General features: G+C 38.3%; 6 protein-coding genes across 9 annotated transcripts; 3 read left to right on the top strand and 3 right to left on the bottom strand.

Annotated features, from left to right (window-relative positions):
- Window positions 1-2,786: 2,786 nt before the first annotated feature.
- Window positions 2,787-15,449, top strand: LOC103698651 (potassium transporter 7-like). The gene is made up of 6 exons (XM_039124938.1): window positions 2,787-5,017; window positions 5,944-5,996; window positions 6,110-6,224; window positions 6,430-6,684; window positions 9,278-9,800; window positions 14,558-15,449. The coding sequence occupies exons 1-6, from the start codon at window positions 4,615-4,617 to the stop codon at window positions 15,078-15,080; spliced, it is 1,872 nt and encodes a 623-aa protein (XP_038980866.1). The 5' UTR covers window positions 2,787-4,614; the 3' UTR covers window positions 15,081-15,449.
- Window positions 15,450-17,319: 1,870 nt separating this feature from the next.
- LOC103698650 (uncharacterized protein ECU03_1610-like) lies at window positions 17,320-19,349 on the top strand. The gene is made up of 2 exons (XM_008780687.3): window positions 17,320-17,602; window positions 18,415-19,349. Exons 1-2 carry the CDS (start codon window positions 17,462-17,464, stop codon window positions 19,027-19,029), a joined length of 756 nt encoding a protein of 251 aa, XP_008778909.2. The 5' UTR covers window positions 17,320-17,461; the 3' UTR covers window positions 19,030-19,349.
- A 12,987-nt stretch (window positions 19,350-32,336) lies between these two features.
- On the top strand, window positions 32,337-38,940 carry LOC120110303 (probable potassium transporter 14). Of its 3 annotated transcripts, XR_005511197.1 has the most exons (7): window positions 32,337-33,035; window positions 33,148-33,262; window positions 33,468-33,722; window positions 36,312-36,834; window positions 38,103-38,204; window positions 38,296-38,646; window positions 38,748-38,940. XR_005511197.1 is itself a non-coding variant. In XM_039124932.1 (5 exons), the coding sequence occupies exons 1-5, from the start codon at window positions 32,928-32,930 to the stop codon at window positions 38,149-38,151; spliced, it is 1,050 nt and encodes a 349-aa protein (XP_038980860.1). In that variant the 5' UTR covers window positions 32,337-32,927; the 3' UTR covers window positions 38,152-38,289. The 3 variants fall into 3 exon arrangements, 2 of the variants coding, with proteins under 2 accessions (XP_038980860.1, XP_038980857.1); XM_039124932.1 differs by lacking the exons at window positions 38,296-38,646; window positions 38,748-38,940 and having other exon boundaries at window positions 38,103-38,289; XM_039124929.1 differs by lacking the exons at window positions 38,103-38,204; window positions 38,296-38,646; window positions 38,748-38,940 and having other exon boundaries at window positions 36,312-37,150.
- Window positions 38,941-43,625: 4,685 nt separating this feature from the next.
- Window positions 43,626-57,676, bottom strand: LOC103699693 (potassium transporter 7-like). 2 transcript variants are annotated; one of them, XM_039124924.1, is made up of 10 exons: window positions 57,145-57,676; window positions 56,490-56,718; window positions 56,159-56,407; window positions 55,963-56,013; window positions 51,782-52,042; window positions 50,803-50,855; window positions 50,575-50,689; window positions 50,115-50,369; window positions 46,991-47,513; window positions 43,626-44,148 (listed from the first exon to the last, which is right to left on the bottom strand). In XM_039124924.1, exons 1-10 carry the CDS (start codon window positions 57,394-57,396, stop codon window positions 43,626-43,628), a joined length of 2,511 nt encoding a protein of 836 aa, XP_038980852.1. In that variant the 5' UTR covers window positions 57,397-57,676. The 2 variants fall into 2 exon arrangements, with proteins under 2 accessions (XP_038980852.1, XP_038980854.1); XM_039124926.1 differs by having other exon boundaries at window positions 56,490-56,701; window positions 57,145-57,273.
- Window positions 57,677-66,728: 9,052 nt separating this feature from the next.
- Window positions 66,729-67,428, bottom strand: LOC120113278 (TBC1 domain family member 10B-like). Its single transcript, XM_039134330.1, has 2 exons — window positions 67,056-67,428; window positions 66,729-66,911 (listed from the first exon to the last, which is right to left on the bottom strand). Coding segments are annotated over exons 1-2 (372 nt in total). The 5' UTR covers window positions 67,427-67,428; the 3' UTR covers window positions 66,729-66,910.
- A 13-nt stretch (window positions 67,429-67,441) lies between these two features.
- LOC120104247 lies at window positions 67,442-68,276 on the bottom strand. Its single transcript, XM_039115086.1, has 4 exons — window positions 68,000-68,276; window positions 67,817-67,909; window positions 67,594-67,689; window positions 67,442-67,489 (listed from the first exon to the last, which is right to left on the bottom strand). Exons 1-4 carry the CDS (start codon window positions 68,126-68,128, stop codon window positions 67,442-67,444), a joined length of 366 nt encoding a protein of 121 aa, XP_038971014.1. The 5' UTR covers window positions 68,129-68,276.
- Between the last annotated feature and the right edge of the window lie 2,751 nt (window positions 68,277-71,027).

Raw genomic sequence — 71,027 nt, 5'->3', positions numbered from 1 at the left:
CCATAGGGACTGATCGGAAGAAGATCCCACGGATGTGTGCTGAAACTCAACATCTCTGAATTGTTTTGGCGACTTTCTTTTCCCGAAGCTAGGCTAAAGCGTCGGTAAAGTTTGGCTCGGCCTAACCTTTTCCGACGCTTTTACGTAGCGTCGGTTAATCTCCAGGCGTCGATGACGCTAAAAAGCGTCGTTAGAAAACATAATACCCCCAACCGCTCGCCCGACCCCCTCTCCTCATTTTCTATCGCTCGATGCCCTAGCTCCATCACCCGGCCGACTTCTCACCTCCATCGCCGACTTCCCCGCTGCCGTCGACCTCGCCCTCGTCTGAGGTAAGCCTCCTTCTTCTCCTCGTCCTTGTCCTCCTCCTCCTCCTCCTCCTCCTGCTCTAACTGATCTCACCTCCATCCCTAGCCCCGATCGGCGATCGAAGATTCCGCTTCTCCGCCGCCGTCGACCTCGCCGTCGTCTGAGGTAAGCCTCATACTCCTCCTCCTCCTCCTCCTCCTCCAACTCTTTTTTTGTTTCTTATCTTTAACGCTCGCCCGGCCCCGTCTCCTCATCCTCTGTCGGCCCTAGCTACTCCGCCGCCGTCGACATCGCCGTCGTCTCAGGTAAGTGATCCTCATACTCTCCGTTAAGCTACATAACTGCTTGCTGTGAACATATCTAATGACTTTCCTAGATTATGCATTTAGAATCCTGTAGGAAAATTTGTTCACCAGTTGAGGGTGTATAATTATGTTGTTTTAGGTTTTTTTTTTTAATCTGCTGTTTTATCCCTGAAAACAAAAAAAAAAAAGCCTCATAATAATTATGATGCCTCATGATCTCGTGCACCATTATTACCAGACTATTCAAGAACAGAATATGGGGCCTCTTTGGGATCAGAAGGAGGAGAATCAATTCCATCATGGATAATGTAATTGTGAGAGGCAAACTATGCTGAACAAAGCTGCTCCATTTCTACTCTCAGTCCTCTCTGTAATTAATGGCTGGCATCCACTATTTCGGAAGGAAAGGAAAGATAAAAAAAAGAAAACTTGGTTGCTTGAAACTTTGAAAAGTTTTTGTTTTATTTTTTGATGTTTAGCTTCTTCTCTTACACCCATTAAAAGCTGTCTTTCTCCATCTGATTATTGAGAAGATGTGCCATAGGTTCGCATCTTGTAAGAAGTTTTTTTTATTGGTTGGTTGAAGTTTCTTCTGATAATAGTTACCCTTGTGTTCATCCTTGTTTCCTTCCATGCTCTTCAAGTTTCTAAAACTTGTTCTTACCTGAAGAATTCTTGTTAATTTTTTTTAACAAGAATGGTAATGATGTAACATGTTATCTTTTTAGTTAATTTGGAGTAGTTGCTTTCATAATGAGGTGGACTATTTTGGACTAGGAATCAAAATTATCCAGTATGATAATGTTATGAAATGATAATGGATTTGTGGGAGGTGGCTGAACATAACTTTTTTCCTAAGTTTTTCTCTTATAGTTAGCATTAAAAAATATTGGTCTTCAGAGGGAGATTAGGAAGCCAAGAGATGTTAATAATTGTTGTGCAGTGGCTTATGCTTAATTTTGGAAGGAATATCTGACACAGCAATATTTAAGTCATTCTCCCACATGTTATGTTATAAAAAATTGCACATATAAGGTAGCATTAGTTGCTGCTGGTTTTCCAAGTATTATAAGATGGTTTAAGGATTTTGTAAAAACTTGTGGAGTTTAAAGATGCAGGAACATATGATTTTCTGCTAGCTTCTTATTTCTTACAGTGAAGTAAATAGCAGGTGGCATTAAAAGTCCAGCTGAGGCTTAGTTTAGCTGAAGCATTTTTGATTAAGTCATGTCCTATGCGTGTAGTTGACATCGTTTAGCAGGACAACTCCAAGACCACTTAAAAAAGTTCTTTTATGTGCTCAAGCTGAGGATGGAGGTTCCTACAAATGATCACTGATACCTGATTAACAAGAATTCTCCAGGTAAGAACAAGTTTTAGAAACTTGAAGAGGATGTTATAGAAATATAATTTATTGGTGACTCTTAGAAGGGCAACACTTTATCATTTGGAATACTATACTGGAGCAATAAAAGCATGGTGCTATTGATAGTGCAGTTTATTTTTTGCATCAATGGTTTCTTCTTTTAAAGGCACTGCTACTATTTGGTGGTTGACAACGTGAGAATCATATGGTTAGTCTCTTAAGGAGTTCATCTGGCGTTGGGCTGAAAGATACTAAATTTGGTCCAATGTCTTGGTGAAGACACAGTGATGTGGGATCATATTATCCACCCTCTATAGTCTACATGAATTAAAGCATCTCCAAGGGGGATTAGGGATTGAAAATTAGAAGGGCAAAATCCTCATGAACTGTTAACATGAAGATTAGTGTCCTTGCTTTCTGACTTGGAGCAGTAAGAGCATGAGGTGAGGTGACTTGAAACAGACATATTCTATTGCAATTCATTTAGATTTTATTTATTATTTAACTAATATTGCTTCTTTTTGTGCATACTAGGTAACAATATGCCGCGAGGAAAACGATTCAGAGATGTTGAGTTTCAGCACACATCCGTGGGATCTTCTTCCGATCAGTCCCTACGGTCCCAACAGCCCGACGAGCCCCAGCAGCACGAGTCTCAGTCTACGCACGTGCCACCTGTTGATTGTCCAGACATGGATGACGTGCACATCCAAGGTAATTTGATTTACATTTTTTATATTAATTTTTCTTACAATCCATGGATATTTTATTTTATTTTTATAGATGGAAACCTATCTTCTAATTTACTGGCATTGATCTCTTTATTGCTGTTTCACATTTTGCTGTGTCAGTGATAGATTGTATCTAAGCCTTTTATGCCTTCTGGCTTTGATGCGCGACTACTAAAGTTTGTGCTGCTCCTGCATTTGTATACAGTGCTGCTAGCTACTACCATACCACTACCAGTTTATTGGAAGGGCACTTATGGATTTTGTTTTTTTCCACCATATAGATTATTTTGTAGCTGTTCAAGCTCATGGAAGCCCAACAATTACTGAGCAGCTGCATGCTTCTTGGAGAAGTGGCGGCTTATACAAAGCTTGGTATGATTCAATGCAGACTTGGTTATGTAGGACCAGTTGGGGATGACCCACAGTGCATGGAAGGACTTGAAGGGTTTGGATTAAAAGTCACCTTATGGTCCTACAATGGATAATTATTCTTTGGACCAATACCTTGTCTAAAAACCTAAAAAAAAAAGGCACTTTAACATAGGAGATTTGTCAACTGGTGGTGGTCTGGAGTAATCGTACTCCTATTATCCTATAATAAAAGTTCAAACATACATCTTATATTTATGCGGGAAATAAGAGTTATAGCGAGTCTTAGGAGAACGCAAAAAGAGGGTAATCTCAGTAGAGGTTGAAATTAATAGAAGAGAGAGGGGGAGGGGTGCGAGAAGGGTTGAACCCAAGGTATGCCGTACCGGCCGGTACGAACCGGTCCAGGAGCAAAACGGTACCGGATCAACGTGGGATCCGGTACTGCAGGTTTATTTTTGAAAAATAGACCGGTACTGGCATCGGTACTGGTCGGTATCGGTCGGTACTGTCCCGATTGGGTTGATCTACTTCCTCCTGACTATACTTATAATTCGGATATCGACGAGAGCCATCGGCACTCGTTCCAATTTTAGATATCCGATAGTACTTTAAATGTATGTAAATGATTATATCTTAATTTGAAGATATTTTATGTGTCTCATTTTATCATTTGTAATTTTGTATTATTTGGAATGGAAGTAAAAAGATGCATCATCTATCTTCAACGCTAAACTTAAACATAGAAACATCAAAAATCATAAAAAAATAATAAAAAAACATCAAACTTCACTTGATTTCACAAAATAAGATCCAACAGAGACAGAACTTCAAGAAAAAAAACCACCGAAATTCAAAATCCGACCATTCAACTGGGACCGGTACGGGATCGGACTGGACCAATATGTACCAGTCTGGGCCGCCACCGGTACACCGACCGGTACCGGTACGGCGGACCTTGGTTGAACCTGATACAAATGAATCCTTTATTTTTTGTTTTTCAAAACAAACCACGTATAATCATTCTTGATCCAGGAAAAGAGAAGTAGGATCAAACCTGGTCTCAAGAATTCTTTCTTTTTTTTTCCAAAACAAACCATGTACGATCATTTTTAATCCAGCCTTAATGGGTCTTTTTGATAATGTCTTCATTACTTATTCTACAGGTAAACTAGGACTCTTAGAAATCAAGTAACCAATTTCTACAACCAAATGTTCCTAAAATACAAAATTCAGAATCCCATATAAGACTAGATAGAAAGACATTTAAAACAACAAAAAAGTCAAATCATAACAACTCTATGACTTGAACCCAAGATATACCTAAAGTAAGAGTCTTCAAATACAATCCTACTTAAAATAGGACTTCAAAACATGCTTTAAAAATTATGTAGTTAAAATTTTCAAAAATAATGAAATCTAAATATATATCTCTGTGTGTCTCAACTTATAAAGAATAATGTTAACTTTTGTTTTTTCTTCTCCTTTGGGTAACTGAAGTGCATGCCAGTTTGTTGGATTCTTGTACATTTTAATGTTTATTTGTGTCCTATGGTCAATATTCATGGAGACAGACTTTATAGAATTGAAGTACTTTGTTGGCATTGCATTTGCTTTTCTGTTAGTGTTTTCACTAATATATATAACTATTAATATTTTCCTAAAACTTGTTGCAGATAAAGTGGTGATGATTTCAGTTGCATTTCTTGTAATCTTGTTCAGTGTACAGAAGTATGGAACCAGCAAAGTGGGGCTTGCAGTTGGCCCTGCTTTATTTGTATGGCTTTGCTCCCTAGGGGGCATTGGAGTCTACAATCTTGTAAAATATGGTGTAACAGTTTTGAGGGCATTCAATCCTGTCCACGTCTATTATTATTTTGAGAGGAATTTAACTCAGGCTTGGTTATCTCTTGGTGGTTGTCTCCTGTGTGCAACAGGTAAAGTGCAAACTGGTGACCTATGATTGCATGGATGTTACTTGATTATGTCTTTTAAAAGTACTCTTGGTATTTTATTACTACCAGAAAAAGGAAACATTATATTTGATGTGAAGAAGTGGCTTAACCATTTAGACTTTTGGTGGTTTTATGTTCTTGGATTGTTAACTGTAAGTCTTTGAGTTTGCTAGTTCTACATGAATTAATTCAAGATTATTGGAACAATTGTATTCTTAAAGCAGGGTAATCTTCGACTAGATCGATAGATGCATATGAAGTTAATAGCTTATTGCTATGTGTTTGCAATATTCTTAATATTCAATCAAATACTCCTCCAATCTTTTTGTCTTGAAGCAGAAATCAATGGATAAATAAGACATACCAGATGTGTTTATTTGTTATCAAGGAAAAGGCAAAAGAAAACAAAAAGTGGTTGGTGGTGGCCACTTCTGCAGTCTGCTTGAAAATAGTGTAGTTGAAATTTGCTTCTGGGAGAAAATGGGATCAGATTCATTTCTTTATCAGGATCTGATTTATTCTGGTATTTGGTGATCTTTCCACTTCCTTTTCCACCTCTCAGAGAATAAAGAAAAAAGAATTCCTCTGAACCAAATTCTTGAAGCAATGAGTATCCAATTTATCTGTTTTTCATAAAAAGCAGTTAACTGGTCTCTGCCATACATTTCTTTGGAGCTAAATGGACCCTTAATGGTAAATCAAGCAATGTTTCTTGAACTAAAAGTTTCAGAAACTACTTAGTCTATTGTTGTGCTTTGTTGATGCTTACTTTTCAGAAATAATAGATATTTTGGTCTTTTTATCAGGATTCTAGCCAGGAAATGGGGCTAGATTTTGTAGTTACTGTTTCATCATGTGCATTCATGATCATAAAATATCACCCACACTTATGCCCAATTGTTTTACAGGTTCTGAGGCAATGTTTGCAGATCTTTGCTATTTCTCTGTAGGATCTGTTCAGGCAATGAATTACACACTGTGCTTTGGATACCTTCTTCCTGTTGCAGCTTCTTAAACATCCTCAGACCTCTTTTTAACTTTTGACATTCTGATTGCTTTAAGTAATTATTGCAGCTAACTTTTGTGTTTTTGGTTCTGCCCTGCCTTCTGTTGGGATACCTTGGCCAAGCTGCATTCCTTATGGAAAATCTAACTACCTCTGAGCAGGTCTTCTTTTCGTCCATCCCAAGTAAGCTGGAGATTTATTTAATTATATGCATTTCTATGTTTAACAAGTAGATAAACCATGTTTCGATAATTACTTTTTTCTGGGCTGATGTTTTATGCATAGAAAACACATTATGAATGAATTCTCTCAGATGAATAATTTTTAATTTTATTTTGGTTTGATTCATTATATCCTGTTATGCATGATGCTTATATTTGGTTATCAGGTTGGGCTTTTTGGCCAGTCCTTCTCGTAGCCAACATTGCTGCATTGATTGCAAGTCGGACAATGACAACAGCGACATTTTCATGCATAAAACAATCAACAGCGCTTGGTTGTTTTCCTCGTCTCAAAATTATTCACACATCACGGAAGTTCATGGGTCAGATATATGTTCCGGTCATAAATTGGTTTCTGCTGGTCTTCTGCTTGGCATTTGTTGCCACCTTTGGAAGCATAACTGACATTGGCAATGCAAATGGTAATGTAGAATCAATTCTGATTCCTTGATATTTCTTTTCCATTCAAACAATAAATTTCCATTTGTCATATTTGTTTCGCAAAGTTCCCTTAACAGAAATCTAAATTAGGCAGCCTTGAGAAACTAATGGCTGCTTTTGGAGGTTTTATATTTGAAAATCATGATTTTATTTTTTCAATGAATATCAAACGTGATATTGAATCCACATTTTGAATTGGGTCAAATTTTGAATCCAAGTCTAATTCATTTCATTTACCTCATATTCAATATTTATTTTATTGATCCATCAGTTTTTTTTTTTTTTTTTTTTGGGGGGGGGGGGGGGGGGGGGGGTCAAATCATGTACATGTTTGTTGTTTTATATATCCTAAACATATTATTCAACAGAATAACAACTAAACAATGTATAGACATTATTAACAACCCATTCCACTTGGCTATATATTATCATCAAAAACACAGATTGATTATTACCTACATAACATTTATCACTATATACAAATCTGTTTCTTAATGTCGATGTGGATTGTGAAAAATATAATTCATGGTTTTGGGCTATTTGGGTTAAGACAAGTCACTTAATGATCCATAAATTGTCCATATTTGTGATTGGTCATATTTATCGGTCCAAGTGTAGTCCAACTGACTTTGGTTGAAACTAGATCAGATTCTTTTTGTGTAAGTTTTGGATTGCAAGTGGGTCAATGTAATCCATTTGCAGCGCTGACTGCATGGTCCATCATCTTGGAGTAAAATGGACGTTACTGGCAAGCCTTTGGGCTTGATTATGGTTACTGCATTGTGCATGCTGAGGTATCTTGCCTAAGTACTCCAGAAATGTATCTCTTTATTTCTAAACTTTGCACAGGAAATCAGATCCTTCTCTTGTAATGAAGATATTATTTCTTCCTGTACCTGTTGGTTGTACAGTGGCACTATGCTGATTCCCTGGCTCAATCAATATTACCTTATTTGCACGCAAACTTCTTTGATGATACTGTTAAGAAGCATAATTAAAGAAAAGATTAGTAAGAAATCAATGAAGAATATGGTAAAGAAGAAAACTCTTGCAATCTGAAATTATTTCAGCATATATAATACATTCTTTTAGCCATACTTACGTGCATTTCATGCTCTTCCAGCATACACCTTTTAGCCTGACCTGATGCTTATTTGGTTTTTTCTAAGATTCATATCTATTATTGTAATAGGCTATGTAAGATTTTTCCCTAGCTGGCTAAAGAGTCCTTCTGTTGAGGTACTGGAGTCCAATAAGACTTCTTAATTCTTATGATATACTCCATGAGTTAGTATTGAATATCTTTTCATCTTAGGTTATGCATTCGTAATTTTCAGACATGCTGCTGACTGTCAACTCAATGGCTGCAGTTGATGTGTGCTCTGATGTCTTTACTACATGTTCGTGTCTTATACTTCATTTGAACTAATATTTGGGCATGTGCAGTGCACGTGATACAAGGATGGATGTAATCCCATCTAATTCATGCGTTTTTATTAATACACTCCTCATTGTTTCATGCACTTTTCCCCCTCTCTTTCCCTTTAAGATAGCAGGCTGAACCAAGCAAAGCACAATTTTGAAGACGAGGGCATGTCTAGAATGAGACATGGACAGATACCTTAGAGTGAAATTAGACACGGTAATAGGCATTCATGGATGGATATGAATAGATGGAATGTTGTTCTTGTGTCCAAAGTGAATTGCTATAAGTACATCAAAGATTGACTAATGGAATTGGATGAAAAAATTGGAAGGGCTATTCGATTGACTTGGTGCTGAGTAAAGATCAAATGGATCTTCATGATCTCAAAAGAGAAATTGAGAGAATGGACAAGGATAGGCAGATGAGAGTTTATTTTGTTATTTTATATTAAGCAAACATGGCAGGTGGCTTGGAGAGAGAGATGGAGGGACCCAGAGATGGAGGCTCAAAGTGTGTAAAGGTGGACATAAAACTAGTTGTCAGAACCGGCTCAAAAGGAATTGGTGTTGTAAAAGTAGAAATAAGACTAATTCTGGCACCAGCTACTTTGACACCAAAAATCATATTATAATTAGTGGATATATCTTTGAAACACTTGAGTGATGTAAGCTACAAGAAGAAATTCACAAAAGATGAAAATAATATTTAAACCTTAACTAACTAGCCTCCTCGCTTCTTAATGGGTTAAGTTTTTCAGACAAAGGCGGGGATGAAATTTTATAACATTTTACAGGCAAGTCCTAACCTGATGGCAACCAGCTAGTTGGTACTAAATTCTAGGCCATGGCAACTTCGGGCAAGAGAGGGCTTGCCATGAAGTGTAGGTGGTCAGTTGGCAAGTAGGTAGATCTACTGTATAGGTTTTATTAATATAAACCAAGAAGCCCAATTAGAATGTGATTACTGAAAGAAGAAAAGTAGTTATAGGTAAACTAAGGTATCACAATTTTCTTTTTTTTTTTAATTTGTTTTCTTCAGTACTATTTTTTTTCTTTTTATTGTGTTACATGCAGTTAAATTATATTTTTTACATGTGCTCTTCTTTTTTTCCTGTTTGGGTCTTTTATATATAGAATCTTTTTTTGCAGGCACTGCAGAACTTGGAATAATGATGATGACAACAATTCTAGTAACCATCATTATGCTTCTAATATGGCAGATTAACATCTTCATAGTGCTTTTGTTTGTCATATTCTTTCTGGGGCTGGAATTAGTTTTCTTCACTTCTGTTTTGGGTAGTGCGGAGGCTGGAAGTTGGGTTTTGTTGATTTTTGCAGCAATATTGTTTATGATAATGTACATATGGACTTATGGGAGCAAGCTAAAGTATGAATCCGAAGTTAAACAGAAGCTTTCAATGGATCTGATGATGGAGTTGGGCTGCAACCTTGGTACCATTAGAGCCCCTGGTATTAGCTTAGTTTACAATGAGTTAGTGAAAGGAATTCCAGCAATATTTGGACACTTTCTGACCACCCTTCCAGCAATCCACTCTATGATCATATTTGTGTGCATAAAATATGTGCCAGTTCCTGTAGTTCCTCAGAGCGAAAGGTTTCTCTTCCGGCGTGTCTGCCCAAAGAGCTATCACATGTTCCGTTGCATCGCTAGGTATGTCGTATCCCAGTGTTTTGGACATGGACATGACTTAATTTTGTTGGAGCATTAGTTTGTGAAAACATAAGGTTATTTGGAGACAAGGTCATGCTTATTGATGTGGTCATATTCTGAAAATGATAATCATGCTTATTTCATATTTCTTGGGTTGGTGGTCTATCAAGCTCAGTTACTGCTGGCCCTAGCTTGGTGCACATTCAAATTCAAGTACTAGTATGAATTATCTTGTTGGATGTTCTATGGCATATGCTTATTGCACAGCTACATAAATTCTTAAACACAATAATCATGTTTATGTCTCATTTGTTAAGTTTTCTAGCTATCTTGGTCCAATCTTGGTTCACAAATTCAGATTGTGAACAATAAGGGATGCTAGAGACTAAGGGCTTTGGTCAAAGTCCTTGTTCATGAAGTAGATAACTACATGGAATCCACCATTTAATAGGGGAGGAAAAAATTACAACTTCCATTATTTTGATAAAATTCCTAGCCTGTTTAAATTTCTTGAAAAGGAGATGTTTAGCACATTCATGGTGGTTCAGGCCTTCTGGGCTCATAAATTTCTTGAAAAGGAGATGTTTAGCACATTCATGTTGGTTCAGGCCTTCTGGGCTCATTACTGGAATGGGAAAGAAAGAGGCAGAAGATGACAATCAAAAGTAACTTATTTGGCTGCTTATGAATTACTACAATTATCTCAAAAAATAATTCTAAACTTCAGAAATAAATAAATAAATAAAACTACTGCTAGCCCCATCGTACTCTAGTGCATGTTGGAGTTACTGCCCACGAAGGAAGTGATGCTTTTATAACAAGTGTACACGCATAAAGAGAAATTTCAATTGAATTTAGACTTACAGCCTTCTTGATTCAGAAAGTAAGAAAGTAAAGAGGGAGCGTCAATGTTCAAAATATTTCACATTTTACCGAGGTATTAGGGATGATCTCCTTGCTTGATCTTGTCTAGATTATGCAACTGATAAGCCAGTTTGTTACCGACTCTTGTATTTTCCACTCCATAGTTGTTCTTCGGACCCTTTACTATTTCAAAGGCACCCTCATACATCACTTATTGCCTTCCCCCTCCCCACTTTGGTTGTGGGCATGTGCTGATGCTGACCAGGTCCATGTTGTCATAAATCATTGTTCACTAATTAACTATTATGTGCTTGTTGGAGAGTCATTTTATCTCTTGCAGCTTCGAAAGAATGTTCTATCTTACTCTGCAACTACCGTTGATTTTTTTGCCATGGAAGAACTTGCTACAGTTAGCTCAGCTGGTTGGTACCACTCTCCTAAGGGCTTGTCCTTGCGTATGGTCCAGCATTCAAACCAACATTTGCAATCTCGGCACCAGACTCCGTACTAGTACCATATTGATGCAGTGTCGATACACCTGGTATTGGTGTTAGTTTGGCGTACTAGACATGGTACACCCCTGTACTGAGTCTCAGTTCGATACCGTTATTATATAGTATTTGCTCGGTATGGGGCAGTATGCACTGGTGTGGCAAACCTTGGTTCAAATATTGGTGGTGGCCCATTACTACCATATTACTTTAAAGAATAAGAATTTGTTGCTTGTTTTAGGGCATAAGTAACCTTATAATTGTAGCTAGACCTGCTGTAATAATGATCGATGTACAATCAGATTGGCAATAATTTGATACTGTTAAGAGCTAAGAAGACATAGAGAGATCTGTCACTTTGTTTATCACTGCTATACTGTTTAAATACTTGTCTTGCACTATGTTTCTTTCTAGCTATGAGTTCTTTAGATGTATATGTTTTTATTGTACAATTGCATTTTACTTGACTCGAAAGCTTGCAAAAAGTTCCTTGGAGATAAATGCACTCCTTGGAACAAAAACTTCCATCATTTTTTTCTTCATAGGCTCTTTCATATCTTAGAGTATTCGAGAAGTTAATTACAAGAGCTCACATTGTGTATTTTATAAGACATGTTTTGCATTTGCAACTTCCATAGTTTTTCTTGTTTAAAACTGGTCTAAGGATTAATTTAGTATTTTCTTGCCCACAATTTACTTAGCTAGAAAGTGCACACTAATTCAGAGAGGATTGACGTTAGGTTTGTGGAGTGATTGAGTATTTCCTAATTGATTTTGATGAGCTCAAAGCATTTGAGTATGCCTTATGTTGTTCTAATGAATTCAATCTAGTGTTTCAGGTAAATCTTTATGAATTTCTGTCTAAGTGCCTTGAGCTTTGGTTCAGAGTATTTTGGTTAAATATTGAACTTTATTTGAACCAAAGTCTGCATCACGAGTTGACTCTTGAACTTTACGAGTCGACTCCTGCACACTTGGAGTTTCTGGCACAAGTTCGAGTTGATTCCGGAACTCGCCGAGTCGACTCCGACTAAGAACAGACAGAAAGATAGAACGATGACTTTTAGACCCTGTTAGCGAATCGATTCCGATGCTTGGCGAGTCGACTCCAGATGGTCCCAAGTCGACTTCATGGAAAAATTGACAAAAAGACAGAACGTTGGTTTTTGAGACCCTGTTAGCGAGCCGACTCGCGAAGACTACGAGTTGTCTCCCACATCAGCCGAGTCGACTTCCAGTTTGTCTGAGTCAACTCCCAGAGGAAAACAGTCTGAAAGGCAGAGATTCAGTTTCGAAGATCCTGTGAACAAGTCGACTCCAAGTGTTCCAGAGTCGACCCCTAAGTTAGCCGAGTCGACTCCAACAAGGTCCGAGTCGACTCCGAGGCAGATCAGTTCAAAAGACAGAGAATCAATTTTTCGGTCTCTGAGAACGAGACGTCTTTCGAAGATCTCGAGTCGCTTCTCAAGACAGCCGAGTCGACTCCAAGTAAATCAAGTCGACTCGAGGAAGAAAAAAACAGAAAGTTGGGTTTTTGGAATTCTGAGAACGAGCCGATCCTTAAGTGCCCGAGTCGTCTCCAGCTGTTGGCGAGTCGACTCCAATTTGGTCCGAATCGACCCCAGGACGAGGCATACACTTTAATTCAAATCTGGAACAGTGGGCGAGTCGTCTCCAGTAAAGCACGAGTCGACTCCAATAACAGACGAGTCGATTCTAGATCGCGTGAGTCAACTCCGATCCCAACGGATACATTGTCAGATTGTGCAGACGGGTCAAAACGGCTCCAAATCACTCTCTAATGGCTATTTTTCGAAGAAAATCACTTAAATAGCTAGAGTGAACAGTAGTAGACAATAAGAGAGTTATTCAATTTGAGTATTAAAGGTTTTCAACTACCAAGAGCTTCCGAAGAGTGAATCCAAGCAAAAGAAGGAAAAAGTGCATTCAACTCAAACCAAAAGGGATTCCTTCACATTTAAAGCTCTATCTACTGTCTTACATCCTTCAGCTCCTTCAAGAGGAGACTCAGAAATCGAGAAGCCCCCACTTTCTCATCTCAAATCTGTTTGAGGGCTTCTAACTCAATCTTGTTTATATTGTTTCATATTTGCTTTTTAGAAGCTTTTCTTGTGAACTTTAAACTCTTGTGTTTGTACTTGATTCAATCAGGAAATTGAATCAAAGGTTGTAAGATTTGTTGGTGAGCCAAAGATAAAACCAACGGTGTAAGGTTGTGGTTGGTGAACCGGAAAAAACCAACTGGGTTTGATTGTGAATCCGGAAAAACAATCGAGTGGTTCTAGTCGGTGAGCCTGTCAAAACCGACCGAGTTCGTTGTGATCTCGTGAAAACAACAAGTTAGGTTGTAAGCTTGCAAAACAACCGGCTATAATTCTAGGAATTATAGTGAACTCCCAAGTGCGGCTTGGGGAGTGGACGTAGGAGCAAGAATTGGCTCCGAACCACTATAAACCTTTCTGTGTTTGTATTGGACCGTGTCTCTTTCTCTCTCTTCACTCATTGCATCTAGTGATCTAACTAATTCACTTGCAATAGACTTAGTTAATCACTCACCTTATTCTTAATTGGTCAATAATAAATTAAAATTCAATTCACCCCTCCTTTTGGGTTGTCTCCTTGGGCAACAAGGTTGACCCGGTTTTCAAGTCACCCATACATTTTTGGGGGGAAAGGTTGAGCAAAGCTCAACTGGATTTCGTTGAGGCAACAAAAAAATGTGACTAGGATAAGTAATCTATACTTGGTTTGCAATAATTTAATCCATAAAGCTGATCCCATTTAAATGGACAGCTTACCAGCTATGATAAGGTATGTATGCATTTCCGTTCTCCAAATTACTGCTGCTGTATTTTTTGACTTTCTTGTTGTCCAAGTTGCTCATATGTAAATTCCACAGAAAAATTGATGGAATGTGACATGATAATCAGCCCATGGTTGCATTAAAAGCTAGAAGTTGAGATATTCTAAATTTTAGATGATGTGTGCTTTTTAGTTGTCTGGAAGCATCTAGGGCACCATTCCCACAAATAATATTCAGTGGCTATAACATGATTTTCTTATAAATTTGCCGGGCTAACAGACTTAGATGGTCCATGCCTCCTGCCTGATAGATTTACCATTGTGCTGTTTCCTGTACCTTTCTTGGTGGTGGTTTTAATTTTTAAATGTTAAGGTACATAGATTAGCATAGCCATAATCTTCTGTGCCTTATCAAATAAACATGAATTTTTGGATATGGCTTTATGAAATAGTGGATTCTGGGTACTGCCTTCAGTAGCATAACATTTTTAACTTGCACCATTTCACATAAGTTGAGGGGAAAAGACTAGTATTTTGTATAACCATTTGTGTAATTCTAACTTGGCTGCTTCCTTATAGGTATGGCTACAAGGATGTAAGGAAAGAGCCTCACCAAATGTTTGAACAGCTACTTCTTGGGAGTCTTGAAAAGTTCATACGTCGAGAAGACCAAGAACGCTTATTAGAGAGTGGAGATAGCGATTCGGATGCCGAAGCAGCGGCATCACGTTCAAGAATTCTTATAGCTCCAAATGGCAGTATGTATTCCCTTGATGTCCCTCTCTTGGCTGCTTATAACTGCACTGAGAGGCCAAGCCCAGAAGCAAGCACTTCATCTCATGAGGCTCGAGATGAAGCCATGCCAGATGCCAGACAGAATCTTGAGCAGGAGCTTTCATTGATAAACAAGGCTGAAGAGTCAGGAGTTGTCTACCTACTTGGGCATGGTGATATTAGGGCCAGAAAGGACTCCTGGTTTCTCAAGAAACTAGTCATAAATTACTTCTATGCATTCTTGAGAAGGAACAGCAGGAGAGCGATGACAACATTGACTGTTCCCCGCACAAATTTAATGCAAGTTGGCATGACCTACATGGTTTAGGGAATATTGACTACTCTTTGGCCAGTCTAAGGTTAACTTTTCTTCAACTCAGACATCAGACTGTTTACAGGAAGCTAGAATCACACGGACATGGGTCGGTCGATGGATGGTTTTGTTCGTGACAGAGAACTGACAAGAAGTAAATTTGCCTTGCAAGTTGAGAAAGAAATTATGCTGTCCACAGATTACAGTACCTACTGATGCTGTTTTTTTTTTCCCGTTGTTTTGTTGTTCTTCATGTGACATCTATCTTTAGAACATACTGGACTAACCAACAGTCGCATTATATGTCAGAAAATATTTCATAAAGGATATCAGCACATCAATTTTGGCGAACATGTTACTATAGGAAACACATCCTTTCTGTTATCCTGGTCTTTGTCATTCGAAGCTAATCATTTCTATAAACTGGCGTGTTAAAGTAGGTCATGAAGAACTGAGGGCTTGTAACTTGCGTCTGTTTCGGCTATCATGCTTGTTTCTGATGATTTGGGAAAGAGGATGGGCGAAAATTTCCGCCTGCATTCACCTCCTGTCATAACAAGATAATTTCTACTATCTCTTTTCATGCTTTGCTGTTGAGCATTGCAACTATTCCTGGTCCTCCATGTCTACTGAAGCAACTTAATGAATTTTCTGATTACATGTCTCTTCTCTCTCTCTCTCTCTATAATTTTTTTTGATTCTGTCTATCATTTTTTATGTTGAGAATATTTCTTCTATTTATCTTCAAAAAAAAAATGCCACCTGCCCACTAACTTTCTCACTGTTTAACCTCCTTTATGAAACTTACGAACAAATTGGACTTGACTCTTAAATATGCTGGACTTTATCACTTGCTCTTCCGTCCTTCCTCAAATATGCCCTCTCTCTATTGCTAGTATGTTACATAGAGAGAGGGCGCAGTTATAATACATAAGGGGTGTAAAGACAAAATTATCAAAGATTGGCATTCCTTATTTCGATTCAACAACGTACCAGTGTTACATCCACCTCCAAATTTAATATCAATAGTCAAATAATAATAATAAAAGTCATCAGATGTGATTTGTTAGATCTAAAATATCTATATATGAAATTTATATGATTTGGAGATTCTTGTTTTACGCATCAAGTCACCCTAAATATATAGTTGATAGAATGTTATAGTGTGTTGATTTTGAAATGACTTGACACATAGTTTAAGAAAATATATGATTTTTTGTGTGTAGATATTTTAGGCTTTTTAGATCACATCTAATGGCTTGTAATTTCCTTTTGTTAACTAACACCATTGTATTTGGTGATGAATGTAAAGTTCTTTATGACTAAGCTAAGTTGGAGCCCAAGGTATGCTTGAGCTCCCATGGTCAAGCCCAACCCATGCAGCCAAAGCTCAGTTCAGCTTCACCCATTTGCAACCCTACTATAAAAATTTCTATTAATACGCACCATTAGACGTCTACGAACAATGCCATAATTATTCTAAATGACGTGATATAGTTTGATTAGAAGATTCAGAGTTCAACGAAGGAATTAAAATATTTAAACCTTCAAATGGCATTCTACATTGCTTCTTGATACCATATTTAAGACATACCACCGAGGTTTCTTCTTCCTTTGGCCCCTACTACATTTGATATGGTACAACACACAAGGTCAACCTCCTGTAGAGGATGTTCATGGTTACCCAAACAAAGGAATATAGACTTCTTGTCACTTAGATAACTCATGTTAAGAAGCATCTCATTATTGGCAAGACAATCAACAGCTAAATTATCCTCGGGAGTACATATACCACATTTTCAACATATAGCATTTGTAAGAACTGCAGATATCATTGTCATAAAGTCTTGCAACCTCTGTGTAAACCTTCTCATGATTCACTACTTGAGCAAAATCAATGCGTCCAACATCCATATAAATCAATTAATATTTCAGCTTCAACATGCGTGATCAGGTGTGTTACATATGGTTGGATCAGTGTTTGAGACAAACATGATATAAGATATTCTCAAAGATACTGCAGAATGATGTTTGGTACCCAAAAATAAATGTCATTAAATATTTTTAGAAGCTCAGTAAAAAGAATAGATATTATTGTTTAGGGAATAATAGTTTCCCGTTTAGACTTTAGACCACGCAGAAGTAAACTTAGACCGTGCATGCGATGCCGACACGGCGACCATTCTCGCCACGTGTTGACTTGTCTCAGCATGCACGCAACGTGTCACCCCACGTGTCGGCCTCAAATCATACCCCACCTCATTTTCTCCTGCTATTTCTACTCACAACGAGCTCATGAAACAGTGGTTTAGGGTGTACCAAGCAGAGAAGAGATCTCCAAACGTCAAGGTGTAAACAAGGAGAAGTAAGAGGATAGGACTTGGTTGATAGCACTGATGGCAGCCATGTTTGGAGGAGGACGAGGTGTCTTGGTCACCAACATCTCCAAGGCCTTCCCCAACCCTTCTCTTTCCCTCCGTTCTCTACCTCACAAGCCCAACCGGCTCCGTTTCCAATCAGGTCCAAAATCCTCACAGGTACCCTTCTTTCCTTGATCTTTCTCCACTCTTTTGGTTAAACTCCTGATATCACTTGGATCCTATTTAGCTTTTTATTGCTTTTTAGTCGTTGTGCTTTTTATTCGCACACCTTCTTGATGTGCGAAGGCTCAGAAACAGTTTTCTAGAAGAAAGAAGTATTGGTTTGGCCGTCAAGGACTTTGCATGAATTTAGCCAGAGAGGTCAAGGGACTAGGACGGATAGGAAACTGAATTCTCGGGCCTTCATATAATTACGACCTCATAATATGGGCACTCAAACTCCAGAGAGTTAAGACTACGTCTTGGTTCAGCTGAGTGTGCAATTACTAAAATTGTTTAGGCATTTTTTTAAAAAAAAGAAACTTCGTTTCCTTCATGATGTGAGCACAGTAGCCTAACAATTTATTTGATACCAGCAATTGGGACGAAAGGTAGAGAGAATATTGTGAATGAGTAAGTAAGAAAGAAAACTATGGTAGAAAAACGCTTGGTTTCCTTGAGTTGAGATTTTGCAAATCCTAAGGTGATTTTTTATAATTTTATTACTATAGATTCTAGTGTTCTGTTTAAAGTCATCTGGTTTGCTCATGTATAAATTGAGTTGTACCCGAGGAAAATTGGTGGCCAAGTATGGCATCATGGGCTAAAGGAGGGTATTGACAGGCGAAGGGAAAGAACAGTCGGTCTTGTGCCTGCTTGGAAATTTCCATGTTTACAAGGACTGAAAGCGAATTTTCCGACCGAGTTTAAGCCACAAATAAGGGTTGAGTGCATAGCTTTACATTCTGACTTCAGTACTGCTGTTTCAGGCTTGTAACAGTGGGACGGGAGATGATAGGGAGATGAGAGACAAAGCAAATGAAGCAGCCGAAAGAGCAAGGGAGTCCATGAAGCAAGGGGTGGATATGGCTAAGGAGAATGCCAAAGCTGCGAAGGAGAAGACCGAGGAGGGAAGCAGCTACATGGGTGAGAAGGTGAAGCAAACGGAGGAACAAGCACGAGAGAAGGCATCCGACACCACAGAGCGAGTAAAGGAGACGATGAAGGAAGGGATGGACGAGACCAAGGAGAAGGCTGAAGCAGCCAAGGACAAGACCAAGGATGGAATTGGATATATGGGAGAGGAGGTGAAGAAAACAACAAGTGAAGGGGTCGAGAAGGTGAAAGAACATGCCGGCATGGTGAAGGACAAGACCAAGGAGGGGGCAAGCAAGGTGGTGGAGACTGTGCATAGCATGGAGGAGAAGGCGAAGCAGAGAGTGCAGGATGCATGGGGGGCGACGAAGGAGACGACGCAGAGGATTAAGGAGAGTGTGGTGGGGAAGGACGCCGGAGAGGAGCCGACGGAGGAGGATGTGGCGGCAGCAGGGGAGAGCTTGGAGGAGGAGACAAGGAGGAAAGAAAGAGAGAGGATGGAAGATTAAGCAGCCATTGCCTTAGCACAACCAAGCTGCGAAAACTACCTACTTGCTCTTAATGTTCTTTCCGAGATGCTTTTCAAATGTGTTTCTTTCATGCATCCAAGGCAGAACGTAAGTAGTTCATTGCTGTTTTATATATCCTCATGACCAGGTGAAATTTGGGTTTCCAATTTCAGGTTCTAATGATCTGCTATAACTTGGCAGCATTGGAAAAAATGTGTGAAAGAACTGGGCCTGATCAAGCATGAGCCTCAACATGATGCATAGTTGAAATGGATTTTCTGCTTGTGTTGTGGTCATAATTAATTCAAAATTGGTTCAAATAAGTCGAGTTTTGGGTGAGAGCTTAATTTCAGTTATTGCATGGATTTTTGGCCTAATTAAACAGTCTTATTAACTTAGGGTCTGCTTGTCTTGAATTAATTTTGAGAATATGCTAAAAGTGTCTTCATTGTGTAGGATAGGGGGCTATAATTAACTGTGCTAGCGTTTGTCATGACCGAGCCTAATTAAGCTACGGCTAGTTAACTTAAGGTCTGGTCGATTGTTTTAAATTAATTTTTAGCACCTCAGGTCAGTTCTTTCCTATAAGTTGCTATTTAAGGTCTTTGGCACTTGCTTACAAATACGAGGCAGAAACTAGCAAGTTGGATCCTTGATCTTTTCACGCAGAGTCAGAAGGGAAGTAACGCACATCTATTGAGTTGTTTTTACATATATCATTCATCTTCCCTTTTTTTTATTTTGGGTTTAGGATCTAATCACAATTTTATGTGATTAGAGTGCAGCTATAAAGAGGCCAGAGTCTATTTATATTTTAAGTCCGGCTGCAAACTTTTCTATCATTATAGCTGGAATAGTAGAGGTGAGAAATTAAGTATACGTTTGCACAGATCCACACATTGGTTTTATTCAATATTCTCTTAATTTAGAAAAATACAAAACTTACTAAAAAGTTCATGAATAATTAAAATAAAATTAACCGCAAGAGCATATATTTACATATTCATATATGCTTTTTCTATGAATCTGCGGCCTTAAATATCTAAACTATTTCTAAATGGTTTGGGATCAGCTTGGTAATGGTTTGTTTGGGTATGGCTCAGGGAAGAGCCAAGTTCAAATAGATTCTAAAGCTTGGCTAATAAGTAAATTGAAGTTGAACGTTAAAGGCTTGCAAAAATATATAAGAACTCATCTTGATGAAAGGCTTGTCCAAGCTTGATTTAGATTTCATATTAGATAAGCTTAATGACCCTTTTAAGTTTAATTCAAGAGACTTATGAATGGACTCCACCATATTTACCCGAGAACCTCCTCAAAATGGGTGCAACGTAGTCTACGCTCTTCAGCTATTCCTTCGTTGCACACCCTTATTGCAACCCTCAGACACAAGAAAGAAACCCGATTTAAAACACTAATTATATGTACATACATACCTACATATATCGATATATACACAAACATACATACATATGCATAGATATATACACAAACATATATATGTATATATGTGTATATATATAGATATACATGTGTGTGTGTATATATATATATCTTATGTATGCATGTGTGTGCATGGGGGTTGGGTAGTGGCTTCACCCTTTGTTAAGTGGAGTCTTCTTGCTGCCATATTCTCGTTGCAGATGATTGTTTACTGTAATTGGTGATGAAGCATAAGTAATTTTGTCGAATACCGATCAAGAAACATATGTAGTGACTTGTGTAATAATATTTTTTCTCTCTTATTTCTCCTTTTTGCTTTTACAAACTTACGAGTCACGGATTCTTTTCAATAGGTTTGATTTTTTGTATCAGAAATCCAACTATTAGCTAGTGTCATCAAATAGAAACTGATAGCTGACTAGCTGTACAATTATTTCCCTGCACAGTATGAGTGATACTAGCCACTTTGTCAACATACAATCACAAAATACCTTTACTTAGATAAATATAAATGAAAACTATATTTATCTAAATATATGTCCAAACGGGATATGATATCAATGAAACCAAATCTCGTCTCACCTTTGCATATCCATCTTTAATTTCTATCCAACAAGATTGATAACATGTTTACAAAGAGATCATGTAGCTAAATCTTTTGGCCCTTGATAAATTCCCTTAGTAAAACAGTAATAAATGTTAAAAATTCTTATGATATGTCAATTATTTTGATATCTATAAAGATGTTTCATACGTGCCTTGCTGACATTTTGTAATCCATGAATTACATTTATTTATAATGAACCAGCAAGCATGAACTGAAGTTGGAAATACAGAAGTGTTGCATAGCATTTTTCTGTATAGAATATATATTGATCATCTAAGACAGCAGCAGTTTTCGTAAAGTGGCAGCATGCATTGCCCTCCATTGCTATATCCAGAGTTATGGCATTCTTTGTTGCAGTCTGGGATGTCATCGCATGTTCCAACACAAACATAAGCTGCTTTTGCTGTGACAACAAAATAATTTTTGAGTTAGCATAAACATTTACACCTGCATGCACAAAAATTTAGAGCATCCGAGCATAACTAAGGTATGCTACATGAATGTTAAATAAAAAAGAATGATGTGTTTAGAGGCCTTCATGGCTACATGTTCTTTCTATTTTAATTCTACACTGAAATAGAAGAAGATATGCACCATAAGCGAAGAACACAGCGAGAACGATGATGGCCATTAAAATTTTTTTGGCAGTGGAAGAGGAGGAGGGAGCCATGTCAAACTTCTTCGTGATCTTGTTTGAGAGTATGCACCAGAGGTTCTAATTTATACTTGTCCAAGACGTTTCTTTTGTTGAGCACTAATGGTTGCATCGAGGGAGTTTTGTTTCTTTTAATTGCCATTAGCCACTATTTATTGGATCATTTTCATAGGAGTTTCCTATATCTTAATAGGAACGTTAGCGTTTTTGTTGTGTTCCGTTTCTTCCTGGCATCTTAATTAATACTAGCGGATTAAGTGACTTGGCAGCCATTATTCTGTAACGTTTGAGAACAATAGGATCCATTTTGTTGGGATTCCTCTGCTTTCTCCAGACGCAGCAGCACCCATATTGTAGTTACTAGCAGCGGCTGTTAGCGTTGCAGTGGCCTCACTCATTGATGCCGGAAGGGAATTAAAATTGTCCGTTATAAAAGAATGTTCATTAAATAAAGGCGTTGAAGGAAGAATTATAAAAATTAAAAGTGACGTCACTAAGAACTGATTGGCTCTAAACACCAGGATGGGAAGCGCCGCAATAACATTATAAAGCTTGATAGCCTCCTGCTCTGTCCAGAACTAGAGAAGCTGAGCCGCGCTTGATCGCTATAGCCCAGGTATTCAGCGAATGGTAGCACTTCAATTTGAAATAGTACAGAGCAACGGAATTTTTTTTGGATGGAACGTATTCGATGGAAAACTATCCGATAGTCAATGTTGTAATCAAAAATAAAAGGAGGTTGTCTTTCAGTCTGTTATGGCATTCTTCTTTCTTATCTTCTCTGTCTCTTTTTTTCGTATATGTATGGTGGAGGAGCATACCTACCATCAAAGAATTAAGGCATATAGATCGACCGAAAGTGACTGGGTTGAGTACGGCTTGGACATTGGGCGTGAATGTTTCGTGTGCGGATGGTGTCATGCCCGTAACATCAGTGGAATTTTGATGATCATTGAAACTCTCGGTTAGGATGCGGCCAACTATAAAGAGCTCCTGATATGTAAGCTCGACGGTATGGCATTGGGCTTGTCTAGTTGCTACTTCTGATTTACCATATTTTGGCGCCATGATGTGTTTTAATTAGTTGAACCTTATTATAAGCTGTAGCAAGGGCCATATACATCAATTGCCTTTTGCTTTCTTATTATTTTTCCTCCGCTGCTGAGCTTCTGTTTGTTTTAATACATGGTCCAGAAATGGTCATGTAGATTTTCTTTAAAAAAAATTAAATATAGTGAGATTGCCACCATCCGACTGAAACTTTCAGTGTGCACGCGATTGAGAAGAGCGCCAGACCCAAAGGACCCAAGGCCGGTTGGCGGTGGACTAGTTTTATGACATAAGTCTCCAATTAGAGGTGCTTGTAGCCCAAGGTGCTTACATTTGCTGTGAATTATAATTTTATGCAGGTTTCCATATCAAACAAATGCAGTGCAATGTACAATTACAAATTGTAATTTGGCTTTAGAAGCATGAATAAGGTTTGTTCCTCGCTTTCTCGTTAATTTCGGGCATGGAGTTGGGTGTGCATAATTAGGTTAGATTTGGCCTAAGTATGGCATCATTTTCGCATAGATCTGGTGGGAAGAATAGGGATTTATAAAACCAAACACCTCTAAATGCCATAGCCGGGCCCATGGGTGGGGAAGGCATGAGTAAAGCCGGTCGGGGTGCCCAACACACGGTCATTTCTGCCCGCATTGAACATTCTCCTGGTGGGACGGAGCCCAGTGAAGGCTGCTACGTAGGGATGGGCTTGTCCCTTCCTTCCCCTACCCCTTCTTCTTTAGCTACGGCTAGTTAACTTAAGGTCTGGTCGATTGTTTTAAATTAATTTTTAGCACCTCAGGTCAGTTCTTTCCTATAAGTTGCTAATTAAGGTCTTTGGCACTTGCTTACAAATACGAGGCAGAAACTAGCAAGTTGGATCCTTGATCTTTTCACGCAGAGTCAGAGGGGAAGTAACGCACATCTATTGAGTTTTTTTTACATATATCATTCATCTCCTGTTTTTTTGGGGGGTTAGGATCTAATCACAATTTTATGGGATTAGAGTGCAGCTATAAAGAGGCCAGAGTCTAGTTATATTTTAAGTCCGGCTACAAACTTTTCTATCATTATAGCTGGAATAGTAGAGGTGAGAAATTAAGTATATGTTTGCACGGATCCACACATTGGTTTTATTCAATATTCTCTTAATTTTAAAAAATAGAAAACTTACCAAAAAGTTCATGAATAATTAAAATAAAATTAACTGCAGGAGCATATATTTACATATTCATATATGCTTTTTCTATGAATCTGCGGCCTTAAATATCTAAACTATTTCTAAATGGTTTGGGATCAGCTTGGTAATGGTTTGTTTGGGTATGGCTCAGGGAAGAGCTAAGTTCAAATAGATTCTAAAGCTTGGCTAATAAGTAAATTGAAGTTGAACGTTAAAGGCTTGCAAAAATATATAAGAACTCATCTTGATAAAATGCTTGTCCAAGCTTGATTTAGATTTCATATTAGATAAGCTTAATGACCCTTTTAAGTTTGATTCAAGAGACTCATGAATGGACTCCACCATATTTACCCGAGAACCTCCTCAAAATGGGTGTAAACGTAATCTACGCTCTTCAGTTATTCCTTCGTTGCACATCCATATTGCAACCCTCAGACACAAGAAAGAAACCCGATTTAAAACACTAATTATATATACATACATACATATATATATATATATCCATATATACACAGACATACATACATATGCATATATATACACACACACATATATATGTACATATGTGTGTATATATATATATACATATGTGTGTCTATATATATCTTATGTATGCATGTGCGTACGCGTGCATGGGGGTTGGGTAGTGGCTTCACGTACCCTGTGTTGAGTGGAGTCTTCTTGCTGCCATATTCTCGTTGCAGATGATTGTTTGCTGTAATTGGTGATGAAGCATAAGTAATTTTGTCGAATACCGATCAAGAAACATATGTAGTGACTTGCGTAATAATATTTTTTCTCTCTTATTTCTCTTTTTTGCTTTTACAAACTTACGAGTCACGGATTCTTTTCAATAGGTTTGATATTTTGTATCAAAAATCCAACTATTAGCTAGTGTCATCAAATAGAAACTGATAGCTGACTAGCTGTACAATTATTTCCCTGCACAGTGTGAGTGATACTTGCCACTTTGTCAACATACAATCACAAAATACCTTTACTTAGATAAATATAAATGAAAACTATATTTTTCTAAATATATGTCCAAACGGGATATGATATCAATGAAACCAAATCTCGTCTCACCTTTGCATATCCATCTTTAATTTCTATCCAACAAGATTGATAACATGTTTACAAAGAGATCATGTAGCTAAATCTTTTGGCCCTTGATAAATTCCCATAGTAAAACAGTAATAAATGTTAAAAATTCTTATGATATGTCAATTATTTTGATATCTATAAAGATGTTTCATACGTGCCTTGCTGACATTTTGTAATCCATGAATTACATTTATTTATAATGAACCAGCAAGCATGAACTGAAGTTGGAAATACAGAAGTGTTGCATAGCATTTTTCTGTATAGAATATATATTGATCATCTAAGACAGCAGCAGTTTTCGTAAAGTGGCAGCATGCATTGCCCTCCATTGCTATATCCAGAGTTATGGCATTCTTTGTTGCAGTCTGGGATGTCATCGCATGTTCCAACACAAACATAAGCTGCTTTCACTACAAGAAAAACTATATTTCCCAACTTTTGTCTGCCGACGCTAAGTAGAAGCGTCGGTGAAGTCTGGCTTCCGCCGACGCTTATAAGCGTCGTCGCAACCCGTAGCTTGGGCCGACGCTTTTAAGCGTCGGCGGAAGCAAAAATCCTTTTTTTTTTTTTTCCCTCCCAACGACGCTTTAGAAAGCGTCGTCGGAGGCTATTATCCCCCCCTCCCCTCTTCCCGATCCCTAACCCATCCAGCCGCCCCCCTCCCCTTCTCTCTCCGCCGCTCGCCCCCTCCCCCCTCCTCTCTACAAATCCCCTCCCCTCTCCCGATCCCTCAAACCCCCTCCCTTACAAATCTCTAACCCCCTCCCGATTCTTGATTAGGTTCCTTCCAAGAAGCGAGAGAGAGAGCGGCCACCCAAGCCCCCGATCCTTCTTCTCCGGCGTCGATGGAGTTCGATGGAGCTTCCTCCCTCTTCTCCGGCGTCGGCTTCATGCCTTCTCAGGCCACCCAAGCCCCCGATCCCTCTTCTCCAGCGTCGATGGAGTTCGATGGAGCTTCCTCCCTCTTCTCCGGCGTCGGCTTCATGCCTTCTCAGGCCACCCAAGCCCCCGATCCCTCTTCTCCGGCGTCGATGGAGTTCGATGGAGCTTCCTCCCTCTTCTCCGGCATCGGCTTCATGCCTTCTCAGGCCACCCAAGCCCCCGATCCCTCCTCCTCCTCCCCCGCCAAGGTACCCATCGCCTCTCTCTCTCTCTCTCTCTGTAGGAAGTCGAAGTCGAAGTCGAAGTGGGAGAAGAAGCAGCAGCAGCAGCAGCAACAGGGCTCCGCTGCTGCCTCCGACCAGCCCCCGGCCAACCCGCCGCCCAAAGAGGGCGAATGACCGTGCGATTCCCCGTCAGAAAAGGATGTTGCCCCGGTGACCTGGGCCGATCTTGCCCTGACGCCGGCGGCCACCCAGACACGTCCTCCATCCTCCGCCGAGGAGCAGGCGAAGGCCGCGGCGGATCGGGCGCAGCAGAGGAGGCGACGGCGGCCACGGCGATGGCTTCGGCGGCGGTTTTCTTGGGTATTTTTATATTTTTTTTTTGTGTAAAAAAAATTTATGACGACGCTTTAAAGCGTCGCTAATTGAACTGGTTGAGGAATTTTAGCGACGCTTAAAAGCGTCGCTAAAAATAACCTTTAGCGACGCTTTCCAAATGCGTCAGAAATTTTTTTTCCACTCCGACATAGCCGACGCTTTGGTGACGTTTTGAAAAGCGTCGGGAAGAAACTTACCGACGCTTATAAGCGTCGGTAAAAGCCTCAAAAAGCGTCGCCAAAGCTCCTTTTTCTTGTAGTGTTTTGCTGTGACAACAAAATAATTTTTGAGTTAGCATAAACATTTACACCTGCATGCCCAAAAATTTAGAGCATCCGAGCATAACTAAGGTATGCTACATGAATGTTAAATAAAAAAGAATGATGTGTTTAGAGGCCTTCATGGCTACATGTTCTTTCTATTTTCCACACTGAAATAGAAGAAGATATGCACCATAAGCGAAGAACACAGCGAGAACGATGATGGCCATTAAAATTTTTTTGGCAGTGGAAGAGGAGGAGGGAGCCATGTCGAACTTCTTCGTGATCTTGTTTGAGAGTATGCACCAGAGGTTCTAATTTATACTTGTCCAAGACGTTTCTTTTGTTGAGCACTAACGGTTGCATCGAGGGAGTTTTGTTTCTTTTAATTGCCATTAGCCACTATTTATTGGATCATTTTCATAGGAGTTTCCTATATCTTAATAGGAACGTTAGCGTTTTTGTTGTGTTCCGTTTCTTCCTGGCATCTTAATTAATACTAGCGGATTAAGTGACTTGGCAGCCATTATTCTGAAACGTTTGAGAACAATAGGATCCATTTTGATCGGCATTCTTCAAAAGCTGGCTAAAGGAATGTTTAATACCATCGATGGAATTAGAAGACATGATTTAATATTTCTCCGTTATCTTGGAATCTTGAACGTCCATTGTTTACTGCTTGCGATGCAAAACGTTTTGGCAAAATTTAATGACTTTTAAAATTATCAAGATTTTTGTTGAAGACTATTCTTAGAGCAACGTACACTTGAAAGACATGTCGATCTTGATGCTTTATATGGCGATGTCCTGGCTTACACTGGTTTTATAATTTAAAATTTGCAATTTATGATGGTGGGATAGATATAACGGCCACTACAACAAATGTGAGTTATGGCGACTTTCTTTTCCCGACGCTAGGCTAAAGCGTCGGTAAAGTTTGGCTCGGCCTAACCTTTTCCGACGCTTTTACGTAGCGTCGGTTAATCTCCAGGCGTCGACGACGCTAAAAAGCGTCGTTAGAAAACATAATACCCCCAACCGCTCGCCCGACCCCCTCTCCTCATTTTCTATCGCTCGATGCCCTAGCTCCATCACCCGGCCGACTTCTCACCTCCATCGCCGACTTCCCCGCTGCAGTCGACCTCGCCCTCGTCTGAGGTAAGCCTCCTTCTTCTCCTCGTCCTTGTCCTCCTCCTCCTCCTCCTGCTCTAACTGATCTCACCTCCATCCCTAGCCCCGATCGGCGATCGAAGATTCCGCTTCTCCGCCGTCGTCTGAGGTAAGCCTCATACTCCTCCTCCTCCTCCAACTCTTTTTTTGTTTCTTTTCTTTAACGCTCGCCCGGCCCCGTCTCCTCATCCTCTGTCGGCCCTAGCTACTCCGCCGCCGTCGACATCGCCGTCGTCTGAGGTAAGTGATCCTCATACTCTCCGTTAAGCTGCATAACTGCTTGCTGTGAACATATCTAATGACTTTCCTAGATTATGCATTTAGAATCCTGTAGGAAAATTTGTTCACCAGTTGAGGGTGTATAATTATGTTGTTTTAGGTTTTTTTTTTTTAATCTGCTGTTTTATCCCTGAAAACAAAAAAAAAAAAGCCTCATACTAATTATGATGCCTCATGATCTCGTGCACCATTATTACCAGACTATTCAAGAACAGAATATGGGGCCTCTTTGGGATCAGAAGGAGGAGAATCAATTCCATCATGGATAATGTAATTGTGAGAGGCAAACTATGCTGAACAAAGCTGCTCCATTTCTACTCTCAGTCCTCTCTGTAATTAATGGCTGGCATCCACTATTTCGGAAGGAAAGGAAAGATAAAAAAAGAAAACTTGGTTGCTTGAAACTTTGAAAAGTTTTTGTTTTATTTTTTGATGTTTAGCTTCTTCTCTTACACCCATTAAAAGCTGTCTTTCTCCATCTGATTATTGAGAAGATGTGCCATAGGTTCGCATCTTGTAAGAAGTTTTTTTTATTGGTTGGTTGAAGTTTCTTCTGATAATAGTTACCCTTGTGTTCATCCTTGTTTCCTTCCATGCTCTTCAAGTTTCTAAAACTTGTTCTTACCTGAAGAATTCTTGTTAATTTTTTTTAACAAGAATGGTAATGATGTAACATGTTATCTTTTTAGTTAATTTGGAGTAGTTGCTTTCATAATGAGGTGGACTATTTTGGACTAGGAATCAAAATTATCCAGTATGATAATGTTATGAAATGATAATGGATTTGTGGGAGGTGGCTGAACATAACTTTTTTCCTAAGTTTTTCTCTTATAGTTAGCATTAAAAATATTGGTCTTCAGAGGGAGATTAGGAAGCCAAGAGATGTTAATAATTGTTGTGCAGTGGCTTATGCTTAATTTTGGAAGGAATATCTGACACAGCAATATTTAAGTCATTCTCCCACATGTTATGTTATAAAAAATTGCACATATAAGGTAGCATTAGTTGCTGCTGGTTTTCCAAGTATTATAAGATGGTTTAAGGATTTTGTAAAAACTTGTGGAGTTTAAAGATGCAGGAACATATGATTTTCTGCTAGCTTCTTATTTCTTACAGTGAAGTAAATAGCAGGTGGCATTAAAAGTCCAGCTGAGGCTTAGTTTAGCTGAAGCATTTTTGATTAAGTCATGTCCTATGCGTGTAGTTGACATCGTTTAGCAGGACAACTCCAAGACCACTTAAAAAAGTTCTTTTATGTGCTCAAGCTGAGGATGGAGGTTCCTACAAATGATCACTGATACCTGATTAACAAGAATTCTCCAGGTAAGAACAAGTTTTAGAAACTTGAAGAGGATGTTATAGAAATATAATTTATTGGTGACTCTTAGAAGGGCAACACTTTATCATTTGGAATACTATACTGGAGCAATAAAAGCATGGTGCTATTGATAGTGCAGTTTATTTTTTGCATCAATGGTTTCTTCTTTTAAAGGCACTGCTACTATTTGGTGGTTGACAACGTGAGAATCATATGGTTAGTCTCTTAAGGAGTTCATCTGGCGTTGGGCTGAAAGATACTAAATTTGGTCCAATGTCTTGGTGAAGACACAGTGATGTGGGATCATATTATCTACCCTCTATAGTCTACATGAATTAAAGCATCTCCAAGGGGGATTAGGGATTGAAAATTAGAAGGGCAAAATCCTCATGAACTGTTAACATGAAGATTAGTGTCCTTGCTTTCTGACTTGGAGCAGTAAGAGCATGAGGTGAGGTGACTTGAAACAGACATATTCTATTGCAATTCATTTAGATTTTATTTATTATTTAACTAATATTGCTTCTTTTTGTGCATACTAGGTAACAATATGCCGCGAGGAAAACGATTCAGAGATGTTGAGTTTCAGCACACATCCGTGGGATCTTCTTCCGATCAGTCCCTACGGTCCCAACAGCCCGACGAGCCCCAGCAGCACGAGTCTCAGTCTACGCACGTGCCACCTGTTGATTGTCCAGACATGGATGACGTGCACATCCAAGGTAATTTGATTTACATTTTTTATATTAATTTTTCTTACAATTCATGGATATTTTATTTTATTTTTATAGATGGACTGGGGAGAGTGAGGAGGACACGAGGACCCACTCGAGCACAGGACGTGTGGAGCCTACGTGAGGATGAGAAGATCGTCGTCCAATGCAATGAACTGGGGCAGCCTATCAAGAGGGCTGCAAGCATTTTATCGACTTTTCTAGGATCGGTTGCGCGGAAGGGTCAGTTGTGTCCGCTCAACTATACGAAATGGAATGAAATGCTTCCTTCGTATAAGGTTGAGCTTCTTAAAGTTATTGAGGTAAAGAATTGAATTTGCTTACTATCACAATTTTATTTTTTGATTTATCATTGTTATAACATTCTTAACTTTGGTGTAGAAAAAGTTTGTCCTTCCTGCAAATAGCCATGATTGGGTGCTGAAGTCCGTCAACCGCAAATGGAAAGAGTATAAGGCGAAACTAAAGACGGACTGGAAGCATGTGGGCATGACTGAAGAGGAGGTGGCTCGTGTTTGTCCTCCTGATGTAATCCCTCATCAATGGAGGGAGCTTATCCACTATTGGTTTTCAGAGAAAGCTCAGGTTGTGTTTATTTTTTCAATTCCTTAGATTGTATTTACTAATAATATAGATTACAAATTTATATATTAAATATATTATATTGTTTATTCTTTTTTTGGAAGACATATTTCAACATTGGTAGAGCTGCACGAGCCTCTCAGACTGTTCCTCATACTTTAGGCTCGATGAGTTATGCTAGGCGTAGAGCTGAATTCGTAAGTTATTTTGAAACTCTTTGAAACTATTTTAAAATGTTCTATCATATAGCATGTATCATGATAACTAGCGAGTCAATATATTTTTTGTTGTAGATGGATGATAATGGGAGGGAGCCTGGTAAGGTGGAGTTTTATAAGATGACTCACACCCATCGAGATGGCAGTTTTGTTCGGGAGAAGGCAAGAGATATAGTTGTATGTATTCATTTTTGAATCTTTCAACGATATTATTATTAGTTCTATTATTGCCATACATTAATATGACTTTTTCTTTTGTGCATTATAGGACAGGGCAACAACTCTTATTTCAGAGCGTGTCGGGGAGTCATCATCATCCGACGCGACCAGTCATATCGAAGCTCAGGTGCTCACCGAATTATTGGGCCCAGAGCATTATGGTCGAGTGAGGGGTTATGGCATTGGAGTTACCCCCACTCAGTTGTCTGCAGTGGGAATGTATACAAGAAATGTTGGAGAAGGTAGTAGCAATGCAGAAGTTAGTAGACTTCGGACAACAATTGAAGATATGAAGGATCGCCATCAGGCAGAGTTGGCGGAGCTGAAGCAGAACCAACAAACTTTGCAGTCTCAGCTTGAGCATATTTCATCTATGTTGCGGCGATTTCTCCCTTCTCAGGTAAATAACTATATATATTTGATGACTTTACATAATTATCACTTATTTTCATGAGTTAATGATTTTCATAACTTCTAAAGTTTCTCCTTTTTTTTTTGTAGATTTCTGATACTTCAATAGCTCGTAGAGATGATGATGGTGCTGAATCCGGTCACTGATATTTTTGAGACCGTTATCTAAGGAGTTTTATATGTATCTTTCTTATATTTTTCAAAATACATTGTAATTTTGAACTTATTATATAAATTTCATCATATATGACAATATAAATTTTTTGAATGATCTGAATGTTTGTTTTGATGTAAATGTAATGCAGGTTTATATTGCTATAATATGTTTCAGAGTATTTGTTCTTCTAATTTTTTTTTTCGTAAAAAAATCCTCTCCCGACGCTTTATAGCGTCGTTAAAAACCCCCTTGGCACGGGCTGGCACGCTTTCCCCGACGCAAGGAAAGCGTCGGTAAAAATGTTCAAGCGACGCTCTAAAGCGTCGGTAAAAACGTGTTGTAAGCTATCCAATTGTAACATGAATTAATTCAAGATTATTGGAACAATTGTATTCTTAAAGCAGGGTAATCTTCGACTAGATCGATAGATGCATATGAAGTTAATAGTTTATTGCTATGTGTTTGCAATATTCTTAATATTCAATCAAATACTCCTCCAATCTTTTTGTCTTGAAGCAGAAATCAATGGATAAATAAGAAATACCAGATGTGTTTATTTGTTATCAAGGAAAAGGCAAAAGAAAACAAAAAGTGGTTGGTGGTGGCCACTTCTGCAGTCTGCTTGAAAATAGTGTAGTTGAAATTTGCTTCAGGGAGAAAATGGGATCAGATTCATTTCTTTATCAGGATCTGATTTATTCTGGTATTTGGTGATCTTTCCACTTCCTTTTCCACCTCTCAGAGAATAAAGAAAAAAGAATTCCTCTGAACCAAATTCTTGAAGCAATGAGTATCCAATTTATCTGTTTTTCATAAAAAGCAGTTAACTGGTCTCTGCCATACATTTCTTTGGAGCTAAATGGACCCTTAATGGTAAATCAAGCAATGTTTCTTGAACTAAAAGTTTCAGAAACTACTTAGTCTATTGTTGTGCTTTGTTGATGCTTACTTTTCAGAAATAATAGATATTTTGGTCTTTTTATCAGGATTCTAGCCAGGAAATGGGGCTAGATTTTGTAGTTACTGTTTCATCATGTGCATTCATGATCATAAAATATCACCCACACTTATGCCCAATTGTTTTACAGGTTCTGAGGCAATGTTTGCAGATCTTTGCTATTTCTCTGTAGGATCTGTTCAGGCAATGAATTACACACTGTGCTTTGGATACCTTCTTCCTGTTGCAGCTTCTTAAACATCCTCAGACCTTTTTTAACTTTTGACATTCTGATTGCTTTAAGTAATTATTGCAGCTAACTTTTGTGTTTTTGGTTCTGCCCTGCCTTCTGTTGGGATACCTTGGCCAAGCTGCATTCCTTATGGAAAATCTAACTACCTCTGAGCAGGTCTTCTTTTCGTCCATCCCAAGTAAGCTGGAGATTTATTTAAATATATGCATTTCTATGTTTAACAAGTAGATAAACCATGTTTCGATAATTACTTTTTTCTGGGCTGATGTTTTATGCATAGAAAACACATTATGAATGAATTCTCTCAGATGAATAATTTTTAATTTTATTTTGGTTTGATTCATTATATCCTGTTATGCATGATGCTTATATTTGGTTATCAGGTTGGGCTTTTTGGCCAGTCCTTCTCGTAGCCAACATTGCTGCATTGATTGCAAGTCGGACAATGACAACAGCGACATTTTCATGCATAAAACAATCAACAGCGCTTGGTTGTTTTCCTCGTCTCAAAATTATTCACACATCACGGAAGTTCATGGGTCAGATATATGTTCCGGTCATAAATTGGTTTCTGCTGGTCTTCTGCTTGGCATTTGTTGCCACCTTTGGAAGCATAACTGACATTGGCAATGCATATGGTAATGTAGAATCAATTCTGATTCCTTGATATTTCTTTTCCATTCAAACAATAAATTTCCATTTGTCATATTTGATTCGCAAAGTTCCCTTAACAGAAATCTAAATTAGGCAGCCTTGAGAAACTAATGGCTGCTTTTCGAGGTTTTATATTTGAAAATCATGATTTTATTTTTTCAATGAATATGAAAGGTGATATTGAATCCACATTTTGAATTGGGTCAAATTTTGAATCCAAGTCTAATTCATTTCATTTACCTCATATTCAATATTTATTTTATTGATCCATCAGTTTTTTTTTTTTTTTTTTTGGGGGGGGGGGGGGGGGGTCAAATCATGTACATGTTTGTTGTTTTATATATCCTAAACATATTATTCAACAGAATAACAACTAAACAATGTATAGACATTATTAACAACCCATTCCACTTGGCTATGTATTATCATCAAAAACACAGATTGATTATTACCTACATAACATTTATCACTATCTACAAATCTGTTTCTTAATGTCGATGTGGATTGTGAAAAATATCATTCATGGTTTTGGGCTATTTGGGTTAAGACAAGTCACTTAATGATCCATAAATTGTCCATATTTGTGATTGGTCATTTTTATCGGTCCAAGTGTAGTCCAACTGACTTTGGTTGAAACTAGATCAGATTCTTTTTGTGTAAGTTTTGGATTGCAAGTGGGTCAATGTAATCCATTTGCAGCGCTGACTGCATGGTCCATCATCTTGGAGTAAAATGGACGTTACTGGCAAGCCTTTGGGCTTGATTATGGTTACTGCATTGTGCATGCTGAGGTATCTTGCCTAAGTACTCCAGAAATGTATCTCTTTATTTCTAAACTTTGCACAGGAAATCAGATCCTTCTCTTGTAATGAAGATATTATTTCTTCCTGTACCTGTTGGTTGTACAGTGGCACTATGCTGATTCCCTGGCTCAATCAATATTACCTTATTTGCACGCAAACTTCTTTGATGATACTGTTAAGAAGCATAATTAAAGAAAAGATTAGTAAGAAATCAATGAAGAATATGGTAAAGAAGAAAACTCTTGCAATCTGAAATTATTTCAGCATATATAATACATTCTTTTAGCCATACTTACGTGCATTTCATGCTCTTCCAGCATACACCTTTCAGCCTGACCTGATGCTTATTTGGTTTTTTCTAAGATTCATATCTATTATTGTAATAGGCTATGTAAGATTTTTCCCTAGCTGGCTAAAGAGTCCTTCTGTTGAGGTACTGGAGTCCAATAAGACTTCTTAATTCTTATGATATACTCCATGAGTTAGTATTGAATATCTTTTCATCTTAGGTTATGCATTCGTAATTTTCAGACATGCTGCTGACTGTCAACTCAATGGCTGCAGTTGATGTGTGCTCTGATGTCTTTACTACATGTTCGTGTCTTATACTTCATTTGAACTAATATTTGGGCATGTGCAGTGCACGTGATACAAGGATGGATGTAATCCCATCTAATTCATGTGTTTTTATTAATACACTCCTCATTGTTTCATGCACTTTTCCCCCTCTCTTTCCCTTTAAGATAGCAGGCTGAACCAAGCAAAGCACAATTTTGAAGACGAGGGCATGTCTAGAATGAGACATGGACAGATACCTTAGAGTGAAATTAGACACGGTAATAGGCATTCATGGATGGATATGAACAGATGGAATGTTGTTCTTGTGTCCAAAGTGAATTGCTATAAGTACATCAAAGATTGACTAATGGAATTGGATGAAAAAATTGGAAGGGCTATTCGATTGACTTGGTGCTGAGTAAAGATCAAATGGATCTTCATGATCTCAAAAGAGAAATTGAGAGAATGGACAAGGATAGGCAGATGAGAGTTTATTTTGTTATTTTATATTAAGCAAACATGGCAGGTGGCTTGGAGAGAGAGATGGAGGGACCCAGAGATGGAGGCTCAAAGTGTGTAAAGGTGGACATAAAACTAGTTGTCAGAACCAGCTCAAAAGGAATTGGTGTTGTAAAAGTAGAAATAAGACTAATTTCTGGCACCAGCTACTTTGACACCAAAAATCATATTATAATTAGTGGATATATCTTTGAAACACTTGAGTGATGTAAGCTACAAGAAGAAATTCACAAAAGATGAAAATAATATTTAAACCTTAACTAACTAGCCTCCTCGCTTCTTAATGGGTTAAGTTTTTCAGACAAAGGCGGGGATGAAATTTTATAACATTTTACAGGCAAGTCCTAACCTGATGGCAACCAGCTAGTTGGTACTAAATTCTAGGCCATGGCAACTTCGGGCAAGAGAGGGCTTGCCATGAAGTGTAGGTGGTCAGTTGGCAAGTAGGTAGATCTACTGTATAGGTTTTTATTAATATAAACCAAGAAGCCCAATTAGAATGTGATTACTGAAAGAAGAAAAGTAGTTATAGGTAAACTAAGGTATCACAATTTTCTTTTTTTTTTTAATTTGTTTTCTTCAGTACTATTTTTTTTCTTTTTATTGTGTTACATGCAGTTAAATTATATTTTTTACATGTGCTCTTCTTTTTTTCCTGTTTGGGTCTTTTATATATAGAATCTTTTTTTGCAGGCACTGCAGAACTTGGAATAATGATGATGACAACAATTCTAGTAACCATCATTATGCTTCTAATATGGCAGATTAACATCTTCATAGTGCTTTTGTTTGTCATATTCTTTCTGGGGCTGGAATTAGTTTTCTTCACTTCTGTTTTGGGTAGTGCGGAGGCTGGAAGTTGGGTTTTGTTGATTTTTGCAGCAATATTGTTTATGATAATGTACATATGGACTTATGGGAGCAAGCTAAAGTATGAATCCGAAGTTAAACAGAAGCTTTCAATGGATCTGATGATGGAGTTGGGCTGCAACCTTGGTACCATTAGAGCCCCTGGTATTAGCTTAGTTTACAATGAGTTAGTGAAAGGAATTCCAGCAATATTTGGACACTTTCTGACCACCCTTCCAGCAATCCACTCTATGATCATATTTGTGTGCATAAAATATGTGCCAGTTCCTGTAGTTCCTCAGAGCGAAAGGTTTCTCTTCCGGCGTGTCTGCCCAAAGAGCTATCACATGTTCCGTTGCATCGCTAGGTATGTCGTATCCCAGTGTTTTGGACATGGACATGACTTAATTTTGTTGGAGCATTAGTTTGTGAAAACATAAGGTTATTTGGAGACAAGGTCATGCTTATTGATGTGGTCATATTCTGAAAATGATAATCATGCTTATTTCATATTTCTTGGGTTGGTGGTCTATCAAGCTCAGTTACTGCTGGCCCTAGCTTGGTGCACATTCAAATTCAAGTACTAGTATGAATTATCTTGTTGGATGTTCTATGGCATATGCTTATTGCACAGCTACATAAATTCTTAAACACAATAATCATGTTTATGTCTCATTTGTTAAGTTTTCTAGCTATCTTGGTCCAATCTTGGTTCACAAATTCAGATTGTGAACAATAAGGGATGCTAGAGACTAAGGGCTTTGGTCAAAGTCCTTGTTCATGAAGTAGATAACTACATGGAATCCACCATTTAATAGGGGAGGAAAAAATTACAACTTCCATTATTTTGATAAAATTCCTAGCCTGTTTAAATTTCTTGAAAAGGAGATGTTTAGCACATTCATGGTGGTTCAGGCCTTCTGGGCTCATAAATTTCTTGAAAAGGAGATGTTTAGCACATTCATGTTGGTTCAGGCCTTCTGGGCTCATTACTGGAATGGGAAAGAAAGAGGCAGAAGATGACAATCAAAAGTAACTTATTTGGCTGCTTATGAATTACTACAATTATCTCAAAAAATAATTCTAAACTTCAGAAATAAATAAATAAATAAAACTACTGATCGTACTCTAGTGCATGTTGTTTATACTGCCCACGAAGGAAGTGATGCTTTTATAACAAGTGTACACGGATAAAGAGAAATTTTTCAATTGAATTTAGACTTACAGCCTTCTTGATTCAGAAAGTAAGAAAGTAAAGAGGGAGTGTCAATGTTCAAAATATTTCACATTTTACCGAGGTATTAGGGATGATCTCCTTGCTTGATCTCGTCTAGATTATGCAATTGATAAGCCAGTTTGTTACTGATTCTTGTATTTTCCACTCCATAGTTGTTCTTCGGACCCTTTACTATTTCAAAGGCACCCTCATACATCACTTATTGCCTTCCCCCTCCCCACTTTGGTTGTGGGCATGTGCTGATGCTGACCAGGTCCATGTTGTCATAAATCATTGTTCACTAATTAACTATTATGTGCTTCGTAAGTTATTTTGAAACTCTTTGAAACTATTTTAAAATGTTCTATCATATAGCATGTATCATGATAACTAGCGAGTCAATATATTTTTTGTTGTAGATGGATGATAATGGGAGGGAGCCTGGTAAGGTGGAGTTTTATAAGATGACTCACACCCATCGAGATGGCAGTTTTGTTCGGGAGGAGGCAAGAGATATAGTTGTATGTATTCATTTTTGAATCTTTCAACGATATTATTATTAGTTCTATTATTGCCATACATTAATATGACTTTTCCTTTTGTGCATTATAGGACAGGGCAACAACTCTTATTTCAGAGCGTGTCGGAGAGTCATCATCATCCGACGCGACCAGTCATATCGAAGTTCAGGTGCTCACCGAATTATTGGGCCCAGAGCGTTATGGTCGAGTGAGGGGTTATGGCATTGGAGTTACCCCCACTCAGTTGTCTGCAGTGGGAATGTATACAAGAAATGTTGGAGAAGGTAGTAGCAATGCAGAAGTTAGTAGACTTCGGGCAACAATTGAAGATATGAAGGATCGCCATCAGGCAGAGTTGGCGGAGCTGAAGCAGAACCAACAAACTTTGCAGTCTCAGCTTGAGCATATTTCATCTATGTTGCGGCGATTTCTCCCTTCTCAGGTAAATAACTATATATATTTGATGACTTTACATAATTATCACTTATTTTCATGAGTTAATGATTTTCATAACTTCTAAAGTTTCTCCTTTTTTTTTTGTAGATTTCTGATACTTCAACAGCTCGTAGAGATGATGATGGTGCTGAATCCGGTCACTGATATTTTTGAGACCGTTATCTAAGGAGTTTTATATGTATCTTTCTTATATTTTTCAAAATACATTGTAATTTTGAACTTATTATATAAATTTCATCATATATGACAATATAAATTTTTTGAATGATCTGAATGTTTGTTTTGATGTAAATGTAATGCAGGTTTATATTGCTATAATATGTTTCTTAGTATTTGTTCTTCTAATTTTTTTTTCGTAAAAAAATCCTCTCCCGACGCTTTATAGCGTCGTTAAAAACCCCACGCTTTCCCCGACGCAAGGAAAGCGTCGGTAAAAATGTTCAAGCGACGCTCTATAGCGTCGGTAAAAACGTGTTGTAAGCTATCCGCCGCACCCGCGTTCTATTTTATGCCGACGCGTCTTTGCGTCGGGAAAACCCCATACACCGACGCTTAATGAAGCGTCGGTAAAGCCCTACTTTGGCCGACGCTTTTTCCTAGCGTCGGCAAAAACATTTCCCGCTCTGGTATAGCCGACGCTTTGGCGACGCTTTCGAGGCGTCGGCTATATTTTCACCGACGCTTATAAGCGTCGGTAAAGGCTAGAATAAACGCCGGGAAAAACCCATTTTCCTGTAGTGAAAGAAGGGTACCTGTGAGGATTTTGGAGCTGATTGGAAACGGAGCCGGTTGGGCTTGTGAGGTGGAGAACGGAGGGAAAGAGAAGGGTTGGGGAAGGCCTTGGAGATGTTGGTGACCAAGACACCTCGTCCTCCTCCAAACATGGCTGCCATCAGTGTTATCAACCAAGTCCTATCCTCTTACTTCTCCTTGTTTACACCTTGACGTTTCAAGATCTCTTCTCTGCTTGGTACACCCTAAACCACTGTTTCATGAGCTCGTTGTGAGTAGAAGTAGCCGGAGAAAATGAGGTGGGGTATGATTTGAGGCCGACACGTGGGGTGACACGTTGCGTGCATGCTGAGACAAGTCAACACGTGGCGAGAATGGTCGCCGTGTCGGCATCGCATGCACGGTATAAGTTTACTTCTGCGTGGTCTAAAGTCTAAACGGGAAACTAAGGTTATTCCCTAAACAATAATATCTATTCTTTTTACTGAGCTTCTAAAAATATTTAATGACATTTATTTTTGGGTACCAAACATCATTCTGCAGTATCTTTGAGAATATCTTATATCATGTTTGTCTCAAACACTGATCCAACCATATGTGTGTGTGCATATATATACACACACACATATATATGTACATATGCGTGTGTATATATATATACATGTATGTGTCTATATATATCTTATGTATGCATGTGCGTGCATGGGGGTTGGGTAGTGGCTTCACGTACCCTGTGTTGAGTGGAGTCTTCTTGCTGCCATATTCTCGTTGCAGATGATTGTTTGCTGTAATTGGTGATGAAGCATAAGTAATTTTGTCGAATACCGATCAAGAAACATATGTAGTGACTTGCGTAATAATATTTTTTCTCTCTTATTTCTCTTTTTTGCTTTTACAAACTTACGAGTCACGGATTCTTTTCAATAGGTTTGATATTTTGTATCAAAAATCCAACTATTAGCTAGTGTCATCAAATAGAAACGGATAGCTGACTAGCTGTACAATTATTTCCCTGCACAGTATGAGTGATACTTGCCACTTTGTCAACATACAATCACAAAATACCTTTACTTAGATAAATATAAATGAAAACTATATTTTTCTAAATATATGTCCAAACGGGATATGATATCAATGAAACCAAATCTCGTCTCACCTTTGCATATCCATCTTTAATTTCTATCCAACAAGATTGATAACATGTTTACAAAGAGATCATGTAGCTAAATCTTTTGGCCCTTGATAAATTCCCATAGTAAAACAGTAATAAATGTTAAAAATTCTTATGATATGTCAATTATTTTGATATCTATAAAGATGTTTCATACGTGCCTTGCTGACATTTTGTAATCCATGAATTACATTTATTTATAATGAACCAGCAAGCATGAATTGAAGTTGGAAATACAGAAGTGTTGCATAGCATTTTTCTGTATAGAATATATATTGATCATCTAAGACAGCAGCAGTTTTCGTAAAGTGGCAGCATGCATTGCCCTCCATTGCTATATCCAGAGTTATGGCATTCTTTGTTGCAGTCTGGGATGTCATCGCATGTTCCAACACAAACATAAGCTGCTTTTGCTGTGACAACAAAATAATTTTTGAGTTAGCATAAACATTTACACCTGCATGCACAAAAATTTAGAGCATCCGAGCATAACTAAGGTATGCTACATGAATGTTAAATAAAAAAGAATGATGTGTTTAGAGGCCTTCATGGCTACATGTTCTTTCTATTTTCTACACTGAAATAGAAGAAGATATGCACCATAAGCGAAGAACACAGCGAGAACGATGATGGCCATTAAAATTTTTTTGGCAGTGGAAGAGGAGGAGGGAGCCATGTCAAACTTCTTCGTGATCTTGTTTGAGAGTATGCACCAGAGGTTCTAATTTATACTTGTCCAAGACGTTTCTTTTGTTGAGCACTAACGGTTGCATCGAGGGAGTTTTGTTTCTTTTAATTGCCATTAGCCACTATTTATTGGATCATTTTCATAGGAGTTTCCTATATCTTAATAGGAACGTTAGCGTTTTTGTTGTGTTCCGTTTCTTCCTGGCATCTTAATTAATACTAGCGGATTAAGTGACTTGGCAGCCATTATTCTGAAACGTTTGAGAACAATAGGATCCATTTATTTAACGACATTTATTTTTGGGTACCAAACATCATTCTGCTGTATCTTTGAGAATATCTTATATCATGTTTGTCTCAAACACTGATCCAACCATATGTAACACACCTGATCACGCATGTTGAAGCTGAAATATTAATTGATTTATATGGATGTTGGACGCATTGATTTTGCTCAAGTAGTGAATCATGAGAAGGTTTACACAGAGGTTGCAAGACTTTATGACAATGATATCTGCAGTTCTTACAAATGCTATATGTTGAAAATGTGGTATATGTACTCCCGAGGATAGTTTAGCTGCTGATTGTCTTGCCAATGAGATGCTTCTTTACATGAGTTAGCTAAGTGACAAGAAGTCTATATTCCTTTGTTTGGGTAACCATGAACATCCTCTACAGGAGGTTGACCTTGTGTGTTGTATCATATCAAATGTAGTAGGGGCCAAAGGAAGAAGAAACCTCGGTGGTATATCTAAAATGTAGTATCAAGAAGCAATGTAGAATGCCATTTGAAGGTTTAAATATTTTAATTCCTTCGTTGAACTCTGAATATTCTAATCAAACTATATCACGTCATTTAGAATAATTATGGCATTGTTCGTAGACGTCTAATGGTGCGTATTAATAGAAATTTTTATAGTAGGGTTGCAAATGGGTTAAGCTGAACTGAGCTTGGGCTGCATGGGTTGGGCTTGGTCATGGGAGCTCGAGCATACCTTGGGCTCCAACTTAGCTTAGTCATAAAGAACTTTACATTCATCACCCAATACAATGGTGTTAGTTAACAAAAGGAAATTACAAGCCATTAGATGTGATCTAAAAAGCCTAAAATATCTACACACAAAAAATCATATATTTTCTTAAACTATGTGTCAAGTCACTTCAAAATCAACACACTATAACATTCTATCAACTATATATTTAGGTGACTTGATGCGTAAAACAAGAATCTCCAAATCATATAAATTTCATATATAGATATTTTAGATCTAACAAATCACATCTGATGACTTTTATTATTATTATTTGACTATTGATGTTAAATTTGGAGGTGGATGTAACACCTTTTCTTTATACCCCTTATGTTTTATAACTGCGCCCTCTCTCTATGTAACATACTAGCAATAGGGCGCATGCAATGCATATTTGAGGAAGGACGGAAGAGCAAGTGATAAAGTCCAGCATATTTAAGAGTCAAGTCCAATTTGTTCGTAAGTTTCATAAAGGAGGTTAAACAGTGAGAAAGTTAGTGGGCAGGTGGCATTTTTTTTTTTTTTTTTGAAGATAAATAGAAGAAATATTCTCAACATAAAAAATGATAGAGAGAGAGAATCAAAAAAAATTATAGAGAGAGAAAGAGAGTAGTTGTTTCTCGCCTGATGTCCCGAAGAGCTTTTGATTAGTAGAGGAGGTGAGCCCCGGTAGTGCAGACATGTAATCAGAAAATTCATTAAGTTGCTTCAGTAGACATGGAGGACCAGGAATAGTTGCAATGCTCAACAGCAAAGCATGAAAAGAGATAGTAGAAACAGGAAAAGGAGACAGATTTATCTTGTTATGACAGGAGGTGAATGCAGGCGGAAATTTTCGCCCATCCTCTTTCCCAAATCATCAGAAACAAGCATGATAGCCGAAACAGACGCAAGTTACAAGCCCTCAGTTCTTCATGACCTACTTTAACACGCCAGTTTATAGAAATGATTAGCTTCGAATGACAAAGACCAGGATAACAGAAAGGATGTGTTTCCTATAGTAACATGTTCGCCAAAATTGATGTGCTGATATCCTTTATGAAATATTTTCTGACATATAATGCGACTGTTGGTTAGTCCAGTATGTTCTAAAGATAGATGTCACATGAAGAACAACAAAACAACAGGGAAAAAAAAACAGCATCAGTAGGTACTGTAATCTGTGGACAGCATAGTTTCTTTCTCAACTTGTTAGGCAAATTTACTTCTTGTCAGTTCTCTGTCACGAACAAAACCATCCATCGACCGACCCATGTCCTTGTGATTCTAGCTTCCTGTAAACAGTCTGATGTCTGAGTTGAAGAAAAGTTAACCTTAGACTGGCCAAAGAGTAGTCAATATTCCCTAAACCATGTAGGTCATGCCAACTTGCATTAAATTTGTGCGGGGAACAGTCAATGTTGTCATCGCTCTCCTGCTGTTCCTTCTCAAGAATGCATAGAAGTAATTTATGACTAGTTTCTTGAGAAACCAGGAGTCCTTTCTGGCCCTAATATCACCATGCCCAAGTAGGTAGACAACTCCTGACTCTTCAGCCTTGTTTATCAATGAAAGCTCCTGCTCAAGATTCTGTCTGGCATCTGGCATGGCTTCATCTCGAGCCTCATGAGATGAAGTGCTTGCTTCTGGGCTTGGCCTCTCAGTGCAGTTATAAGCAGCCAAGAGAGGGACATCAAGGGAATACATACTGCCATTTGGAGCTATAAGAATTCTTGAACGTGATGCCGCTGCTTCGGCATCCGAATCGCTATCTCCACTCTCTAATAAGCGTTCTTGGTCTTCTCGACGTATGAACTTTTCAAGACTCCCAAGAAGTAGCTGTTCAAACATTTGGTGAGGCTCTTTCCTTACATCCTTGTAGCCATACCTATAAGGAAGCAGCCAAGTTAGAATTACACAAATGGTTATACAAAATACTAGTCTTTTCCCCTCAACTTATGTGAAATGGTGCAAGTTAAAAATGTTATGCTACTGAAGGCAGTACCCAGAATCCACTATTTCATAAAGCCATATCCAAAAATTCACGTTTATTTGATAAGGCACAGAAGATTATGGCTATGCTAATCTATGTACCTTAACATTTAAAAATTAAACCACCACCAAGAAAGGTACAGGAAACAGCACAATGGTAAATCTATCAGGCAGGAGGCATGGACCATCTAAGTCTGTTAGCCCGGCAAATTTATAAGAAAATCATGTTATAGCCACTGAATATTATTTGTGGGAATGGTGCCCTAGATGCTTCCAGACAACTAAAAAGCACACATCATCTAAAATTTAGAATATCTCAACTTCTAGCTTTTAATGCAACCATGGGCTGATTATCATGTCACATTCCATCAATTTTTCTGTGGAATTTACATATGAGCAACTTGGACAACAAGAAAGTCAAAAAATACAGCAGCAGTAATTTGGAGAACGGAAATGCATACATACCTTATCATAGCTGGTAAGCTGTCCATTTAAATGGGATCAGCTTTATGGATTAAATTATTGCAAACCAAGTATAGATTACTTATCCTAGTCACATTTTTTTGTTGCCTCAACGAAATCCAGTTGAGCTTTGCTCAACCTTTCCCCCCAAAAATGTATGGGTGACTTGAAAACTGGGTCAACCTAACATCAATCCTCTCTGAATTAGTGTGCAGTTTCTAGCCAAGTAAATTGTGGGCAAGAAAATACTAAACTAATCCTTAGACCAGTTTTAAACAGGAAAAACTATGGAAGTTGCAAATGCAAAACTGTCTTATAAAATACACAATGTGAGCTCTTGTAATTAACTTCTCGAATACTCTTAGATATGAAAGAGCCTATGAAGAAAAACATGATGGAAGTTTTTGTTCCAGGGAGTGCATTTATCTCCAAGGAGCCTTTTGCAAGCTTTCGAGTCAAGTAAAATGCAATTGTACAATAAAAACATATACATCTAAGGAACTCATAGCTAGAAAGAAACATAGTTCAAGACAAGTATTTAAACAGTATAGCAGTGATAAACAAAGTGACAGATCTCTGTGTCTTCTTAGCTCTTAACAGTATCAGATTATTGCCAATCTGATTGTACATCGATCATTATTACAGCAGGTCTAGCTACAATTATGAGGTTACTTATGCCCTAAAACAAGCAACAAATTCTTTTTCTTTAAAGTAATATGGTAGTAATGGGCCACCACTAATATTTGAACCAAGGTTTGCCACACCAGTGCATACTGCCCCGTACCGAGCAAATACTATATAATAACGGTACCGAACCGAGACTCAATACAGAGGTGTACCATGTCTGGTACGCCAAACTAACACCAATACCAGGTGTATTGACACTGCATCAATATGGTACTGGTACGGAGTCTGAGATTGCAAATGTTGGTTTGAATGCTGGACCATCTGCAAGGACAAGCCCCTAGGAGAGTGGTACCAACCAGCTGAGCTAACAGCTATTGTAGCAAGTTCTTCCATGGCAAAAAAAATCTACGGTAGTTGCAGAGTAAGATAGAACATTCTTTCGAAGCTGCAAGAGATAAAATGACTCTCCAACAAGCACATAATAGTTAATTAGTGAACAATGATTTATGACAACATGGACCTGGTCAGCATCAGCACATGCCCACAACCAAGGTGGGGAGGGGGAAGGCAATAAGTGATGTATGAGGGTGCCTTTGAAATAGTAAAGGGTCCGAAGAACAACTATGGAGTGGAAAATACAAGAGTCAGTAACAAACTGGCTTATCAGTTGCATAATCTAGACAAGATCAAGCAAGGAGATCATCCCTAATACCTTGGTAAAATGTGAAATATTTTGAACATTGACGCTCCCTCTTTACTTTCTTACTTTCTGAATCAAGAAGGCTGTAAGTCTAAATTCAATTGAAATTTCTCTTTATCCGTGTATACTTGTTATAAAAGCATCACTTCCTTCGCGGGCAATATAAACAACATGCACTAGAGTACGATGGGGCCAGCAGTAGTTTTATTTATTTATTTATTTCTGAAGTTTAGAATTATTTTTTGAGATAATTGTAGTAATTCATAAGCAGCCAAATAAGTTACTTTTGATTGTCATCTTCTGCCTCTTTCTTTCCCATTATAGTAATGAGTCCAGAAGGCCTGAACCAACATGAATGTGCTAAACATCTCCTTTTCAAGAAATTTATGAGCCCAGAAGGCCTGAACCACCATGAATGTGCTAAACATCTCCTTTTCAAGAAATTTAAACAGGCTAGGAATTTTATCAAAATAATGGAAGTTGTAATTTTTTCCTCCCCTATTAAATGGTGGATTCCATGTAGTTATCTACTTCATGAACAAGGACTTTGACTAAAACCCTTACTCTCTAACATCCCTTATTGTTCACAATCTGAATTTGTGAACCAAGATTGGACCAAGATAGCTAGAAAACTTAACAAATGAGACATAAGCATGATTATTGTGTTTAAGAATTTATGTAGCTGTGCAATAAGCAAATGCCATAGAACATCCAACAAGATAATTCATACTAGTACTTGAATTTGAATGTGCACCAAGCTAGGGCCAGCAGTAACTGAGCTTGATAGACCACCAACCCAAGAAATATGAAATAAGCATCATTATCATTTTCAGAATATGACCACATCAATAAGCATGACCTTGTCTCCAAATAACCTTATGTTTTCACAAACTAATGCTCCAACAAAATTAAGTCATGTCCATGTCCAAAGCACTGGGATATGACATACCTAGCGATGCAACGGAACATGTGATAGCTCTTTGGGCAGACACGCCGGAAGAGAAACCTTTCGCCCTGAGGAACTACAGGAACTGGCACATATTTTATGCACACAAATATGATCATAGAGTGGATTGCTGGAAGGGTGATCAGAAAGTGTCCAAATATTGCTGGAATTCCTTTCACTAACTCATTGTAAACTAAGCCAATACCAGGGGCTCTAATGGTACCAAGGTTGCAGCCCAACTCCATCATCAGATCCATTGAAAGCTTCTGTTTAACTTCGGATTCATACTTTAGCTTGCTCCCATAAGTCCATATGTACATGATCATAAACAATATTGCTGCAAAAATCAACAAAACCCAACTTCCAGCCTCCGCACTACCCAAAACAGAAGTGAAGAAAACTAATTCCAGCCCCAGAAAGAATATGACAAAGAAAAGCACAATGAAGATGTTAATCTGCCATATTAGAAGCATAATGATGGTTACTAGAATTGTTGTCATCATCATTATTCCAAGTTCTGCAGTGCCTGCAAAAAAAGATTCTATATATAAAAGACCCAAACAGGAAAAAAAGAAGAGCACATGTAAAAAATATAATTTAACTGCATGTAACACAATAAAAAGAAAAAAATAGTACTGAAGAAAACAAATTCAAAAAAAAAAAAAGAAAATTGTTATACCTTAGTTTACCTATAACTACTTTTCTTCTTTCAGTAATCACATTCTAATTGGGCTCCTTGGTTTATATTAATAAAACCTATACAGTAGATCTACCAACTTGCCAACTGATCGACCACCTACACTTCATGGCAAGCCCTCTCTTGCCCGAAGTTGCCATGGCCTAGAATTTAGTACCAACTAGTTGGTTGCCATCAGGTTAGGACTTGCCTGTAAAATGTTATAAAATTTCATCCCCGCCTTTGTCTGAAAAACTTAACCCATTAAGAAGCGAGGAGGCTAGTTAGTTAAGGTTTAAATATTATTTTCATCTTTTGTGAATTTCTTCTTGTAGCTTACATCACTCAAGTGTTTCAAAGATATATCCACTAATTATAATATAATTTTTGGTGTCAAAGTAGCTGGTGCCAGAAATTAGTCTTATTTCTACTTTTACAACACCAATTCCTTTTGAGCCGGTTCTGACAACTAGTTTTATGTCCACCTTTACACACTTTGAGCCTCCATCTCTGGGTCCCTCCATCTCTCTCTCCAAGCCACCTGCCATGTTTGCTTAATATAAAATAACAAAATAAACTCTCATCTGCCTATCCTTGTCCATTCTCTCTATTTCTCTTTTGAGATCATGAAGATCCATTTGATCTTTACTCAGCACCAAGTCAATCGAATAGCCCTTCCAATTTTTTCATCCAATTCCATTAGTCAATCTTTGATGTACTTATAGCAATTCACTTTGGACACAAGAACAACATTCCAGCTGTTCATATCCATCCATGAATGCCTATTAGCGTGTCTATTTCACTCTAAGGTATCTGTCCATGTCTCATTCTAGACATGCCCTCGTCTTCAAAATTGTGCTTTGCTTGGTTCAGCCTGCTATCTTAAAGGGAAAGAGAGGGGGAAAAGTGCATGAAACAATGAGGAGTGTATTAATAAAAACACATGAATTAGATGGGATTACATCCATCCTTGTATCATGTGCACTGCACATGCCCAAATATTAGTTCAAATGAAGTATAAGACACGAACATGTAGTAAAGACATCGGAGCACACATCAACTGCAGCCATTGAGTTGACAGTCAGCAGCATGTCTGAAAATTACGAATGCATAACCTAAGATGAAAAGATATTCAATACTAACTCATGGAGTATATCATAAGAATTAAGAAGTCTTATTGGACTCCAGTACCTCAACAGAAGGACTCATTAGCCAGCTAGGGAAAAATCTTACATAGCCTATTACAATAATAGATATGAATCTTAGAAAAAACCAAATAAGCATCAGGTCAGGCTGAAAGGTGTATGCTGGAAGAGCATGAAATGCACGTAAGTTTGGCTAAAAGAATGTATTATATATGCTGAAATAATTTCAGATTGCAAGAGTTTTCTTCTTTACCATATTCTTCATTGATTTCTTACTAATCTTTTCTTTAATTATGCTGCTTAACAGTATCATCAAAGAAGTTTGCGTGCAAATAAGGTAATATTGATTGAGCCAGGGAATCAGCATAGTGCCACTGTACAACCAACAGGTACAGGAAGAAATAATATCTTCATTACAAGAGAAGGATCTGATTTCCTGTGCAAAGTTTAGAAATAAAGAGATACATTTCTGGAGTACTTAGGCAAGATACCTCAGCATGCACAATGCAGTAACCATAATCAAGCCCAAAGGCTTGCCAGTAATGTCCATTTTACTCCAAGATGATGGACCATGCAGTCAGCGCTGCAAATGGATTACATTGACCCACTTGCAATCCAAAACTTACACAAAAAGAATCTGATCTAGTTTCAACCAAAGTCAGTTGGACTACACTTGGACCGATAAAAATGACCAATCACAAATATGGACAATTTATGGATCATTAAGTGACTTGTCTTAACCCAAATAGCCCAAAACCATGAATGATATTTTTCACAATCCACATCGACATTAAGAAACAGATTTGTAGATAGTGATAAATGTTATGTAGGTAATAATCAATCTGTGTTTTTGATGATAATATATAGCCAAGTGGAATGGGTTGTTAATAATGTCTATACATTGTTTAGTTGTTATTCTGTTGAATAATATGTTTAGGATATATAAAACAACGAACATGTACATGATTTGACCCCCCCCCCCCCCCCCCCCCCGCAAAAAAAAAAAAAAAAAAAAAATGATGGATCAATAAAATAAATATTGAATATGAGGTAAATGAAATGAATTAGACTTGGATTCAAAATTTGACCCAATTCAAAATGTGGATTCAATATCACCTTTCATATTCATTGAAAAAATAAAATCATGATTTTCAAATATAAAACCTCGAAAAGCAGCCATTAGTTTCTCAAGGCTGCCTAATTTAGATTTCTGTTAAGGGAACTTTGCGAAACAAATATGACAAATGGAAATTTATTGTTTGAATGGAAAAGAAATATCAAGGAATCAGAATTGATTCTACATTACCATATGCATTGCCAATGTCAGTTATGCTTCCAAAGGTGGCAACAAATGCCAAGCAGAAGACCAGCAGAAACCAATTTATGACCGGAACATATATCTGACCCATGAACTTCCGTGATGTGTGAATAATTTTGAGACGAGGAAAACAACCAAGCGCTGTTGATTGTTTTACGCATGAAAATGTCGCTGTTGTCATTGTCCGACTTGCAATCAATGCAGCAATGTTGGCTACAAGAAGGACTGGCCAAAAAGCCCAACCTGATAACCAAATATAAGCATCATGCATAACAGGATATAATGAATCAAACCAAAATAAAATTAAAAATTATTCATCTGAGAGAATTCATTCATAATGTGTTTTCTATGCATAAAACATCAGCCCAGAAAAAAGTAATTACCGAAACATGGTTTATCTACTTGTTAAACATAGCAATGCATATATTTAAATAAATCTCCAGCTTACTTGGGATGGACGAAAAGAAGACCTGCTCAGAGGTAGTTAGATTTTCCATAAGGAATGCAGCTTGGCCAAGGTATCCCAACAGAAGGCAGGGCAGAACCAAAAACACAAAAGTTAGCTGCAATAATTACTTAAAGCAATCAGAATGTCAAAAGTTAAAAAGAGGTCTGAGGATGTTTAAGAAGCTGCAACAGAAAGAAAGTATCCAAAGCACAGTGTGTAATTCATTGCCTGAACAGATCCTACAGAGAAATAGCAAAGATCTGCAAACATTGCCTCAGAACCTGTAAAACAATTGGGCATAAGTGTGGGTGATATTTTATGATCATGAATGCACATGATGAAACAGTAACTACAAAATCTAGCCCCATTTCCTGGCTAGAATCCTAATAAAAAGACCAAAATATCTATTATTTCTGAAAAGTAAGCATCAACAAAGCACAACAATAGACTAAGTAGCTTCTGAAACTTTTAGTTCAAGAAACATTGCTTGATTTACCATTAAGGGTCCATTTAGCTCCAAGGAAATGTATGGCAGAGACCAGTTAACTGCTTTTTATGAAAAACAGATAAATTGGATACTCATTGCTTCAAGAATTTGGTTCAGAGGAATTCTTTTTTCTTTATACTCTGAGAGGTGGAAAAGGAAGTGGAAAGATCTCCAAATACCAGAATAAATCAGATCCTGATAGAGAAAGGAATCTGATCCCATTTTCTCCCTGAAGCAAATTTCAACTACACTATTTTCAAGCAGACTGCAGAAGTGGCCACCACCAACCACTTTTTGTTTTCTTTTGCCTTTTCCTTGATAACAAATAAACACATCTGGTATTTCTTATTTATCCATTGATTTCTGCTTCAAGACAAAAAGATTGGAGGAGTATTTGATTGAATATTAAGAATATTGCAAACAAATAGCAATAAGCTATTAACTTCATATGCATCTATCGATCTAGTCAAAGATTACCCTGCTTTAAGAATACAATTTTTCCAATAATCTTGAATTAATTCATGTAGAGGTAGCGAACTCAAAGACTTACAGTTAACAATCCAAGAACATAAAACCACTGAAAGTCTAAATGGTTAAGCCACTTCTTAACATCAAATATAATGTTTCCTTTTTCTGGTAGTAATAAAATACCAAGAGTACTTTTAAAAGACATAATCAAGTAACATCCATGTAATCATAGGTCACCAGTTTGCACTTTACCTGTTGCACACAGGAGACAACCACCAAGAGATAACCAAGCCTGAGTTAAATTCCTCTCAAAATAATAATAGATGTGGACAGGATTGAATGCCCTCAAAACTGTTACACCATATTTTACAAGATTGTAGACTCCAATGCCCCCTAGGGAGCAAAGCCATACAAATAAAGCAGGGCCAACTGCAAGCCCCACTTTGCTGGTTCCATACTTCTGTACACTGAACAAGATTACAAGAAATGCAACTGAAATCATCACCACTTTATCTGCAACAAGTTTTAGGAAAATATTAATAGTTATATATATTAGTGAAAACACTAACAGAAAAGCAAATACAATGTCAACAAAGTACTTCAATTCTATAAAGTATGTCTCCATGAATATTGACCATAGGACACAAATAAACATTAAAATGTACAAGAATCCAACAAACTGGCATGCACTTCAGTTACCCAAAGGAGAAGAAAAAACAAAAGTTAACATTATTCTTTACAAGTTGAGACACACAAAGATATATAGTTAGATTTCATTATTTTTGAAAATTTTAACTACATAATTTTTAAAGCATGTTTTGAAGTCCTATTTTAAGTAGGATTGTATTTGAAGACTCTTACTTTAGGTATATCTTGGGTTCAAGTCATAGAGTTGTTATGATTTGACTTTTTTGTTGTTTTAAATGTCTTTCTATCTAGTCTTATATGGGATTCTGAATTTTGTATTTTAGGAACATTTGGTTGTAGAAATTGGTTACTTGATTTCTAAGAGTCCTAGTTTACCTGTAGAATAAGTAATGAAGACATTATCAAAAAGACCCATTAAGGCTGGATTAAAAATGATCGTACATGGTTTGTTTTGGAAAAAAAAGAAAGAATTCTTGAGACCAGGTTTGATCCTACTTCTCTTTTCCTGGATCAAGAATGATTATACGTGGTTTGTTTTGAAAAACAAAAAATAAACGATTCATTTGTATCAGGTTTAATCAAGGTCCGCTGTACCGGTACCGGTCGGTGTACCGGTGGCGGCCCAGACCAGTACGTATCGGTCCGGTCCGATCCCGTACCGATCCCGTACCAGTCCCGGTTGAATGGCCGGATTTTGGATTCCGGTGGTTTTTTTTCTCGAAGTTCTGTCTCTGTTGGATCTTATTTTGTGAAATTAAGTGAAGTTTGATGTTTTTTTATTACTTTTTTTATGATTTTTGATGTTTCTATGTTTAAGTTTAGCGTTGAAGATAGATGATGCATCTTTTTACTTCCATTCCAAATAATACAAAATTACAAATGATAAAATGAGACACATAAAATATCTTCAAATTAAGATACAATCATTTACATACATTTAAAGTACTCTCGGATATCTAAAATCGGAACGATTGCCGATGGCTCTCATAGATATCCGGATCATAAGTATAGTCAGGAGAAAGTAGATCAACCCAATCGGGACGGTACCGACCGGTACGGCATCCGTACCGGTCTATTTTTCAAAAATAAACCTGCAGTACCGGATCCCACGCTGATCCGGTACCGTTTTGCTCCTGGATCGATTCGTACCGGCCGGTACGGCATATCCTGGGTTCAACCCTTCTCGCATCCCTCCCCCTCTCTCTTCTATTAATTTCAACCTCTACTGAGATTACCCTCTTTTTGCGCTCTCCTAAGACTCGCTATAACTCTTATTTCCCGCATAAATATAAGATGTATATCTGAACTTTTATTATAGGATAATAGGAGTACGATTACTCCAGACCACCACCAGTTGACAAATCTCCGTTGGAAAATTATTCTTTGGACCAATACCTCATCTAAAAACCTAAAAAAAAAGGCACTTTAACTTTATGATAAAAATACGTTTTCTACAATATTATCCATTGTAGGACCATAAGGTGACTTTTAATCCAAACCCTTCAAGTCCTTCCATGCACTGTGGGTCATCCCCAGCTGGTCCTACATAACCAAGTCTGCATTGAATCATACCAAGCTTTGTATAAGCCGCCACTTCTCCAAGAAGCATGCAGCTGCTCAGTAATTGTTGGGCTTCCATGAGCTTGAACAGCTACAAAATAATCTATATGGTGGAAAAAAACAAAATCCATAAGTGCCCTTCCAATAAACTGGTAGTGGTATGGTAGTAGCTAGCAGCACTGTATACAAATGCAGGAGCAGCACAAACTTTAGCTAGTCGCGCATCAAAGCCAGAGGGCATAAAAGGCTTAGATACAATCTATCACTGACACAGCAAAATGTGAAACAGCAATAAAGAGATCAATGCCAGTAAATTAGAAGTAATAGGCAAAGTAAATGACCCTCGAGAGGAGGGAAGAAACATGAAAAATCTATATTAGATGAAGGTATGGTAGCAAGCTGGCTAGGTCAAGTACATACTGGATTGCATACTAGTACTCCGCGTTTAAATGGTTTTAAGCACTTGGCTCGAATGTACGCCCACCGATGTGTTCTACATGGTTCCACTGAGAAGGTCTCTAATTAACAAACTTTTTAGAAGATAATTTTAGTTATTTTTTTATACTGCTTGGTACTGCAATAATATGAGAGCCACAAAATTTAAATACTAAAAACCACATATTTGCTAAAACATAAAAAGTTCATGCTCAAGTGTATCTGGAAAAAGATATGCGACTGATGCTTGAAAGTTGACAGCAGAAGAAATAAGAACGATCCTGAGGAACCAGAATGGCTATCAATAATTGTGCAAAGCATTTAAAACCTAGGAGTTCAAAGAAGACTAAGTATCATAATACTTTTCATATTTGGGAGTAATTTCAGTAACCAATCTTAAAATCCTGCATTGTACTGATGTTCTCAAAATTGGACTAAAAACTCATTTTATTTACACATGCAGGCCAAGTCATAAATTAAACCTCATTTCTGTTTGTGTATTACATCTTTGCCTATATTTATTTTTTCCATAACATATGGTTGGGTGTACATGCGCAGAAAGAAAAATCTCGCAACATACTAAGAGCACCAACAAATATAGGAGGAGAAGAGGTATAGTGACTTAACAACCTCATTCTATTAAAAATCAAGCAAATTAGGTTCCTCGGTTGAAGATTAAGAAGCTGCAGAGATAATCAAAATTTGTATAAAGGAAAATGTTGAAATAAAATACAACCCTCACAAACAACCACTAAAGAAACAAGGTTAGTGCCCATGCAATCACACTCAGGGTTGAAGATCACATGCATAAGTGGATGGCGCCCTGTAAGCACAAAAATTATGGGGGCTGACCCTGTTTCTTCAGGGTTGTTTCTGAAAATTATATGTTTTTTTTAGCATTAGTATTCTACAAATTATTCGCTCAGGCTATTTATGGGGGTTAGTCTTGTTTCTTCAGGTTGTTTCAGAAATTGAATGTTAGTTTAGCATTGGTAATCTATAAAATATTGGCTCGACCTACACTGATTTCCTTCTTAATGTATATCAAAACATGCTATTTTAGCATTGATCTTCTTTAAACTATTCACTTGCCTCTACCAACTTGCTTCTTGATGTATGCATGCATGCAAACATATATAAGCAATTGCAGTATGTAAAAGAAATTGGTACAAGCCACCATCATGACTATCAGCAAGTCTAAAAGACTTGAATAAGGACTAAGTCAAGCAGCATTAAACACATAACTTTCATTGACCTCGGTTAGGCTCTCAATTTCTTTATTGCAAAGGGTGGCTCAACATAATATGATACTAAGAAAGGATCATGAGGTCATTGAAGTTGATCTTCATAATTCAGAGCTACTCATTTTTAATATTTGATCTGTAATTTAGTCTGAAGAACGCCTTGCAACTGAAGGGAATTCTATGTGTATAGGCCTAGAACAGAAAATCTTATAAGGCTCCATAATCCTCTTGCATTATTTTTATATCAATCACCAATCAACAAACCAACAAGGGAAAAAATTAAGTGTTTTGTTGGAAGGGTGAGGCATACCTCAACTACCTTACAAGATTTGTATATTGTAATCTAGATAAAAAGTTGAATTTTGTTAGTTCTGTCATCCTAAGGCAAAATTTGCATGTGTTCTTGCAATAATTTCTGTGAGTTATATTCGAATTCCACGATAACTAATGTTTCTTCATATTCCACAAGTTGATAATCAACAATATGCTGAAGGAAAGATATCCATGCATAGCTGGAGTCAAATCTAACAAAATTTAGAGGATCACCTTGTTCAAGGCTAGCTATTCCAACCTTTAGACCACTAACGGCTGACAATACTGCATTTCAAAGAAAAACAAATACATATATATATAAATCAATAAAGGGTTATGCAAAAACAAATAAGCTTTAATAATACATGCATGCATGCATACATCAGGAGTATCTCATAATAAGTAAAGCAAAATGAAATTTATGTGAAACCTGACATTGCTGGGGTGACAACTCCATCAGCTATGACCATGGAAGTGCCAAAAAGCACCAAAATAAGAAGCAGTTTCTTGAGCATCCATGAAGACTCAAGATGCTCCTTAACTTTTAGAGACCTCTCTAGTTCTGGTGATGGAACCTTGAGGCGGAAACTTGATATGCGCGTGTCAGAACGCAATTGGTTTGGTAGAAGACTTACCTTTGCATTTCTACATATCAATGAATACAAAGCAAATGTGCCCCCTGCAAATTTATGGCATAATTTACAAATTACAACAGCAATTCCACCAAGCATAAATGACCTCATTCACAATCTCAAACCTACCTTCGCCGTTGTCATTGCCCCGAATGACCACCAACACATACTTCACCAGCGGTATCAGAATCAAAGTATATAGAACTAAAGACAGCGCCCCAATAACATCCTCCTTCCCACGAACTGGTGACTTATCAAGCATAACATCAAAAGTATATAACGGACTCGTCCCAACATCCCCAAACACAATACCAAGAGTCTGAAAAGCAAGTATGAAGTTCCTGCGCAAGTCAAATTCCTGCGATTATATATATAAAGAATCAGGAACAACTTGCACGCTAAACCAAATCAGAAATCAGAAAATCATAAAGTTATCAGCTAAAAGGCTCATGATAAAACACGAACTCAAATGCTACTCTCTTGTAAACAAAAGCAGAGTTTTGGATTACAAATGGTAGAATAATAATCAGCTAGTTGACAGTTCATTTCAAAGTGACCTCAGAAATCCAAATTCTCGATAAACAAAAAGAACTGGCGAACGTTAACAGACCCAGTATGCAAAATCCATTTTTTCCTCAAAACTTAACAAAAAGTTTCGAACTTCATCCGTCCAGTACTATAATTAAACAAATTTTTGCATCCAAAGCATATAAATAGTCCGTAATATTCATGAAAGTTACTCATACAGACAAAAAAAAAGATTCACGTGGAGAGCAGACTCTACCTCGACCTCATCCCTCTGAGCTCCGGGGACCTCGAGCGCCTCGACATCGAAGGAATCGATCCGGGGAGCGGTCCTAATCAACCTCCGGGTCCCGCTGTCCTCTTCCTCCGACTCGAAAACACTCCGGCGCACCAACCGTTCCTCTTCTTCCTCTTCTTCGCTAGAATCTTCCTCATCTTGGGAGACCCACCTCGATTCGGAGGAATCCATCATCGCTAACCACCCATTTGCCCTCCTCGAGCTTTCCTCCATCGAGAACTCGGCTAGAATTGACCTAAAATTAAAACTTTTTACGACGTAGTCGAAGAAACAGGAAATTGCCGATGGACAATGGAAGGGAATCGGCGCAAGCCGACGACGCTTAGATCGACAAGAGATCCAACCGATGGAGAAAGTACAAATTTATGGACATCTTCCTCGGCAGCCCATAGATAGCGAAGCAGAAGAAAACCGGAAACCACCGGGACCAGCGAGCGGCTTCGGAATAACCGGTTTTTGACTCAGCGTCAATGTTCGTGCTTTGGAAGCCCCTCGCTCTCAGAGTGGGCTTTGATGATAGTGTGTAGGTTTTGTCATTAGAAGTCACGACTCGTAGGCTATTACCATAAGCGGACGAAGTACAGATTCAGCCATGTGAGCCTATCTTAGGGCAGTATGAAAAAGTATTTTCTACGCAGGACGACAGCTGGAAGCGAAACGTATTATTCTTAAGGACGACTCGATTACGATGATCGAGTAACTATATGAGGAGGAGCGGAGAGAGAATGTGAGTTTTCTACTCGGCGACATCCGACAAATGGCAAGAAATTGTAGTGACTTTCAGACAGTGTATATGTATAGGGAGACAAATAAGACTACCGAGTAGGTTGCATCTTGTGCAGCACAGCACTCTGGAAGAGTTCTTTGGACTGACTAGGATATCTCTTCTTCGCAGTTTTATCAGATTGTTGCCCTTGATTCTGCTGGTTGTATCTATACTAGAATAGGTTGGATAGTCGTTTGTATAAAAAAATAAAAAATAAAAAAAATGGTTCGGAATCCGACCCAGCCTAGTAAATGCACAGCTTAGGCTTGGGCTTGGGCTTGGGTCAAGGCTGAACCGGTTTGACTGCTGTGGTCCAGGACCCCAGGCTGGTGATGGAAAATGACCCGGTGGTCCGTACATCGCTTCAGCAGCTTGGTTTGATGGAACTTGGTAATGGTGCATGGAGTGATGGAGATGGGTATTTAGTTCCAAAAAGAAGTTGCTTTCATAAGGTGGTTAAAAAAATCAAGGTAGGCGAGCAAATTTGATGGGTGAACAGTTAGTCATCAAGATATTTTTCTTGAGGTTCAAGTAGGGGTGACAATTTTTCAACTAGTTTAGGTGACGCGATATGACCTTATCAGTTGGACTATACATTAATCATGTAATTTTAATCTCACATTGAATTTGATTTCATTGTCTTAATTTACCTCTAGCGCGGTTACAAGCTTGAGTTATTTCAGATCTTGGATATGGATAGAAATTATGGGATGGGTAAATTGATAATCAAACTAACTTGTTATAGAGAGTAGAACATACATTGTTAGGGAAGTCAAAAATTAAGGTTATTTGTTATATCTTGGATATTGCATCTCAAATATCTAAACTTCGATAATTATATCATGGTGGGTCTCACTCCCTTACTTTGAAAATAAATAAAATCTATCAAATAAATCTATTAAATTTTATTGATTAATATGCAATATAAATTTAGCTATTCAAGACTTCTATTTATTATAATTTTTTATATTACTATGTTACATTTTATGAATAGTTGGAAAAAAAAAAAAAAAGATCGTATCTTGTATATTGGTTCAGTATTAATGACATCCATATTAGTAACAAAGTTTCTTCATGAAAACTTTTTTTGTACAGTTTTCTATTCAACGTATGGCTGATGGTATTAATAACAAGAGTTTCTACATAGAAGCTTAATTTGTATTGAATTCTTCGCACTTTAATATCCATACCACTAATATTCATGACGAGAGATTCTGCTCGACCATCATAAAAATTTATGATACGCAATAAAAATTTGACTATTAAAATATTCTATTTATTATATTTTTTTACATTATTAGGCTATATTCCCAAAATAGTTGAAAAATAGAGAAAAAAATTGTACTCGCACTGGATCATCATAAATGACATCGGTTTTAATGATAGGCACGGAGACTCATATTGTGTAGATTTTCTCTCCGCTATATGGACATTGGTATGAATGACGATAGTACCAATAATAAGAGTTTATACTTAACCACCATTAAAATTTATTGCTTAATGGGCAATAGAAATTTGAATATTGAAGTTCTTAATTTGTTATATTACTTTATTGTATTTCAATGTTAATGGAAAAGAAGAAAAAAACACGATGCATAATGTGGATTATATGCTAGCCAGAGTTAAGCTTATATTGTTTGAAAATTCAAGATGTTCAATAAACTTTCAGCAACCAAACATGAATGCTTGCAACATGAATGGCCTTTATGCGAAATAGAAACATATAAATATAACTCTCTATATTTTGTTTAACATCTAGTTTGCAAATAATTATAAATAAGAAAAAAAATCAGAAAACTTTGATCCCAATGCACAGTTGCCAAAAACAATCAATATAAAACATCGTTAATTACATACATAGAGCTTTAAGTCATGATATGGAATAACAGTCATAATTTCAATTTTTAATGCTAGTTTCAAAAATAATGTTTAATTCTAAAAGATGTGGCATCATCAAGCATCATTTTTATTTTTAAAATAGCTACCCTTATTTCCTCTGGATAATCACTAAAATAGATGTTACATAATCCCTACTAATCCAATTACAAATTTGATCGAGCAGCATTAGCTGCTCTTTTAGAATAGTATATAAACGATTTCGGAGCCGATTCATATTTATTGTCTAGATTAGGGCAAAATCATCGCGAACCGGTATGAACATCAAGGTCCAAATTGGTGACTGAAGATGACCTTAAAGCATCGAAACAAAATTTGTTATCATAGAGAATCTTGCTATCATGTCGGATTCCAAAGATGGTTATAACATTCTCACATACAAATCCTTGATCAAGCATATATTCCTCCTAAATGGGGAATGCGTTGGATCCAAGCATTATGACATGGGTTTCTTGGTCTCGCTATGTTTTGTTTGCACAAGGCTGACCTTTTGATGGGGACATCAGAGCCCTTCATCCAGATGATCCTGAGCCCCCGGATTGAGCCAGACCCGTTTATTTGCATATTTATTTTATTATTTTATTTTTGGGCTTATTTGCATTTTAGGGCTTATTTGTGTTATTTGTGGGTTCATTAGGATTTATTTCTGTGTAAGGGGGGGTTTATGCAAGTTGTGTATTTGGGCCCTATATATAGGGAACTATTTTCATGATTAGGGTTTAATGAAGAATTAGAAATTTTCTCCCCACCTAATCTCCTTCTCTCTTCTTCTCTTCTCCCTCTTCTCCCCCTCCTCCTCTTTCTCTTCTCCCTCTTCTTCTGTTCTGGTTTAAAATCCCGCTGAAGTTCTTCCTCCAGATTTGGTCCGGCATCAACTTGGTATCAGAGCAAGGCTGGTTTTGCCCCTGCTGCCAAAGCCCCGATCCATCTCCCGGCTACTTCTTCCAAACCGAGAGGAGAAAAAAAAAAAAAAGGAATCTCTCTCTTTCTCTCTCGGTTCAAACCAGAGGAGAAAGGAAAACCCCTTTCCACCGTCAAGCCGCACCGCCTCCATCCTCCGCCTGCGCCACCGCCAGACCTCACCCGAGCTCCAGACGTCACCCGAGCTCTTGTGCAATCTGCTCGTGCCGCCGCTCTATTCCACGACCGCCTTCGCCGACGTCCCAGTCGACGCCACCGCCCGCCGCGCTCCGCCTCATCTTCTGCACCACCGCCGCCATCTGTCGCCAAAAGTCCGCCACCGCCACCAGCCGGAGCTCGTGACCGGTTGCCGTCCGCGCCTGTGACCGCCTACCCGAGGTTGGCCGCCCCCGTCGCCACAGAGCCGCGGCCGAGATCTCCGCTCCGCCCGCAAGCGCCGCCGCGAAGCGCGGCACGCCCTCCCGAATCCGTCGGGAGGTTGAAGAAGACCGGCGTTCACGGGTAAGAGCCAAACCCATTAGCCCATTACCCGCTAGCCCGAGTCCGGCTCCAACAAATCAAAAAAAAAAAAAAAAAAAAAGTTTCACGTGACCCACACGTGACGGGTCCGTAAAGGGTATCGGATCGGGTCAAACCCGTTAACCCGAATCCTAACGGGTCTGAGTTAAAAAAAAAAAGAAAAAAAAAAGAAAAAAAAAAGGAAAAAAAAGAAAAAAAGGGGTACCTGTTCATCTTCCTCACCGTGAGCACCCTCACCACCGCCTTCGTCCGCCGTCGCCGCCCGCCTCGCCGCCTTGCCACCGCCTTCGTCCGCCTTCGTCACCGCGGCCGTCCGCAGCTCCGCCCGTCCTTGCCGCGACCGCCGTCGCCGTTCCACCGCTTTAGCGCCGCCTCCGCCGGGCCCTCCGCCGAGCTTTCCCTCCGAACGCCGCCTTCCCCAAGCAGACCGCCCGCAGCACTTCTTCGTGCCCTCCGAGCACGCCGCCATCGAACCACCGAGCCGCCCCACCTCTGTGCCTCTTTCTCGGCGCCGAGATCCATCTCCCTGCCTCTGCTCCGCTGCCTCGCCGCTTCTCGCTGCTTCCGCTCTCGCCCCAACCCACGTCCGGCTCCCTTTGTCCCTCTCCTCCCCCACTTCCGCCGCCCCCGCCCCGCTCCCCTTTCCCCTCCCTTCTTCTCCGATCAAACCCCTCTTCCCTTCAAACTCCCACGGGCCGACTCCACAGGGGTTTCATCAGGCCCCACACCCTCACACTCGCCCGCCCCTTCCTCAACCTTCGGGCCAACAAGTCTCAGGTCCGCGCCACCACCATAAGCATAATCCACCCCACCCCCTTCATCAGGCCATCACAAAACAGTATTCGGCCCATTCCTCCCCATCAGACCCAGCCTGAAAACCACCCTTTTCTTCGCAATCGGGCCACTGTCGCCAAGCACGCCACTCCTTTTCAGAGCCGCTGAGTATAGGCCTACTAATTAGAATTATTCAAGTCTGCAAATTGCTGAAGTCAAATTCGGTCCGCCAATTGAAGAGCCTACCAGCTGCATTCGTGCCCCTGATCGTCGCCCCAGTCCACAAGCACACGATTTTGGTCGACTACTTCACGACAGGTGATAGGTTTCTACTTTTTCTGGCTTGTTCATTTAATTATGTTCTAGTTCTCTTGCATGATAGCCATATTCTTGAAAATTTATATTGTTGTCAAAATTCAGAACATTAAACCTTTCACTTCCGAACCCATCCCATTACCCTTTAAATCTTAACATTAAATTAGCACACCCTAGTAACAGGACGTTTCTCAACATTATTCGATCAGATTACTTTAGGATCAGAACAACTGTACTACTTGATTGCAATCTAATTTCTTAAATTAAATAATCTTAATCCTTAATTCTGAATAACCGAAGTAAAAATCAGCAATATTTAAATTTTAAGTTATTTTGTGAAAACTTGCTGATTTCTGAAATCATAATAGATTGCATTAGTAGGTTGTCCTGCATCAAATCTGGTCCTGCATCATACTTATAAGGGTTTCATTAGTGACACTACATTTCACATCATCACCCAGTGTCATCAGTGCAAGCCAACCTGTAGTGATATGGAGCACTATCTCAATCAACCTAAAACCCCTGTAGCTACCATGAATTCCGACGTTTTGAGGTCTCTCTTAGAACAGATCGTTGCCATGCGGGCTGGATACAAGGAATTCCACCAAGAGATCCGTGAGCTCGTGCAAAATTCTAGGACCCCTAAATCGCCAACCCCTGTTACAGCCCAAACTAAAATCGGTTTGGTCGCACCACCTGTAGTCCTTCCCCACTCTCCTAGGCACCAAACCCAATACTCTAGGTGTCAACAATTCGGCCATATAGCGCCCCAATGTTCCACTAAGACCTACCCGATTACTGAACCAGAAGTTAGGAACCAAGTGGCCGAATATGTCGAAGAAGTCTATGAACCAAATATAGAAGACTATGAAGAAGACTTTGAAGACGAACCTACAGAATTAGACTTTGTCCAAAATGATTCCCAAAGGGAGACTATTGATCTAAGTACAACCAAGCCACTTTACATCACTATTGTGGAAGAGGTAGTGACAGATATTGAGAGCAAGTCACCTGAATTGGCACTTGTAGCTAAAGATACCCATGCAGAGTCCAACCTTGAACATTCCCCAGTAGTAGTTTCTCTTCTAGAGGAGTTTCATGATGCACTCCCTGATGATCTTCCGGATGCACTTTCTCCAATGCGTGATATCCAACGCGCAATCGATCTAGTTCCCGGAGCATCCCTGTCCAACCTTCCACATCATAGGCTCAGACCGAATGCATATGCTAGGACCTGGAATTTAATGTTACCAACAATTGAGTTTGCATATAATAGTTCGGTTCATAAGTCCATAGGCATGAATCCATTCGAAGTGGTGCTTGATTACAAACCTAAGCAACCCATAGACCTGTTTTTCATGTCTTATCAGTATAGAGTCGTTGAGTCTGCACAATCAATTGCATCACATCCACATTCATTGCATCAAGAAATCAGCAACTGTAGTCACTTTAATAACTTAAAATATAAATCCCTTGCTGATTTAACTAGACGTTATAATGAGTTAAGTGAAAGAGATTACGTCATGATAAGAATTAGGTTTGAACGACTTTTTTCGGAAACGTTTAAGAAATTGCAAATTTGTAGTGCAGAACAGTTCAAAATCTTAAAGAAAACCAGTTCGAATGCATATGTTGTGGATCTTCCTGATGACTATGGGATTAGTGCGACATTTAATATTGAAGATTTAATCCCATACAAAAAGATAATATTCCTGCCTTCTGACCCCTTTATTGATATACCTGCCCATGTTGGACACCCTGCCCTATTACCTGCTGTTGAGCCACCACCTCCCAAATTTCATGCACGCAGAGAACAAATAGAACATATATTGGATGAGCAGGTTATTTCAAGCAGGAACGGTGGTTACCAACGTTACCTTGTTCGGTGGAAAGGTCGACCAAAGTCTGATGTGACGTGGATTTCCAAAGCACAGTTGCAGCGCATTGACCCCGATCTTCTGGAGCAGTACGACAGCCGGCCAGACCTGTACTCGACGGGGTCGAGTTTTTCTCACCCAGGAGGAGTTGATGGGGACATCAGAGCCCTTCATCCAGATGATCCTGAGCCCCCAGATTGAGCCAGACCCGTTTATTTGCATATTTATTTTATTATTTTATTTTTGGGCTTATTTCCATTTTAGGGCTTATTTGTGTTATTTGTGGGTTCATTAGGATTTATTTCTGTGTAAGGGGGGTTTATGCAAGTTGTGTATTTGGGCCCTATATATAGGGAACTATTTTCATGATTAGGGTTTAATGAAGAATTAGAAATTTTCTCCCCACCTAATCTCCTTCTCTCTTCTTCTCTTCTCCCTCTTCTCCCCCTCCTCCTCTTTCTCTTCTCCCTCTTCTTCTGTTCTGGTTTAAAATCCCGCTGAAGTTCTTCCTCCAGATTTGGTCCGGCATCACCTTTGCTCCAAGCATGGGTTGTTGGTTCAAAATGACACAATGTAATCAGATTTGGTATGGCCCATGAAATCTTGAACTGGAATTGCAGCTGAACCCGTTTTAAGTTTGGCTCAAGCTGGGAACTTGACCAATTCACCATGGGGCGATTGTAGACGGCTATTATTAGTGGATCATTCAGTTGTTTGATACATAAAGTGATATGTAAGCTAACTCCCTTGCTGCTCGGAAAATAATGGCCTGATCTTATAGTTGACGGACTGACTAACTTAGAAGAACCTTCAATACTCTATGGTTCTTGCTGAGGTCATTCTTTTCAATGATTAAAAAATCAAGATGGAGTATCTTTAGATTAGCTATGATCTGTCTTGCACTCTTGCAACTGGCTCAACTGTCTCTCTCTCTCTCTCTCTCTCTCTCTCTCTCACACACACACACACACACACAGTCACACACACACACCCTTTCATCAAACCAGTCCATAATGCAACCTTCCGCATGCTTTTTTTTTTTTTTTTTTTTGGTAAAAACGGTTACTCATTTCATATAACTCTAACGTGAGTACAACCTGCCAGATCACGAAAAAATAAAAAATACAAAGGAGGAGGGACGTCTGATGCGGACGCCCAAAGAAAATCTCCGGAGTGCCGGACAATAAAGGAGGCGACCCAATCTGCTGCCCTGTTCACCTCCCTGAACACGTGTATTATCTGAACATCGCCCATCAACTGAGCCATACGTTATTCTATTATCTATTATTCATATCTAAATTGGAAGCCCATTTTGTGCAAACTTCCCTATTCATCATGCGAGAGTTGGTATTCATGTTCTTGGCCATCATTAAAATTCAATACTCAATATTCTAAAAATATTTTGTTATTTCAACTATCTATCTATTATAATATATTGCATTGTTATAATGCATTTCAAAAATAGTTGAGAAAAATTCTGTACCGGTATTAACAATAAGAGTTTTTTTTATATAAGCTCAGTTTAATGATCAAAGTTTCTGCTTAATGTGCAACAAAAATTTAGCTTGTTTTGAAGTATTATATTTATTATATATTGATATATTATTACATTGCATCTCAAAAATAGTTTGAAAAAAGAGATAAAATTATACCTCATATATCACACGAGGCCGGTATTAATGATAGAAGTTTCTAAAGATTCAGCTTGTATAGAATTCTCTATTCATCATGCAAAAGCCAATATTAATGAAAGGATTTTCTACTCGGCCATCATTGAAGTTCATTGCTTAATATGCAATGAAACTTTGGCTATTAAATTGCTGTAATCACTACAAGAAAATACACTTTTAGCGGCTAAGATTCTAGTCGCCGAATAACCATATTTGGTCGTCGAAACCTTTTCGCGACTAGCATACCCTTCGTCGCCGAACCCTAGTCACTGAAAGGTTTTGGCGACCAATATTATGTGGTCACCTAAGGTACACCAACAACGACCAACGTTTGGTTGCCGAAGAAAATTATCAGCGACCAAATCTGTTGTCGCTAATTTCAACGCCGACCAAACAGTTGGTCATGGAAGGTTTGTCTTCCGCTACCAAAAAAATAGTCACTGAATGTCTATCTTTCCCCACCAATAGTTTGGTCGCAAAATGTATTGGAATGCATTGGCAACAAACATTTTTTGGTGGCAGAAAGTATTAACCTGTATTTAATTAACAATTCAAATTATAAGCTTAATATTTATTTTTGGGCTCATTCCAAATCCTGTACAAACAACACAGCCTATCCAATATCCATATTGCACAATATATTTGCTCATCCAAATAGCAGTATACACAATGTTGGAGAATCCATAATCATTCATTATAAATATCATCATCTATAAGTCTAAAGTCAAGCATACCTATTAACCATACATCAAAATGTTTCACCCATACCATATGTTAAGGTGATAATCATCACCAAACACATCAAAATGTAAATTAAAATTTCCAAAATATCTGATGTTGCTATTCATCCAAACAACCATAATGTAGACAAAAATATTCTTATACCAAAAACTAGATTCTGCTTGTAGACATCTCCACCATGATCATTTGAACAAAAGCTATCCATGTACCAAAAACTAGATTTCACTTGCTCATAACTCCACCATATATCTGAGAAAGCAAAAAAGAATACATAATCAATAACCACATGTGAATAATAATAAACTAAAATTCAAGTATAAGTTCACAATAACATTTCGTTTAATTTGGTCCAAATCTCTAAATAACCTACGTAATATATATGAGAATACATACCAACGAGTATTTGTACCACCAGTTGAATACATGGCCCCATCATGATGGATAGATGACTTGTGCGTTTGAGTCTTTCCCTTTAAGAACTCTGCCACCAAACTTGTAAGATGTGCAATTTGCTTCTGTTCTTCCTCTCGCTCTTTCTTTTCCTCCTCACGCTCTCTCCTCTCATGCTCCAATTGCCTCCGCAGCTTCTCACGCTCTATCTCACGCTCCATCTTCATCTCCTCCATCTCAGCTTTAAGTTTTTGCAACTCCCCAACATGGTCTTGTGACACACGACTAGATGTGGAAGAAGATGAAGAGGGCTTCGGCCCATCCCCAAATCCAAGAATGTATCTCTTCCTCTTTCCAAGTGTCTGCCTAGACATCTCCTCTGATGTTAATTACACACCGGACTGGAAAGATTCTTCTCGCAAGCTTAACATATTTGGCTGTCAATGCAAAGATAACAACAGAATTAAATGTATATAAAATTTGGCACGGGCAGAAATTGATTTAAATGATTATTGAGATTTTAGATACCTATATATTTCACGGCGCAAATAGGATCAATCCACTCTTTGTTGTTCTTGATATGCATTTTCTTATAGAATTCTGAAAATTTAAAATTTTCAGAACCATTAAACTCTGGCTGCAAAGTGTAATTTAAATTAGCATATAGCCACTACATAATAAAAAAACTAAAATAACTGACAGATCTACTTGCATAAAAGGATTCCAAAAATATACTTGCAGCAAACTAGAATAAAACATATTACCTGTATAGTCATTGTTGCAACAAATGACCGAGATCCTGAACAATGATTGTACTCAAGCTTTTTCCTATTCTTTTTGCCAACTTTTGATCTCACCTTCAAAAAAATACAAATTAAAAATCTAAAGAAAACATTATGATCAAATATTTTACTTATAAACTCTGAAGCACTAAATATGTAAGTTACCTTGTGTTCTTTGCTTTTCCACACATCGTCAATTAAGTGGCGCCAATCCTCTTGAGTCACATGTTCATATGGATGACTATAAGGGTCCACATGTAAGACATTCTTAAGATGCTTGTAATGCAATTTCATATTGTGCCTCCAATTTCTGTGAATATTGTAGCATTTTCTGTGGACAGCTTGCTGAGCTACTAGATTGCCATGATAATCATCCGAGATTTTGAACTTGTCCTAAAAACATAAGTAAAATCATTATGTAGTATGATCAATGCAACTATTACAAGTACCTAAAAAATTATTGTGCAATAAATAATTACAAGGATAGATTGTATGATAGCAGATTAAGTAACCTCGTCTACATACCGCCACGTCGGTATGCCCTTAATTGGACACATTCTCCTAATATACACCCCCAACAGATTGGCTACCTTTGGAGCATTAATACCACATAAAGCATTCCACTCATCAAGTACTAGAACTGAGAGCTTTTCTCCGCCATTCTGGGCGATGAACTTATCAATTCCTTTCCCAACTATCTTACCCCGCACGCGCTTTGATGATGAACCTGCTAAAATACTTAAATACTTTAGGCCATAAGACAAACCTGCTAGTGATAGACAAAGAGAACGTAAAAAAAAAAAAAATACAAAACCACTGAAATGCCATCATTTTACCAAGAATATCTTAGCAATAACAAGATTCAGAAAGATGAGTTTTCTCACCCACGTTGTTGGCAAAATAGGTGGACTTGAAAGCTCGTGGATTTGTTGGGTAGAAAAGGTGGGGAGCAGAGTAGGTTGGGCAGCCATCACGGGCACAAGTTCAACATCTCTAGAAGAATTCAGTCCTTCATCATCGCCATTGCTAATCTTGTTCGGTCCTTCATTACCATTCTGATTTGAACCAAACAATGCCTTGGACATGCCCGGTATGCCAAAAGCCTCTAATCTCATTGAGTTCATTTCAATCCTTTTTTGCCTTTGCCTTTCGTATCCCGTCAGCTTCTGGGACAAGCACCCAGGCTTCACAAATTTTTTACCTACTTTGTGCATTTTTCACAATAAAAACCAGACAGATACATTACATTCAGCCATAAAGAAATATGAAGTAAAAAAGTAAATCACACTCTCCATAAAAAACAGAAGCATGTAAGATAAAAATGGATGATTTTCATTAACATAAAAAATAGAAGCATGTAAGATAAAAATGTTCAACTTTTCTATAGATAGATCATTAGAGAAATATATCATGGCTCTAAATCTAAATATGTATCACTGTCACTATCAATGTCTTCTTCTTCATCGCTAGGCTCCTCCATATCTACAGCTATTTTCGGGGACAAAAATAAGCGCTTCAATCTCGGTGTCAGGGGAAAGTACCGCAAAATTTTATGAGGGATCTTCTTACCGTTACCATCATTCAGCTTATATCTAGGCTCCTCACATATAGGGCATTTCTCCATGTTCGCATTCTCCTTCAAAAAAGAGCACAATCATATTTACATGCATGAATTAGCACATATCCCAAACCCAAATCTCGTAAAAATTTCTTAACTTCATAAAGGGTCCATGGAACAGACTTATCACACTCCGGTAGAATTTCCTTGTATACCTTCATGTTCATGTCAAAAGAGGAATTGCTCCACTGGTTGTACACCTTAATATGAAGCATCTTAATAACGAATGATAATACTGTAAAAGTTTTGCAACCAGGATAAACGGGTCGTTGAGCATCATCGAACAACTTATCAAAATTCTGTGCATCCTCCCTCCCCAAGTTATTAGGCAATTCGTCAATATCGTCATTCATAAAAGCGCCCATGTAAACAGCTTCCAGTATATTAGACAATTCGTCCCTATCATCAGTGCCATCCCCAGCCATTCTATCCTCAACACCTCCACCATTGTCACAATTAGCATCATTTGAAACACAAGATTGATGCACGTGAACAGATTCTCCATGTTGCACCCAAGTCTTGTAAGAAGGCGAGATTCCTTTCAACATCAAATAAATCTTGACAACTTGAATGTTTTGTTTTTTGTCATTCATGCACTCGACACAAGGATACCAAATATCATTTGCTGAGCCTAAATTTGCCACCACAAATTCAATAAAGGACTTCACCCCTTCTCTATATTCTTTACTCTTCATTCTATTTTTTATTGTCATCCAACTCTTGTCTATTTTGACTGACCTACAAAGTACTTCATCAAGTTAGATTGATTAGTTTATAGATTTATTTTTGTATCCTGCAAAAAAAACTTGCAGCAGAAAATTAGGGGCAGCCCAATACATTTGGGGGCCTAAGATAAATTCAGTGAATGAGGCCTTTTCTTTTTTTATTATAATAATAATAAATTTTAATAAGTATAAAATAGTTAAAAAAATGATATGAAAATAGATAGCTGTCAAGTATACTATTTCAACAAAGATGCATGAATCTAACAAAGATAGACAAGAAGCCTCTTCAGTTTAATATAATCCTTGAATAGAAGAATGGAAAAATAATTAGTTTAGAAAAAATCCCATCCCACCATCTTCCATCTCCCATCTCCCATCTCTCATCTCTCCTTTGACACCCAAGCTACATTACAGCACGGCAACCATCCAACCCAAATAATTAAAAGAATCTCCACCCCCTCGGAAGTCCATCTCCAATCCCCCCGTCTTTCTTCCCGATGGCCCATCTGGATCAGGAGTAACGTGAGGGAAGGAAAACCAAGACCAAAACCAAAAAAGTGAAGGGATGAAAGCCAACCAAATCCCTCCCCTCTCTTTCTCTCCACCCAAAACAAAACTATTGTCCCCAAATTCCTCCTCGCTCTCTTTTCCTGCTGGCCCAAGAAAAGGCCCTCGCCCCAAATCCCCTTTGCCTCCTCGCTCTCTCTCCCTGCCGGCCTGACCGGAATGGACCTGGCGAAGCCCTGCGGCGGCGGCGAAGGATGAGAAGCCCTGCGGTGGCCGTGGTGGCAGTGAAGGAGGAGAAGCCCTGCGGTGGCTGCGGCGGCGGCGAAGGAGGCGGCGAAGGAGG

Source organism: Phoenix dactylifera, chromosome 1 (genome assembly GCF_009389715.1).
Source record: "Phoenix dactylifera cultivar Barhee BC4 chromosome 1, palm_55x_up_171113_PBpolish2nd_filt_p, whole genome shotgun sequence".
Taxonomy (NCBI): Eukaryota; Viridiplantae; Streptophyta; class Magnoliopsida; order Arecales; family Arecaceae; genus Phoenix; species Phoenix dactylifera.
This window is presented reverse-complemented; position numbering and strand designations above follow the sequence as displayed.

Coding starts and splice junctions, on each gene's coding strand:
- LOC103698651 (XM_039124938.1), top strand. CDS start 4,615: ATGTTTATTTGTGTCCTATGGTCAATATTCATGGAGACAGACTTTATA. Junction 5,018..5,943: donor TTGTCTCCTGTGTGCAACAG/GTAAAGTGCAAA, acceptor ATTGTTTTACAG/GTTCTGAGGCAATGTTTGCA. Junction 6,685..9,277: donor TGACATTGGCAATGCAAATG/GTAATGTAGAAT, acceptor CTTTTTTTGCAG/GCACTGCAGAACTTGGAATA.
- LOC120104247 (XM_039115086.1), bottom strand. CDS start 68,128: ATGAAATTGCATTACAAGCATCTTAAGAATGTCTTACATGTGGACCCT. Junction 67,690..67,816: donor TTGCAACAATGACTATACAG/GTAATATGTTTT, acceptor TACACTTTGCAG/CCAGAGTTTAATGGTTCTGA. Junction 67,490..67,593: donor GGATTGATCCTATTTGCGCC/GTGAAATATATA, acceptor TTGCATTGACAG/CCAAATATGTTAAGCTTGCG.
- LOC120110303 (XM_039124929.1), top strand. CDS start 32,928: ATGTGCATTCATGATCATAAAATATCACCCACACTTATGCCCAATTGT. Junction 33,263..33,467: donor CTTCTTTTCGTCCATCCCAA/GTAAGCTGGAGA, acceptor TTTGGTTATCAG/GTTGGGCTTTTTGGCCAGTC. Junction 33,723..36,311: donor TGACATTGGCAATGCATATG/GTAATGTAGAAT, acceptor CTTTTTTTGCAG/GCACTGCAGAACTTGGAATA.
- LOC103699693 (XM_039124924.1), bottom strand. CDS start 57,396: ATGGAGGAAAGCTCGAGGAGGGCAAATGGGTGGTTAGCGATGATGGAT. Junction 50,856..51,781: donor TTGTCTCCTGTGTGCAACAG/GTAAAGTGCAAA, acceptor ATTGTTTTACAG/GTTCTGAGGCAATGTTTGCA. Junction 47,514..50,114: donor TGACATTGGCAATGCATATG/GTAATGTAGAAT, acceptor CTTTTTTTGCAG/GCACTGCAGAACTTGGAATA.
- LOC103698650 (XM_008780687.3), top strand. CDS start 17,462: ATGGCAGCCATGTTTGGAGGAGGACGAGGTGTCTTGGTCACCAACATC. Junction 17,603..18,414: donor CAGGTCCAAAATCCTCACAG/GTACCCTTCTTT, acceptor CTGCTGTTTCAG/GCTTGTAACAGTGGGACGGG.
- LOC120113278 (XM_039134330.1), bottom strand. CDS start 67,426: ATGTCTAGGCAGACACTTGGAAAGAGGAAGAGATACATTCTTGGATTT.